The 72,089-nt window shown below is 43.0% G+C and overlaps 2 protein-coding genes across 2 annotated transcripts; one reads left to right on the top strand and one right to left on the bottom strand.

Annotated features, from left to right (window-relative positions):
* Positions 1–21,839: 21,839 nt before the first annotated feature.
* atpv0e2 (ATPase H+ transporting V0 subunit e2) lies at positions 21,840–32,494 on the bottom strand. The gene is made up of 4 exons (XM_056280872.1): positions 32,348–32,494; positions 27,389–27,436; positions 25,960–26,058; positions 21,840–22,203 (listed from the first exon to the last, which is right to left on the bottom strand). The coding sequence occupies exons 1-3, from the start codon at positions 32,449–32,451 to the stop codon at positions 25,965–25,967; spliced, it is 246 nt and encodes an 81-aa protein (XP_056136847.1). The 5' UTR covers positions 32,452–32,494; the 3' UTR covers positions 21,840–22,203; positions 25,960–25,964.
* A 10,398-nt stretch (positions 32,495–42,892) lies between these two features.
* On the top strand, positions 42,893–62,490 carry LOC130112895 (B-cell receptor CD22-like). Its single transcript, XM_056280418.1, has 8 exons — positions 42,893–42,930; positions 43,972–43,996; positions 44,342–44,360; positions 48,113–48,409; positions 54,990–55,247; positions 55,585–55,854; positions 56,089–56,235; positions 62,204–62,490. Exons 1-8 carry the CDS (start codon positions 42,893–42,895, stop codon positions 62,488–62,490), a joined length of 1,341 nt encoding a protein of 446 aa, XP_056136393.1.
* The last annotated feature ends 9,599 nt before the right edge of the window (positions 62,491–72,089 follow it).

Below are 72,089 nucleotides of genomic sequence, written 5' to 3'. Positions count from 1 at the left end.
GCTAAAGGGAAGGTTTGTGCCGCTAGCTTGTTTCATCAGATACATCATTGTGTTTTTAAGTGTAAATTAATTCTTATGGATAAAGTGATGTTTCACATGAACAAAAAAAAAATGTAAAAAAAAATTCTCTGGGCATTCCCAAACCAATTCCAGCGACTCTCTGAGCGAGCAGGGGTAATTTCTTAAATAGCAAACTGCTTCATACTCACAAATAAGCTCTCTCACTCTGGAATAAGGAGTCTGTACATTGGGAACAAAAATACCTCCATTCATATATACAGCCATACAGTCACACAGGTACGTACTGCTACTATAGAAACTACTGCTAATGTGATAGGCTCATTCAAAGTAAGCAGAGCCCATGAAATAACCTTGGTTAAGTTCAAAGTTGAGATTTGGGTCAAACTCTTCTCAGGTGCTTTGTTTGAAAGTTCAGCGTTCAACCCCTTGCTGCAGCCCCACAACTCTCTGGTTAATCTTTCTAAGTGTGACACGAAAGGAAGTTACAGACTGGTGCTAACAATATATGTCCCTGCAGTAGTTCATTTGAAACATCACTTAAGGATTTCCAGGAAACACACACACACAAAAAAAAAACACAGGGAGAACATGCAAAAGAGAAGAGCTGGGAATTAACCTCAAACAACTTGCATTGCAAATTACAAGGTCACCGTGATTTTCCAGTTGCATATTTAATGTTTTCAATCAATTGTTCCTTGCTGTTTAATGTTTGCATTTAATATTTAAACAACTTGGTAACTCTGGTGTAGGGTAATTGATAAATTACAATAATGCTATGCTCAAGTGGCATTAGTGAATGTACGATGTCAGTACTTACATAAAGGTTACAAAGGAGAAGAAATGATGAGAACCACGTGCAAAAAAAGTGGAAAATTCAAAGTCTATTTGGAACATATTTTAACGTGATTAGACTGATTACTGCTGATGAACAGCTTTGTAAATATGAAACAGCAATGCCATGTGGAGTCTTCGGTTGTGTGTTCAAATGAGTAGCACAGCCACAATTAAATGACAGAGCTGGAGAAACGTCTTTCTTTTCTCTCCTCCATGCATCCTCCATCCCTCCACTTGCCCTTTCCTCCATTTCATATCTCATAACCAGTGCGGTGATGGTTTGTGTCCAAACGTAATCTGTTACAGATTTGACCGATGCTTTGTTTGATGTATAGCAAGGTGCTCTCAGATGACAGGGATGGTTAATTGGTAAAACTCAAACAAGTAATCCATAAGAGATTACTTTCAAATTATAACCAATAAGGGAGTAAACCAGTGGTTCTTGGGGTGTCCAGGTGGCATGGTGGTCTGTTCCATTGCCTACCAACATGGGGATCGCTGGTTCGAATCTCTGTGTTACCTCCGGCTTGGTCGGGCGTCCCTGCAGACACAAGTGGCCGTGTCTGCGGGTGGGAAGCCGGATGTGGGTATGTGTCCTGGTCACTGTACTAGTGCCTCCTCTGGTCAATCAGGGAATAGCGTGGTCCTCCCACGTGCTATGTCCCCCTGGCGAAACTCCTCACTGTCAGGTGAAAAGAAGCAGCTGGCGACTCCACATGTATCGGAGCAGGCATATGGTAGTCTGCAGCCCTCCCCGGATCGGCAGAGGTGGGTGGTGCAGCGACCGGGATGGCTCGGAAGAGTGGGGTAACTGGCCGGATACAACCGGGAAGAGAAAAAAAAAGTGGGGGACCACTGGTTCTCAATCAGGTCCTCAGGTACCACCAGTGCTGCTCGTTTTCTGTGCTACCAGGTAGTTCATTACAGTCCCCTGTTGTTTCAGGTGTGAAACCTTCCTGCTTGGAGGCTGAAGGGAACAACAGGGGAATGTTATGAACTACCTGGTAGAACAGATAACCAGCAAGTGGTACCTGAGGACCTAATTGAGAACAACAGTGGTAGCATAATTGGTGGTAGAATTTATTTATTTGCAATCTACTGCATAGCTAATATTAGTCGTTGTTATTCTTATATTCATCGTTGTAATTATCTATTCATTGCTAATTTATTTTTCTATGTAATGCTTAACCTTCACATTTTTTCGCTTCTTTCCACACCTCAGTGAAGTGTGTTGAGGCCCTCGCTGGTGATCATGTACCTTAAATAAATAAACCTTTCAACCTTTAATAATTAATACCAGTTACAGAAATGTGTATTACTTTGGGGCACTTTGCTTCCAATTCCAAAATGTATAAATATCCGGTTAAGTACTTCACTCAAGTTTTCACATAGCAATAAAATAGTACTATTATCATCCTCAGTCTATCAAACACAATTTTCAGTGTACAGTTTCTATACGTAGTTTCATCTCACTCTTGACAGCATCTATTATCCAGTTATTGTGTGTCTGTGTAGACACTTTGTTGTGTGTCTGTGTAGACACACACACAAGAAGCTCATGATATATGATGTAGAACTCGAAAAGTGTCGGAAATCAAATTTCTCGGAGTAATAATAGACAATAAATTATGTTGGAAACCACATATAAAGTATATTAAAGCAAAAATATCAAAGTCAATTGCAGTACTATATAAAGCCAAAGATCTCCTGCATCAGTCAGCACTATACACCTTGTACTGCTCCTTCATACTTCCATACATCACCTACTGTGTGGAAGTGTGAGGGAACACATACAAAACAAACACAGACCCAATTTTCATCCTTCAAAAAAGAGCCATAAGAATTGTAAACAAAATCACTTACAGAGGGCCTACAAACTCACTCTTTATCAAACTGAAAGCACTAAAATTTAAGGATTTGGTTGACTTCAAAACAATTCAAATCATGTACAGAGTAAAAAACCAGCAGTCACCAAACAGTGTCCAAAAGTTGTTCCAAAGGAGGGAAAGTAAACACGATCTCAGAAGAATACGTATATTCAAAAAACAACCAGTGAGGACAAATGCAAAACTTCATTGTATATCCATCAAAGGAGTCAATCTATGGAACAGCTGTACAAAAGAAATGAAGATGTGTACATCAATAAGTAAGTTTAAACAACTCTTTAAAAACAACATATTGAATAGATATAGGATGGATGAACAAAGAGGTGGACTGGAATAACGTGACATGATACGTGACGTGTAAGGTGCCTCGTTTGACTTGTGCTATTATGTCCATTTGTTCTTGTATTCCTGCCTGTGTATTGTATTTTGTTATTTTAGCATGTTCGAAATAAACGAAACCACAAACACTTGCAGTTTCAGATCACCGTATCTTTTAGCAACCAGATTAACGCAATCCCATGTCTCTCCTTGTGCAACATCACCTCTTCTTCCTTTTATTTTATGTCCTTTTCATCCTCTCTAACCTCTCAAAGCCGCCCCCCTCCCCCTCCTCCGTCTGTCAAAGCAGAAGCAGCTGACAGCTTTAAAGCCAGTCAGGCGGCGCTCAGGGGGAAACGCCAACATGTCTTCCTTCCTGCGGCATTACGACACATTAACCTTTTCACCCCACTCTTCTCTGCAGAAGTACAGCTGTTTGCCCTGTGTGTGGTCTGTTTATAATCTGATACACATGTAAAGATATGCAATGTGGCTGTGCTAGGCCTGGGCATTGATTCAATATTACCAGTTATCATCCTTTCAAAGGATCAGGATGACATTTGGATTTTGTCATACCATGATACACAATTTCGCTGTCTAAATTAGTGATAACGAGAATCTGTTACCTAAAATCCATTCATTATGTGACCTGCTCCTGCTCTCAGGGTCGCGGTTATGCTGGAGCCTATCCCAGCAGTCATTGGGCGGCAGGCGGGGAGACACCCTGGACAGGCTGCCAGGCCATCACACAGGGCCGACATTATATATATATATACACACACACACACACACACACACACACACACACACACACACACACATATATATATATATATATATATATATATAAACACACACACACGTACATATACGTATATACATACACACATATATACATATATACATATATATATACATATATATAGCGTTTTCCCCCCCGAAACTGTCAACGGTGTTATAAGTGCTGAACTAATGAGGAGCAGAATATCAACACAGATACAGGAAAAAAAAGTTTTAAGGCATTGCAGTACAGGCCTGTTTCGTGCGTTGTGTGTCCCCCTCCTTCAGGAAACGCTTTCGATGGCCTCACGGTCCTTCAAGATCTCACCATCCCACTTCTGACACCAGTGTAACGAATTCGGGGGCCAGCTCGGGAATCACCGCATCCAGGACGCGAACCCGGATTTCCCGCACCACGGGCGACAACGTTCAGACCGTTTAGCAGCTGATGAGTGCATGACGCACGAAACAGGCCTGTACTGCAATGAATTAAAACTTTTTTTCCCTGTATCTGTGTTGATATATATATACATATATATATACACACACACACACACATTCATACCTAGGGACAATTTAGTATGGCTGATTCACCTGACCTCCATGTCTTTGGACTGTGGGAGGAAACCGGAGCCCCCATAGGAAACCCACACAGACACGAGGAGAACGTGCAAACTCCACAAAGAGGATGACCCGGGGCGACCCCAAAGGTTGGAATACCCCGGGGCTCAAACCCAGGACCTTCTTGCTGTGAGGCAACCGCACTAACCACTGCGCGACTGTGCCGCTCTGTTACCTAACATTTCTCACAAAATGAGGTCCTAGATATTTCAGGGAGTAATTGAAAACTAGTTGTTTGTTTTGTTTTTTGGGTTTTTTTTTTGTAAATTTATATAACCAAACAGTTTTATATGATTGTTAGAAGTGATAGGGTTATATTTGCCTTTTTCCCTTCTTCCTTTTCTTACATACTTGGACAGGTTTTCATTGAGAAATGATTGGAGGCGTGGTTAAGCAGTGTTTATAAGAGGACATCACTGTGAGATACCGGCACACCCCCTGGAATTAATTAATGCCAGCAGTTTGCATACATACACCTCAGGATATGCCATGCGGGGCCTCATGTATCTATCGTTACTATGGGCAAATTTGTGCGTACACACCTATGGAATTTTTTTGCCCTCACGTTTGTCTGACAGTCATCAGCAAAGCAAGATGGTTATTAGTAATTCCTTCCTCCTAACATCTATTGTCTACCTCTTGCAACGAGCAATCACCCAGGCCTGCAAAGGCATCAGCGCTAGCCAATTGGTGTCTAAATTCAGGGGTTACCCAGGTTCTACACTAGTCCCTGAGACAAACTTCTGGGCTAAAAATTCCCATGGGTGTGTACGCAGAAATTTGCCCATATTAACGACTGATACACGAGGCCCTCCACAAGTTCACACCTTTCCAGCTCAACACCGTCAGCCTGAACTAACCTACCAAGACGGAGTCCGCTGCTTATGGGAGCTGAGACCCATATGGCTGAGGCCTTGTTAGAGGGACCTGCTAACTGCTAGCCTGCTACCTTGGTAAGCTAACCCACCTCCCAGCTATTTCTCTAGTCTTGGAAATCAGTCCTCCTTTTGTTTCTCCCCTCATTTTTCATCTTTTCTACACACTCCAGGTTAGGACTAGTATTGCATGCTTAACACTTAACCCCTAGACCCGATTAGTCCATAACAATGATGAACCTCATTTGGATTCTTAAACATAGTATACAAGCAGATATGATATATGTTGATATTGTGTACATTTCCATGTGATTATCAATATTTTATGAGGTAATTGTGGGCACTGATGTGAAAAAAGTGAGGTTCACCAGGTTTCTCTCAAACATTTTTGATGTGTGGTCCTTTACAAAACCAGGTAGTGTCTCAGTCTATGCCGGGGATAGATACTATGGTTAAAATAAAAGCATTCATTGTAATAAAAGATGTTGTGGGTAAAATCATGTTCTGAATGGTAGAGTGAATTTGTGAATTTGCATAATTCCTGGTTTCCACACACAAGGAGAAAAAAATATTTTAAGATCAGTTCTTATGAATTTAATTCAGTCAGACAAGTTGATTGTGGAATATTAACGTTAGGAGTGCCATTTTTTTCTAGCCTAGGAGCCAGAGGAATTCACAAACTGTATTTTTACAGCGGAGTTTTAACTTTGGAGACTATGGCACTTCTGCGTGGCGGCGAGGTGAATAAGGCAAATTACAACGACTACTACTACTACTACTACTACTACTGCTACTGCTACTACTATTGCTACTACTACTACTGCTGCTATTACCGCTACTACTACCACTACTACTACTGCCACTACTACTACTATTACTACTACTGCTGCTGCTACTGCTACTACTACTGCTACTACTACTACTACCGCTGCTGCTACTACTACTACTGCTACTACTACTGCTACTACTACTACTACTGCTACTGTTACTACTACTACTACTACTACTACTACTTTTGGCTGCTCCCGTTAGGGTCACTTCAGCGGATCATTCATTTCCATCTCTTCCTGTCCTCTGCATCTTCCTCTGTCAAACCAGTCAACTGTATGTCCTCCCTCACCACATCCATAAACCTCCTCTTTGGCTATCTATGTGAAGAAGGAACGACCATCCCTGAACCGGGGGGGGGGGGGGCTGTGTGTACTAAGAGTACATCTGTCACCATCTTACAATGCTGTGATTGCAAACATTCCCAAATGCTCTGAATAGTATATATGGCCATTGTAAGTCTAGTTACTGGTCATGCCTATTTGAATATGAAACTGATCGTTGGTTTCGATTGTTATGCAACTGTATTGTTTATAATGGTGGCGATAACTGCAGTCAGTTTGGACTGAAGAGGTCACTTAGATGAGTGACGAAACGTTCCTCTCAATCAACGTTGTGTCCAGATGAACCGATTCAACTTTGTTTGATTCCTATTTGGCCTTTTCCTCGTTTCCTCTTGTTTGACTTGTGCTGTTTTGTGTATTTTGATCTCTATGCATTGGTATTTCTTTTCTTTCCCCCTCCCCCACTTTTGTTTTGTCTCGACAGTTTTGTTTTGGTTTGATTTGATTGATAATGTATAAGAAAGGGGTAGGACCAGAAAGTTCTTTACCTCATCCTACGCCCTTTTCGAACATGGACCAGTTATTGTGTTATTACAGAGTTTGCAAAATATGTTCACTATTATTTCCATTTGTTATGTATTCCTGCCTGTATATTTTATTTTGTTATTTTAACGTGTTCGAAATAAAAATCAATATCAATATCTTCCCTGGCAGCTCCATATTCAGCATCCTTCTCCCAATATGCCCAGCATCTCTCCTCCACACATGTCCAAACCATCTAAATCTTAACCATGTCATGTGATATGCTACTCCAATACATTTTAGCAACAAATATTACTGGGACCACTTCAGGAAATTGCAGTTGAACATTTAATATCCAGGAATTCACATTATATATCCTACCACTGACTATCCCTTAAACAAACTGCCCACAATTTCGAAAATTGAGCATACATGGTCCAGTCATATCCAAGGTTTTGACCTAGTCTAGTTTAATTTGTGCATTGCACGTTATTGTTTGTTTTATGTAATCTATCTTTTATATAGCGTACGTTCGCGTGACGTCACACATGTTTTCAGTACGACGCCGCGGCCATGTTGGAGGACTTCCGTAATTGAAAACGGCGAGTGGCGATGTGAAAAGTCGCTACCAAGCTAAGATTATATATATATATATATATATATATATATATATATATATATATATATATATATATATATATATGTAATGATCTGTGCCCTCTGGCTATGTTAACTTATAACATTAATAAAGCAAGGACGACTTCTCTCGTGCTGGGTGTTTATTCACCGACCGGATTCCCACTGACGTTGTTACGTACATCACGTGACTTTGTTGTGGCGCTACGGAAAGCCGTAAGGGACATTAGCATATCAAATATTACTAGCAAATATTACATCTCCCTTTTTCTGAAAAGTGCTGCTTTCTCTGCAGAGATACAGACCACGTTGAGCACGTTTATAAGCGAATACAATCTTAATAAGAAAGAATATGAAAGTGGAACTCTTATATAACTGGACTGCAACAAAGTAGTGTAAAACATTTCCTTCACTGTCTAAATGTGACACCGTAATAACATTTCATCTTTTTTTTTCATTTCATTACTGGTAACTGCAAACAGCAGGTAGGTACACAAGGTAAGTGAACGCTGTAAATATTTCTTTTCAAAACATAGCAGGTATAGTACAGGTTGGTGTAAAATTCTCTCTTTTTATAACATTCATAAGTCAAGGATTTGTCTTTGTTTGATCGTGCGACCTGACCTCGTGGTGTAACCAGGCTGTGTGTCTGGTTGTCGCTGATTGTTCGTGTCTGGAGGTTCAGCATGCTCTTGCTGATGGGCTTGTGTGTTGTTGTTAGCGCTGGTAACAGCGCTGGTAACAGTCTGCTGTGAAGTGTGTGTGTGTGTAGTGTGAGTGTTCACTCTGCTTTGTCGCAGGTGTTGACGGTTGCGTTGGTAGATCTGACCTTCTTTGGTTTGGATGTGGTAGCTCCTGTCTGTGTTCGCTGGTCTTTCCACAGTTGCAGGTCTCCAGGATCCATCCTCCTGCCGGAAGCGGATTGGTGTGCCTGCGGGCAGGTGGGGCAGAGGTTTGGCTGTTCGGTTGTAGTATGCCTGCTGGCGCTGTTGACATACCTCTCTCCTTTTGTGAACATCCTCCTGACTGGCGATCTGTGGCTGCAGGTGTTTTGCTGTTGATGGGAGAATGGACCGCAGCCTCCAACTCATCAGTAGCTGTGCCGGTGATTTCAGGTTGTCCACTGGTGTGTTGCGATACTCCAGTAAGCTCATGTAGGGGTCTTTGTTCTCAGCTTTGGCTTTGTCCAGGATGCGTTTGGCCGTCTGGACAGTCTTCTCGGAGAGGCCGTTGCTCTGTGGGTAGTGGGGGCTTGTGGTGGTGTGTGAGAAACCCCATGTCTGTGAGAAGTTGCGGAACTCACCAGAGCTGTAGCACGGACCGTTGTCGCTGATGATAGTCTCGGGGATTCCGTGTCGAGCCATTGCTGCTTTCAGCTTCAGGATGACGGCAGATGAGGTGCAGCTGTAAAGTCTCTCTAGCTCGAAGAATCTGGAGTAGTAGTCCACAGTGACTATGAAGTCCTGTGAGTTCCATGTGAATAGGTCTGTGCCTATCACTTGCCACGGCCGCTCGGGTATGGCGTGTGACATCATTGGTTCCTTTGCATTTGCGCTGCGCCGTTCTTGGCATATGCTGCAGTCTGCTACCGCATCCTCGATCTGTTTCCCCATGCCAGGCCAGAACAGTAAGTCTCTTGCTCGGCATTTGCTTTTTTCCACGCCAAGGTGGCTGGCATGGATGCGCTGTATCATGTCCTTGTGAAGCTTTTGGGGGACAATGATTCTCTCACCTTTGAACAGGATACCGTCCATTTCTGAGATTTCTGCTCTGTGGTTCCAGTATTCCTGGATGCTGGGCGGGCAATTTTTCTTTGTGTCTGGCCAGCCAGTGAGTGTGGCTCATCTGAGTGTGGTGAGCTGTGGATCTTGCGCTGTTTCCTGCTTGATTTCTGTGAGTCTTGTGTCGCTCACAGGGATGTTGCTGAGGACTGTGTGCACTTGGGCCTCCATCCCTTCCTGTAGGTCACTGTCGTGGTGTTCTATTGACTTGCGTGACAGTGTGTCGGCCACCGGTATGTCCTTACCGGGGCGGTGGATGATTTGGATGTCGTATTTTTGGAGCGCCAGGATCATCCGTTGCAGCCGGGGTGGTGCTGCTGCCAGTGGCTTTTTTAGTATTGCCTCCAGAGGCTTGTGGTCTGACTCCACAATCACTTTTCGTCCGTACATGTACTCGTGGAACCTCTTGCAGCCGAAGACCACAGCGTAGAGCTCCTTCTCTATCTGTGCGTAGTTTTCTTCAGTGCTGTTGAGTGACTTGGACGCATAGGCAATTGGTTTGCCATCTTGGAGCATGACAGCCCCAAGGCCACTTTTGGATGCATCCACTTGGAGTCGCAGCTCTTTCTGTGGGTCGAAATATGAGAGTACTGGACCTGGGTGCTGTGTAATGAGATTCTTCATCTCTTGGAACACCTTGTCGTGGACTGCATCCCACACAAACTCACTGTCCTTTTTCAGAAGCTGTCTGAGGGGTGAGTTTATCTGTGAGAGGTGTGGAGCGAATCTGGCGAGGTAGTTGATCATGCCGAGGACCGTGTCCAGCTCTGCTTTGTTCTGTGGGGGTTGCATGTCTTTGACCGCCTTCACCTTGTGTGGGTCTGGTTTGATGCCTTCGTGTGAGAGCGTGTGGCCGAAGTAGCTTACCTCGGACACGCATATGTGACACTTGTCGGGGTTGAGCCTCACCCCTCGCTCCCTTGTGCGCTTCAGCATCGCTCTGAGACGCTGGTCATGTTCCTCTTTAGTCTTGCCGAACACTAGTATGTCGTCCACTATGGCCGTCACACCGTCCAATCCTTCATGTTTCATCCACGCGTCTCTGGAACTCGTCTTGAGCAAACACGATTCCGAATGGCAGTCTGAGGAAACGATACCTGCCAAACACTGTGTTAAATGTCATCAACATTGAGGATTCAGTGCTCAGTTTGATGGCCCAATAGCCTGACCGCGCGTCTAAAAAGCTAAAGTACTCAGCTCCAGCGAGCTTTGTGGTGGCGTCCTCCAGCGTGGGGAGGGGGTAGTGAGGTCGTTGTATCACTTTGTTAAGAGCTCTGGGGTCTAAACACACTCTAAGTTTGCCTGTCTTTGGCTTCTCAACAATGACGAGTGCGTTCACCCATTCTGTGGGGTCTGTTACCTTACAGATTATGCCACCTTTCTCCATGCTGTCAAGCTCGTCCCTCAGTTTTCTGCGTAGGGCGATGGGGATTCTGCGTGGCGGGCAGACAACCGGCGTTGCATCTGGTGTGACGCGGAAGGTGCACTCGCCTGGGAACTCTCCTATTCCCTGGAAAACATCTGCATACTCATCCATTATGCTCTGTGATGTGACATTGTTTTCCTCACTCACAGCCATCACTATTTTTACCAAGTTTAGGTCACGGCATGTTTTCATTGCCATGACTGGTGGGGTGTTTGTGTCAATGACGTAAAAGTCCAGCATCATTGCATTGTCTCTGTACTTACATTTGAGTTTGCATGTGCCTTTCACGCTCAGCGCGCCTCCTCCATATTCAGTGAGTCTGTGTATTGCTGGTTTCAGTGTCACATTTTTGAACAGCGCCTGGAACAGGTTGGTGGGAATAGTATTGGCCTGTGCCCCAGTGTCTAGTTTAAACTTTACCTTCTGTGGAGGTGTGCCAATTCCAACCTCTACGTAAGCCTGCTCGTTGCTTTTTCCATTGTTCTCTATTGAGATGCAGTCTATGTACAGCTCTGTCTGTTCTCCCACAGTGGTGCTCTCCACTGTAATGTTGTCGAAGTACAGTTCTTCCTGCTCTCTGTCAGTGGTGTACTCTTCTGGGTTCTCTCCGACGGCATGTACTGTGCCGCGGTAGTACTTTGTCTGTCCCTGGGAGCTAGACTTGCATACTTTAGCAAAATGATTGAGCTTCTTGCATTTAATGCATTGTTTACCCTTAGCTGGGCAAGTGGCTTTAGCGCCGTGTAGCTGAAGGAGCAGCTGAGTGTGCTGCTGTGCTAAATACACAGCAAGTGGCCACCTCCAGTCAAGCTGCCAACGACTCCTCTCTCTACTCACGGCTGCCCCTCAGGACGCAACCCAGCTAGAGCGAGGCGGGCGCCGACTCCACTGGGGACATCTTGCAACTGCAATGACGGCGTTCTCGGCCCCGCCCTCAACAGTCCTGCGGTAACTGTGGGTCTCGGTCTCATGTTTCAAGGGCTCAGAACTGCCCTGCCCGTGGCCAGACATGCCTTAGCAGCGGTAAGCAAAATCACTTTGCCAACGTCTGTCGATCTTCCCCGGCTGGGTCAGAGGGCCAAACCCCCCAGTCTTCAACCGCCGTCATTCACAAGGTGAGCTCTGGGCCAGTGTCATTCAAATCATGCACAGTCAACATTAATGATGTGTGCATCCCCCTGCTGTTGGACACCGGTGCAGGTGTGTCTCTCCTGAATGTTGATACCTACAGTCAATTTTTCGGTTCACTGCCACTGTCCGCACCCTCAGCTGTCCTCTGTGGGTATGGTGACTCCAAAATCGATCTGGTTGGCTCTCTCCAAGTGACTGTCTGCTATGGAACCAAGCTGGTGCCCAATGCAGTTTTTCATGTGGCACGCCGTGGGGCAAACCTGATGGGCCTGGACCTGTTCTCCGCTCTGGGGTTCTCCCTCTTAGACACAAGGGGGGCAGCAATCCTGACTGTTGCCACACCTTGGCAGCAGAAGTGGCCATCGCTGTTTATGGGGCTGGGCTGCCTCTCCGCCTTCGCCCATCAACCTCTCCTCAACCCTGCTGTGAAATCTGTCATCCAACCACTGCGCCGCATCCCGTTGGCTCTCCGTGATGGGGTCTCCGCCGAGCTGCAACAACTGCTGAAAGCTGGCATCATTGAACCGGTGGACGCGTCACCTTGGGTCTCAAACCTCGTGGTGGCTAAGAAGAAGTTGGGGGGCCTGCGTGTCTGCGTCGATCTACGTGCAGTAAATAAGGCAGTGGTCCCTGATAAGTATCCACTGCCCACCTCAGAAGAACTCACTGCTCAGTTCTATGGCTCTGAGGTGTTCTCCAAGCTCGACCTCAGACAGGGGTACTTACAGGTGCCCCTCCACCCCAGCAGCCGAAACCTCACAGCCTTTGTGACACATGCAGGAGTGTTTCGCTACACCAGGATGCCTTTCGGTCTCAGCTCCGCCCCTAGCTGCTTCCGGAAAATCATGGTCTCCGTGCTGGCTGGCATACTGGGCGTGGCCATTTATCTGGACGATATAGTGGTACACGGGCCCACCAGTGAAATCCACGACAAGCGCCTCAACATGGTCTTCGCAGCCCTGTCCAAGCACAAGCTAACACTCAATGCTGAGAAATGTGTCCTCTCAGCGAGCGGTGTAACTCCACTATAATCCAACGTGGACGCCATTCAGGCCATCCCTGAGCCCAGCTCGGCCGCCCAGGTCGCCTCCTTCCTGGGTATGACAAGTTACTACCTGAAGTTTCTTCCCCAGTACTCTGCGACCACAGCCCCCCTGCGCCAGCTGCTGCATAAGGATGAGCCATGGGTGTGGTCAAAGGCATGCAGTGATGCTGTGCGTGATCTCAAGACTCAACTGACTTCACCACCAGTGTTGGCTCACTTCGACATCTCCAGCTCCACCTTTGTGACCTGTGACGCATCAGCCACAGCGATAGGGGCTGTGCTGTCTCAAACCCAGAACGGTGTGGAGAAGCCCATCGCCTTCGCCTCCCGTGCCCTCAACCTGACCGAGCAGCGGTACTCCATGGGTGAGCGTGAGGCGTTAGCCTGTATCTGGGCTTGTGAAAGGTGGCACCTCTACCTCTATGGCCGCTCCTTCACCCTCAGGACAGATCACCAGGCCCTGACAGCGCTGCTGTCCACATCTGGGACAGGCCACAAACCCCTGAGGTTGCACCGCTGGTCTGACCGCCTCCGCCAGTACAACTTCAGCCTGCAGTTCACCCCAGGCAGAGACAATGTTGTCGCCGACCTGCTCTCTCGCTCTGTCTCCACCCCAGCTCCACAGACAGACACTGACTGTGTGGAAAAGGACATTGTCCAAATGCTACACACACCCCTTCAGGCCACTGTCTCTCTGCAGAAGCTGAGGGCAGCCTCCGAACAGGACCCTGTCCTCTCCCAGCTCCGCACCTACATCCAGAACGGCTGGCCTCACAAGGTCCCAGAGAAGCTGGCTGCGTTCGCCCGAGTCAGACAGGAGCTTTCCTGCTGGAACGACACCTGCGTGGCACGTGGGTTTTGCACAGTGGTCCCAGCTGCTCTCTGTGCACGTGTTTTGAATATGGCGCATGAAGGCCACCTGGGCATTGTGAAACTGAAACAGCGCTGCCGAGACCTGGTGTGGTGGCCGGGGATAGACAGAGATATTGAGGCTCTGGTGAAGGACTGTTCTGCCTGCCTTGTGAGTGGCAAGACTGGCCACCAGGCTCCCCCACCCCTGCAACCTCTTGCCTGGCCCTCTCAGCCCTGGGAACACCTGCAGTTGGACATTTGTGGTGAGATCCATGGAGTTCCCCACCACCAACGCTTCATGGTGGTCGCCTACGATCTACACTCAAAATGGCCTGAACTCACCACTTCCGGCACTGTGACCTCACAGATCATCATCGGCTTCCTGGACTCTCTTTTCTCTCGCTGGGGCCCCCCCAAAGACCATCACCACTGACAACGGCCCTCAGCTGGTCTCTGCTGAGTTCACTGCTTATCTCGAAAGCAAGGGCATCCGTCATATACGCACTGCGTACTACCACCCCCAGGCCAATGGCGGCGTTGAACGTTTTCATCAGTCACTGAAGAACGGCCTCAGAGCACACATGGCCCAAGGGTGCTCTTTCACGCAGGCCATCCGTCACACTCGGCTGCACTATCGGGCCACACAGCACTCGACCACAGGCGTCTCCCCAGCCTCTCTCATGCTAGGCCGGGAACTGTGCATGCCCCTTGACAGGCTCCGCCCCTCCACACCCCAGGCACCTCCCTCTGGGGTCAGAGCCTCAGTCACTCGTCAGCTGACGCGGATGAAGCAACGGTTTGACCAGTCAAAACGAACCAGGGTGCCAGACATCAATGTGTCAGACTGGGTCAGGGTCCGCAGGCCCCACAGGGACAATAAAATGGCTTCATACTGGTCCTCTCCTCTCCAAGTCACCCGTCAGCTGGGCCCAGCCACTTACCTCCTCAGCGATGGCACTCGGTGGCACTCCAGTCATCTACGGAAGGTGTCAGCTCCGCCACACACAGCTGGTGACACAACCATAGCCATTCCCTCAGCATGGCGAGACGCCCCGGGGCTTCATGCAGCTCCTACATGGGCCCCAGACATTTCTGGGCCTCAGCTTCCCCTGCCTTCTCCCTCCCCACCTCGGCCTGCCCAGCCTCAGGCCGCTCCGCGACCTGTTCGCACACGTTTACGCCCTGGCCACCTAGAGGACTTTGTGTCAACCTTTCATGTTTGAAATCCTGCCGGGGGGGGGGGGGTGTTATGTCCGCACACATCGACAGTGCTGCATTTGATTTGGTGCTGTTCTATTGTGCTGGGATCGATTGGTGATGCCTGCGGGCTCTGGGTTGTTTGATCGGGTCTTCCTGTGATGCTGTGTCAGTATAAATAAAGAATGCAACGTAGCGGTTGTGTCGAGCGACAGCGCTGTGTCCTGACGTGATTTCTAAATACAATAGATAGGGCTACCGTTAGCGGGCCACTAGTACTGAGCGCTGGCCCCGGCTTTCCCGCCAAGCTTTGCCTTGGGTCCAAACTTTGCGTGGTAAAAACACCGGCCGTGGTCCTGCCGCCGTTGAGGTGAGGCTGCGGCGGCGGCAGTTGTGTCTCCAGGCAGTGATGAAAATGTTTGGGCAGGGGAAAAAACCGCGACCGCGCAGTGGTGTTGACCAGCCAGGAAAATTTCATCAGCCTCGTCGGACAGAGCACGACAGTGATGGCGGTGTTGGCTAAAGCTGACGGTACATGAGAAGGTAACTCGCAGAAACAGTTGGCTGAAGAGGAAGTCGGGCTTGTGCTCTCCCAGGAGATCCAGCATCCTGTCCATAAATTCAGACGGCTTACTGTCACCGAGGTCTTGTAGAGAGAAAAGCCCGCTGGCCCGCTCAGCGTCAGAAAGTTCCAAAGCTTTCAACAGGCCGGTGAGCCTTGAGTGTCTCGTATTTATCCTGCTGCCGAGGATTTTTGAGGAGGCTCACCACCCTGGTTGCTGTTGAACTGCCGAGAGCCGACACCACATCATAGTATTTTGTGATTTCCCGCAATTCGAACTGCGTTTCTGTCTGGGCGAACCAAACCGAGGCTGACGACTCCCAGAACTCCGGCAGCTTCAGAGAAACCGCAGTAGTCGTCATGTTCACGAAGAGTTGTCTCAGGAAACGTCCAGCAGACAGACGTCGGGGTCACCAATGTAGGAATTGCAGGAAAGTAGAGACGGACAATTCCTCTCATTGACTACACGAACACGAGTATTTTATATTTTCTTTGTACAAAACCAACAGCCCGAGCAACATGGCGCTGCCCCATCCAATCTAGTCCTTGCTCCGCCCTCTCAAAGGGCCCGTGACTACCAGTTATGGTGAATTATGCCCATATAGTCCACTACAATATCTTAATTTATTTTTCCCCTTTTCTTTCATTGTGAAGCACTTTGTGACTGTGTGAAAGGTGCTGTATAAATAGACTTATCATTTATTTGTTATTGTATTAGTGCCTCCTCTCTGAACACAGACAATTTTCAGCAGGTTGAGTTCACCCATCCATCCATCCATTATCTTAACCGCTTATCCTGCTCTCAGGGTCGCTGGAGCCTACTCCAGCAGTCATTGGGCGGCAGGCGGGAAGACACCCTGGACAGGCCGCCAGGCCATCACAGGGCCATTGGTAACGTGTCCCACACAAACACACTCTATCCCACATTTGAGCTGCGTGGGGTTGAGTTCACAAGTCTCTTTATTCATAGCTAGCTTGCTCGCTAACTAGCATGATGTTGCCAGGCAACTATTCAAAAACAGACCAGCTGACAGTCTGATGAGGCAATTCATTGACTGTCCAATTAAATCAGAGTATTCGATGATATCATTGATTACCAGAACTTTTTCACGAACATGGCCAACATACTTCTGCTTCATTGGCTAAAGATCATTCTCCCCATTGCCCTTAATGTTATAAAGCCAACTGTCTGTCACCTTCAATTATGTCTGTGATCACTTATTTTGTGTATCAACACAACGTATAACACAAAAGTGTTGTCAGTGACATATCTTTATGTTTCAGTTGTCAGACGACTGTTTATAAAAATGTGATTTGATTAAGGGTCACAAAATGCTAACTGGCTAATCAAGGCTAATGGTTATTTCACAGCCGTTAGCATTTTGTGACCCTCGATGAAATCACCGATTTCTAGTTTTGTAGTCATTTCATAAAAGAAACAAAGATATGTAAATGACAACACCTGTATTGTGTTATACGCTCCACTGACAGACAAAATAAGCAATCACAGACAGAGTGGAAAGCAACAGAAAGCTAGCTTTTTAACATTGCGGGCAATGGGGAGAACCCGATCCTTACCCTGTTACGATCAAGTGGAATTATCTCGGCCATGTTTGTGGAAAAAGGTGTATTATGTTGACAACCAGGAGGAGACTGGACTGGATCTTTATGCGGCAAAGAGACCTCAGACTGTCCCTCGTGCAGATGGGTGTTTTGTTCTTGCAGTAAAGGTATTCAGGCCAAATATTTGTTACTTGCTGAAGCCCTCACCTGTGTGAATCAGGCCGTTTTGAGTCTTGTATGAGATCCAGCGTTAACCTCACCTGACATGGTAGCTTGAGGAAATTATTTCAGCCCTTCACCTGGAGCTCTGCCCAGTCAGTGTAGTGATCAGACTGGGTTGCAACACAAACGGCTAGATACTCTCCATGGTACTCGCTTGTATCAACACATACAACTTGTACTTCTATTTTTGTGAGGACACCTCATTGACAACATTTAATCCCTAGTCCTTAACTTAATCCTAAATCTAACCCTTACCCCAAATCCTAACCCTAAAATAGACCCTTAAACAAGTGAGGACTGGCCAAACATGTCCCCACTCTGATGGTTAAGAACTCAAACTGGTCCTCACAAAGACAGAAGTACGAGAAAAAGAAAGAAGAAGAAAGCCACTTTATTTTGTCGTTGTATTCTTTCAACGAATTGTATTGTTACAATGCATTTGTTCTCTGCATTTAACCCATCCTATTGTATAGGAGCAGTGGGCAGCCACAGCACCCAGGGACCAAATCCGGTTCTTCTTTCCATAGCCTTGCTCAGGGGCACAGACAGGAGTATTAACCTTAACATGCGTGTCTTTTTGATGGTGGGAGGAAACCCACGCAGACACGGAGAGAACATGCACACTCCACACAGAAAGGACCTGGGATGGCCTGGGGTTCGAACCCAGGACCTTCTTGTTGTGAGGCAACAGTGCTAACCCACTGGGCCACCGTACCACCCACCCACCCACACACACACACCCACCCACCCACCCACCCACTCACCCACACACACACACACACACACACACACACACACACGCATGCTTGTTCCACTCTTTCAGTATTTACATTTTACTTTAAAACAGAAACATGTCATTGTGTGCTGTGTGTTCATACGTCATGCTTTAAACATAACAGAGGCATATACACCAGCCCACTCAGGAGGAATGACAGCTATGTTGATTTACCACATATTTAGTTTTATTGGGGCTTTTCCACATGAGACAATAACACATCAAAACATCGATTTCGTTCCCAGTTTGAGTCCCAGTGTTGCATCCGGGTTGACCCGAGTGTCGCAGGGAGTGCAACTGGCAGCGCTCCTGGGTGGGTAGCTGGGGGCAGGGGCAGTAAGTCCTGCTATGCAACTAGTGACTCCTACAGAGGTGTGTGTGTGCATGTGTGCGTCTGTGTCTGTGTCTGCGCGTGTGTTGGTGGTGGTGGTGGTGGTGGGGGGGTTTTACAGCTGCAGGGGGATCTGGGTAAAATTATATAGCCATCTGCACGCAGTATGAAACCCAGAGAAACCTTTTTCTTTTCACCAGCTGGCAGGTGAAAAGAAAAAGTAGCGGGCACCTACATTGCCGAATGGTTAGAGTGCATAGCACATGGCCACATGGTTGCAACTGTCGCCGAGTCGATTCCAGCCGGCGATCTTTGTCACATGTCATACCCCTCTCTCTCCCATTTCCTGGCTACCTCTTCACTGTAACTCTCTAATAAAGGTAAAATAATGCAAAAATTAAAAAACAGAAAAAAAGAAGCAGTCAGTAACTCCACATGTATTAAAGGTTGCACATGGCTAATCCATTCCCTCTCCAACCGCTGTAGGGGTCCAGCATTGGCGGGACCATGGGGAAAAACAAAAAACAAAACAAAACAAGGAAATTCTACGTGTCAAATTGGGATGAAAAAATTAGGGGGGAAAAAAATACATATTTCGCGCTATCACAAGGTCGAGTCTGATCTCTCTCAATCCATTGCTTCACACTCTCACATCTGTGGTGAGTTTTGTTGCCATGGCAACAGTGGCAGAATATAAAAATTACTATCTGCAGTGCGAGTAATATTTCCGCGACAAACCGCACTCAGTAACCTTATTGTCTTTGAATGAAATGGAAAGCTGGGGGGGGGGGGGATCCACCAAACTGTTGTGAAAGTAAGAGTGTATGTTGTAATTGTCGTAAATTCTGAGCAAACGTCCTGAGGGCGGATTGTGAAACTGCTCTTTCTATTCTGGGTCTGCCGCGGTTGATACCAACTTGGTGAAAAGCACACCACCACCACAACTATGGCGAAGGCTTTAGGAAAGATACAACATAATTTGGTCTTTCTAAGAAGTAGCTGTATATTGAATTAGATTCTTTTTGGCTGAAGCAAAGAAGTTTTAGAGAGGATGGGGGGGTGGGGGTGTGGGGGGGGGCAAGAGGGATCCTCAGGGGGGGGCTATTCTAGTTGTGGCGGTGGCTAGTACCAGACCCAGGGTTTAGCTAAAAACTCCACGTCCTGCCCACATCCGAGCGTGGTTGGTGTTAAAACTGTGTTATAATGAAGGTGACATTTTTTGAGGCTGCTGAGTTTAGCGAAATTGCCTTTGACTTGTTATAACCGTTTACAAATGGACAAAAACAATAAAAAAAAATACTAAAATAAAGTAACATTACATAGATAACCCTAAGTGGTGTCAGTGACACGTTCTAGCGGTAGAACCAAACAATACTCTGCCTCGAAAAGGATCAGTAAACCACAATGACAAGTAACCGTCAAACAGCTAGTTGATAGCTAGCATGTGTTTTAGTTGTGCGTAAAACACAAAGTTTACCCTGGTTACAGAAAACTGTTGACGGACTCCTAAATTCGGCTTATGGTTTCAACGCAGTCATATTTGACAACCTTTTGTAACCATAAACAAACAGTTTCACATATGACGTACTCCACATATATATATATATATAGGTAGATATAGGTAGATATAGATATAGATATATAGATATTCCGCTCCTCATTTGTTGAGCACGTTTGTCAACACCACTGATGGTTTCTGAAAAAAGCTATGTATATATATATATATATATATATATATATATAGCTCAAAGTTGTTAAAATGGCAGAACAAGCTTGTTTCATGCTCAATGCACTCATCAGCTGCCTACATGGTTACAGTAAACGTCCTTATTTACCTTAATTGTTTAACTCTTTTTTTCTACATCAAAGGTTTCATTGCAACATCCTGGGTATACATACATATACAAAACTTCATTAAATGAGACCCTCAATGTTAGGGAAAGTGCTCAACAAAAAAGGAGCAAAATAATCCAGCAATTCAAGTAATTTTTTAAATAGACAGCACAAGCCTGTTTCATGCTATGACAGCTGATGATTACACATAGCACGAAACAGGCTTGTACCGTCTAATTAAAAAAATTACTTGAATCACTGAATTATATATATATATATAGGGATGCACAATTATGGCTTTTGCTGATTATTGTAATCATAACTACCAACATTAATCTAATATATCCTGACAATCTTGTGTCATCACCTCAGATGTTTTCAACCACAATTGGCGTTCTGGCCAAAATATTAAGTTTCATTATCTTCCATATGTCAATACTGTGATTGTTCATTGTTCATTTACAAATACAAGATAAAATTGCATTATTACACACCAATCATGGTGCAGCTCTACATATACCCCTTGTACAAACAGCCAACATGCCACAAGATTTGAATCACGATCCCCATGAGCAATGAATTTGGGGATAGCGTAAGAGGGAGGTTTTTACTGAGAATGGATATGATATTAATCAAGTCTAAAGGTGTGAGGACTGTACTTTCATTTACACTCATTCTTATAGTGGGCCTCCAAACAACTTGGTAATGAAGTCTGAACGCACATACGTAAAAGCACTCTCCAACCACCTACATGCAGGATTACCTCACAGATAACAACAGTTAGGTAACAGACCATATGGACACAAAAAGTGCCAGTGCCTGCTCGTCACAATAAATACTAACAACTAAAAACTCATGTTCCCTGATGACAGCAAAATATAAGGAATATGTCAACAATAAAACGTAAACTAAAACAGCAAAAATTGCACATTTCGGTTGTAGTCAGTGCCATATGACAGCCACCTCCAATGCCCGTAAAATGTAATGTTTTGTAAGGGCTATTTCTTTAAGTAACTAAGAAAGGAAATCAAATGTGATTTCATTACATAACGCGCTAAGACCTACTATTTGCATTCAGACACCTGCAACAAAATAATTTACGACTTTCTTAACATTTTATCCAATGGATATAACCTTGAGCAGTCCATTAGGTAACAGAATGAACATATCAATCAATCCTTTTGGGGTTCAAAACCCTTTCCTAAGATGTACATACCATAATACAAACCAAAATGTTTTTGCTATATCCTGCAAATCCCAGGTTATATACACCTTGAATATTCACAAAAGGTATACTCTAACAAAACCAGTGATGAAAATAATAGAAACAATACCTATATGTATGCAGCACTTTTCACATGGTGCTGTAATGTACGGGAGGTTTTCTTTAGGAGCTATGTGTAATATTTCAGGTTGCCCGAAGCATAATACGACTGCTAAATACCAGAGGGTGTTGCTTAATGGTATTGATTTGAACAATTTGCCGACCAATTACATAGATTTCCTCATAAAAACACAGGAATGTGGCCGGCTGAGTGTTTTGAACCTTGCTCTCTGTCCTCAGCAAACTATGGACGAATGATATCTACATAAGCTTTGGAAAATGGCCGATATCACAGTACATACTGGGTACCTGCTAACTCTTCATTTGAATTTGCTTGTCTTGTCTGTTTTCTTTTATATTTGTTATTCACACTGCTGAACGACAGAGGTGAGCGCTCAGGTGGACATTACACATAGCCCCTTTAATGAGGGTTGTGGTGCTGGGCTGGAAGCTGGAGTTGGACGGTAACAAGACTTTAGGAGTTATTTGAACCTTAGTCCAGCGAACTGGGAGTGGAATGACAACAGGCTTGATCCAGATGTAATATCACACAGCCCTGGAAAGAGAGAAAGAGATGAACATTAGTACGGTCACATACATGGTGGTGCACCACTTAAAATCTAAAACAATTTGATTGGCACAAGTGACAGAAACATGTCTCAGTCATGGACTGGCTGAACAAACAGTCTCCTATGTCTGCTGGGATTTTGTTTCGATTTTGTATTATTTTTTGCTGTTGGTTTAGATAGATTCATTTTTCTATTGGTATTGGAGTTTTGAGGCAACTGTTTGTGATATAGTCACAAAAAAACCAAAGAAAGACACCATTCCCCTCCTCATCTCCATCCCCTAGCAAGTGAATATAGTATAAGGTACTGACAGTCATGTTTACAATAACATGGGTAATACGATACACCCAGTAGTATGGACATATATGGAATATGATATGATGAACATCTCTAGTGCTTTCTTCTACCCCCCCCTTTTCTCTCCAATTGTATACGGCCGATTACCCCACTCTTCCGAGCCGTCCTGGTCACTGCTCCACCCCCTCTGCCAAGCCGGGAAGGGCTGCAGATTACCACATGCTTCCTCCGATACATGTGGAGTCGCCAGCCACTTCTTTTTACCTGACAGTGAGGAGTTTCGCCAGAGGGATGTAGCGCGTTGGAGGATCACGCTGTTCCCCCCAGTTCCCCCTCCCCCCTGAACAGGCGCCCCAACCGACCAGAGGAGGTGTTAGTGCAGCGACCAGGACACATACCCACATCTGGCTTCCCACCCACAGACATGACCAATTCACCCTTCGCTAAGCCACGCCCCCGAAACGCAGACTGGCCAGTCACGGCGCAGCATAGGCCAGGCTCCGACAGAGGTCCAACACTTTCATGGCAGCGCTCCGTTGACTCCGATGCAAAAGTTTCAGATTTTCTTCATTTTGTGTACCTTTAGCTAGTTATGGTTAAACGTTGTGCCTGGGGAACTTGTAACAGTGACACTTGTTACCAGGAGAGGTTGGAAGGAGATGTATGTTTTTTATCCCCTTTCCAAAACCAAAATCAAACCCTGACAAGTGTAAGCTGTGGATAAAGCTATGTGTACGACCTCAAATCCAGTTGAACCCCTCAAAGATCAACAAGCACAGCTTTGTCTGCTCCAAGGTAAGTAATTACTTTTATTAACCGTAAAATAATGTTATAGCTTGACGGACTTAGCAAAAGTAACTACGGGGGGCGGACCTTAGCAAAGGGTGAATTGTGTATGTTGGGACGTCCGACCAAGCCGGGGGTAACACAGGTATTCGAACCGGCGATCCCCCTGTTGGTAGGCAATGGAAAAGACTGCTACGCTACCCGGACGCTTACTGTCTTCTATCTTGAGCACTTGGATATTACTGTTGGTAATGATGAAATGTATTGTAATATACATGTCTGGTGTTTTTATTTTATAACCAGAGTACTAATGATTTTTTTAGGTTTTCTTTTTGGCATCATCTTAGGGAGTCACAAAATGTTATTTTGTTGTGCAAGCACAATCACAATAAAGGCACTGCATTAATGAATGAAGACCGATATATTTGTGGCTTACACAATTAGTGGATGAAACATTCATGTTTTATACTGAAGCTCATACATATCAACACAGTTCAATGGGGCAATTGTTCAAACCTTTAAAAACCAAGTAATACCTCAAGAGATGTGAGACAGGTGTACTTCCTTCCTATGTTTGTTATTCAGCTGGGTGCTCTGCTGTAGTCTAAAAACAGAACAGTGAAACGTGGCCCCCCATCCTCATTATGTTCCGCTGGGTTGGAACAAATTATAGCCCCTGGGGGGGGGGGGGGCTTGCTTAAACACTTAACCCAAAGGGGAAAGTTTTGGATTAACAAATGATGCAGCCACAAGCACTAAATGATGAGTTCTGATTCAAGTCCTTGTACACATTAGGGCTTAACCTAAGGACCAACAGTGGGATGTACAACTTGGGGGGCGGGGGGGGGGCTATTAGCCTAGTTGTTTTTTTTCTTAATTGTCTCTCTCCAAGAGGGTTTATGTGGTATCTGAATCTATGTTTTGGGAAATATTCTGTGTTGTACCATGGAGGTGTCTTGTTTGCACATCAGTGTTAAGTTGATTGTATCAGAAATAGTAGTTTACCTTAAGTAAGTACCTGCCCTACTCACATGGAGATGATTTCTGCAATTATATAAAGGAAGTTGGTACCATTGGTACCATTTGTTATGGTGCCCTGATGAAGGTATAAACCTGAATGAATAAATCATGGTAAACTACGGCCCCGTCTTAATTCCTATTCATTATACGTTTGGAGTGCTGCTATCATTACTGTAATACTATGATATACGTAGTAGCTCCTTTCGAAAATGAGAAGCTCGAAGTAAAATCACATATATCTTCATTCATTTCATCCGTTCCATTTATTATCTACATCTGCTTAATCCAAGTCAAGGTTGCAGGCGGCTAACTCCTATTACAGCAAGTCCAGTGAGACCAGTATGGGTGCAACTAATGGTTATTTTCAGAATCAACTAATCTATCGATTTTTTGATTAATTTAGTTCGTTCAAAGTCAAAAATAATGATTAATGTCCATCTTAAATTTAAGTTAAGGAATCATTTTGAATTTTCCAGAGTGGGGCGGCATGGCTCAGGAGGTAGAGCGGGTTGTCCAGTAATCGGAAGGTTCCTGGTTCAATCCCCGGCTCCTTCCGAGAGTATGTCGAAGTGTCCTTCAGCAAGACACTGAACCCCCAACTGCTCCCGACGAGCAGCTTTGCACCTTAAAATGGCAGGCTCTGCCATCAGTGTATGAATGTGAGACATACACTGTAAAGCGCTTTGAGTGGTCGGTAGACTAGAAAAGCACTGTATAAAGGCAGTCTATTAATTTATCTAAGTTTCCAGAGTCCAAAATGACGTCTGGAAAGTTAAAATCTTAGCATTCATGAAACTGCAACCAACAATGTTTTGGTATTTTTACTTGATATATGACTCAAATGATTAATCTACTACCAAAATTGCAACTGGTTAATTTTCTGTCAGTCAACTTATCAATTAATTGACTAATCATCTGAGCACTGGATACCAGTTGTCGTTAGCACCCCTTGATAAAACACCAGTATGATGAAATCCTCAATCTCACTAAACTTTTTTTTTGAGATACTTTATTGATCCTCAAAGGGAAATTCTTCTCTGCATTTACCTAACCTGTCCTTGCTGTGTGGCTAGGAGCAGTGGGCAGCACCTGGGGACCAACTCCAGTTCGTTTTGCCATGTCTTGGTCAGGGGCACAGACAGGAGTATTAACCCTAACATGCATGTCTTTTTGATGGTAGGGGAAACTGGAGCACCCAGAGCAAACCCACCGCAGACACGGGGAGAACATGTCAACTCCACACAGAGGACAACCTGGGATGACCCCCAAGATTGGGCAACCCTGAGGTTCGAACCCAGGACCTTCTTGCTGTGAGGTGACAGCACTAACCACTGGGCCACAGTGCCACCCAAGTTGTTGTTGTAGATCATCGGAAATCAGTTATCTATCAATTGTCACAGTCTAATTGAGGCACTAAGGTATTTTTGTTGTTGTGTTTGAAAGGACAACTTCAAGCCTCATGTTGGTTTGCGCAGTAAGACTGTAAAGCTCTGTCTAAGCTGTAGTCCAAAATCTCAAAAATAAGGCTGATGAGCAAAATGATATCATAACTGATATGCATGACGGGAAGAACTAGGAAAATAAGTCACAGGCCGTAAAAAACAAAACAAAACAGAATTTTCAGAATTTTCTAAACTTACTGTGTTTATTCCCAGAAGTACTGAAGGTACCATATGGTTTCATTCTTCAGCTGAGGACCAAACAGTGGGTTGGCCTGAGCCAGTATTGCTATCAACCAACTTGAAGAGGGGGGGGGGGGCAAGAGAGAGAGCGAGCGATGAAGAGTAGAGACAGACACAGACATGTAGAGAGACAGAGAGCCACAACAAGAAAGACAAATAAAGACAGGGGGACAAACAGTGCGATAGAGAGAGTGATGAAGATGGTAAAAAGGTAGAGTGGTGGGAAAAACAATATGGAGATGAGCAGGAGGGAGAAAAGGGAAGAAGAGAGTCAGAGAGAAAGTTTATTTATGACTAAAACTTGTAATTCTTGTTGGACTGAATTGAACATGTCCTGCTGCAAGTATTTTTTAATGATTAAGGATGCAACCCTCATATGGCTGCACAGTGCTGACCAAATACCACATTTATCTATTGATGCTGCTGCTGGGTAAAACTACTCTTGAACCAGAGATGTGATGTTTGATTAAGAGGTGTGTAAACTATGGCCTCAACGGAGCACTCATCATAAAACAATTAATCCACCATGATTAATTAAAACAACATCATGTTCGGTACAGTTTGAATCCATGTTCTTTTCCTTAAAACAGTGTATCCTTATTCAATCTGATAGTAGCGCTGCAACTAATGATAATTTTCATAATCATAATCAAATTTATAATTTTTTTTCCCATGGTGCCGTGCAACTTCCATTGTGGGCTTTGCATCGCAAATTGTGGTCATGGACGACCTGAGAGGGACACTTAGTAGGGACGTTTAGTCCTGCTAAACGTCTCAACGCGTAACGTTTGGCACATATAAATAGGGCAGCAGCGCCCCCTTGAGGCCAGTCGCTCCTCGACCTGCAGAGGAGACGGCTCTCAACTGACTCGTGCAGCCACAGACCCGTGCGCCGTGGGTCTGGACGGTTTCGTGCTTGTTTTTGGATTAATCAGTGACACAGCAAATAATTTAGTCTGTTAAAAGTAAAAAACACTGATGAATTTCCCAACTTAGGTTTCCAGAGTCCAAAGTGACGTCTTGAAGCTGTTTACTTAGACTGGCCAACAGCCAAAACAACCCCTCGAGTTTCCGTTTAACACTGATATGAATCAGAGGAAGACAAGCAAATCTCAGCATTTATGAAACTACAACAAACTATTTTTTTTTGGTATTTCTACTTGATGATCGACTCAAACAATGAATCAGCTACCAAAATTGTAATCGATTGATTTTCTGTTGATCAAATAATCGATGAAATGACTAACCCTCTCAGCACTATTTAATAGCGCTCATTAATATGTACACTATGCAGGTTTTCTTTTTTTTTTCTTTTTGGAAAATGGTCAGAAGCCTCAGTTAGGTTGGGTTCACTCCGGGAGAAACAGACTTGAGTGTTCACACTCACAATAAGTAGCAGCAAATGGCTGTCAGGATCAGACTAGTTATGATGACCCTGTAGAGAGAAGAAGAGAAATACCCGTCATCACAACGTGTCGCAAACATACTCTGTCTCTCTCTCTCGCTCTGTCACACACGCGCGCGCGCGCGCACACAGCCTACATACATGCATACTGTCAATTACAAAGAATGAGTGGCAGCGTCTATGTGAGCGTGTGCATTACAAATTTTAACGTACACACTCACATCGATACTCACATATACACAAATCAGTGCTGAGCACACACAGATGACACGGAAAATACAGTATGTGTATAATACGTGCATAATCATCACGATCAAGATATTAGAAAATGGATATTGGATAATGGATATATACAGACATATATATATATATATATATACACACACATACACACATATAATATACATACACACACACACACACACACACACACACATATATATATACTGCTCAAAAAAATAAAGGGAACACCTAAAAACACAATATAGACCTCGATGAATGAAATATTTCAGCTGAAAATCTTTATTTATTAGACAGAGGAATGTGTTTAGAGCAAAATAACCTAAGAATGATCAATGGAAATCAAAATCATTAGCCCATTAAGGTCTGGATTCAGAATCATACTCAAAATCAAAGTGGAAAATGAGAACATAGGCTGATCCAACTTCTGTGGAAATTCTTCAAGACGATTCAAAATGAGGCGCAGTAGTGTGTGTGGCCTCCACGTGCCTGTATGCACTCCCTACAACGTCTGGGCATGCTCCTGATGAGACGATGGATGGTCCCCATGAGGGATCTCCTCCCAGACCTGGATCAGGGCATCGGTCAACTCCTGGACAGTCTGTGGTGCGACATCGCGTTGGCGGATGGTACGAGACATGATGTCCCAGAGGTGATCGATTGGATTCAGGTCTGGGGAACGTGCAGGCCAGTCCATAGCATCAATGCCCTCGACATACAGGAACTGCTGACACACTCTGGCCACATGAGGACGAGCATTGTCATGCATGAGCAGGAACCCAGGGCCCACTGCACCAGCATATGGTCTGACAATGGGTCTGAGGATCTCATCTCGGTACCTAATGGCAGTCATGGTACCTCTGGCTAGCACGTAGAGGTCTGTGCGGCCCTCCAAGGATATGCCTCCCCACACCATCACTGACCCACCGCCAAACCTCTCATGCTGGAGGATGTTGCAGGCAGCAGAACGTTCTCCACCGTGTCTCCAGACTCTCTCACGTCTGTCACATGTGTTCAGTGTGAATCTGCTCTCATCTGTGAAGAGCACAGGGCGCCAATGGCGAATATGCCAACCAAGATGTTCTCTGGCAAAGGTCAATCGGGCTGCACGGTGTTGGGCTGTGAGCACAGGCCCCAATTGTGGACGTCGGGCCCTCATACCATCCTCATGCATTCTGTTTCTCACTGTTTGAGCAGAAACCTGCACATTAGTGGCCTGTTGAAGGTCATTTTGTAGGGCTCCGGCAGTGCTCCTCCTGTTCCTCCTTGCACAAAGGACCAGATAGCGGTGCTGCCGCGGGGTTGTTGTCCTCCTGCGGCCCCCTCCACGTCTCCTGGTGTACTGGCCTGTCTCCTGGTACCTCCTCCATGCTCTGGACACTGTGCTGGGAGACACATCAAATCTTCTTGCCACAGCACGCATTGATGTGCCATCCTGGATGAGCTGCACTACCTGAGCAACTTCTGTAGGTTGCAGATACCGCCTCATGCCACCTCTAGTGGTGAGGGCACTAGCAAAATGAAAAACTAACCAAAGATCGGCAAGAAAAGATGAGGACAGGTAAATGGTCTGTGGCCACCACCTGCAAATCCATTCCTTTTATAGGGGTTGTCTTGCAAATTGTCTAATTTCCACCAGGTGGAAATTAGACAATTTACCAACAGGTGAAATTGAGTCACAAATCAGTGTTGCTTCCTAACTGGACAGGTTGATATCTCGAAAGTGTGATTGACTTGGAGCTACATTGCATTGCTTATGTGTTCCCTTTATTTTTTTGAGCAGTGTATATACACTCACCGGCCACTTTATTAGGCACAGCTGTCCAACTGCTCGTTAACGCAAATTTCTAATCAGCCAATCACATGGCAGCAACTCAATGCATTTAGGCATGTAGACATGGTCAAGACGATCTGCTGCAGTTCAAACCGAGCATCAGAATGGGAAGAAAGGTGATTTAAGTGACTTTGAACGTGGCATGGTTGTTGGTGCCAGACGGGCTGGTCTGAGTATTTCAGAAACTGCTGAGCTACTGGGATTGTCACGCACAACCATCTCTAGGGTTTACAGAGAATGGTCCGAAAAAGAGAAAATATCCAGTGAGCGGCAGTTCTGTGGGCGAAAATGCCTTGTTGATGCCAGAGGTCAGAGGAGAATGGCCCGACTGGTTCGAGCTGATAGAAAGGCAACAGTAACTCAAATAACCACTCATTACAACCGAGGTGTGCAGAAGAGCATCTCTGAACGCACAACACGTCGAACCTTTAGGCAGATGGGCTACAGCAGCAGAAGACCACACCGGGTGCCACTCCTGTCAGCTAAGAACAGGAAGCTGAGGCTACAATTCGCCCAGGCTCACCAAAATTGGACAATAGAAGATTGGAAAAACGTTGCCTGGTCTGATGAGTCTCGATTTCTGCTGCGACATTCGGATGGTAGGGTCAGAATTTGCCGTCAACAACATGAAAGCATGGATCCATCCTGCCTTGTATCAACGGTTCAGGCTGGTGGTGGTGGTGTAATGGTGTGGGGGATATTTTCTTGGCACACTTTGGGCCCCTTAGTACCAATTGAGCATCGTGTCAACGCCACAGCCTACCTGAGTATTGTTGCTGACCATGTCCATCCCTTTATGACCACAGTGTTCCCATCTTCTGATGGCTACTTCCAGCAGGATAACGCGCCATGTCATAAAGCTCGAATCATCTCAGACTGGTTTCTTGAACATGACAATGAGTTCACTGTACTCAAATGGCCTCCACAGTCACCAGATCTCAATCCAATAGAGCACCTTTGGGATGTGGTGGACCGGGAGATTCGCATCATGGATGTGCAGCCGACAAATCTGCAGCAACTGCGTGATGCTATCATGTCAATATGGACCAAACTCTCTGAGGAATGTTTCCAGTACCTTGTTGAATCTATGCCACTAAGGATTAAGGCAGTTCTGAAGGCAAAAGGGGGTCCAACCCGGTACTAGCAAGGTGTACCTAATAAAGTGGCCAGTGAGTGTATGTCTCCATTATCCAAGCCGTTTATCCCAGTTGGGGTCGCGGGATGCGGGATGCTATCCCGGCAGGCGGGGAGGCACCCTGGACTGTAAATTATAGCACCAAGAGTGAAGCACACATTATGGACTATAACGTTGCCACTATATTCTCAATGTTTGATGTTTATTTGGTGCTTGGATGCTTGAATGTTTTATCTATTATTATGTGACATGTTTTCCTTATGTTTCGGTGTGCATTATGTATTCTGTTGAGCTGTGCAGTTATAATTCATCTGTGGCTGCCTGCCCACCAAAACTTCTTTAACCCTTGATATTTGCCTACGTAGTATATGAAATAGACTACACTTAGGAATCCAACCTGACAATGCTCATCACATTGAACTATTTGATAATGTAAGCATAACTCCATACTAAAACTAGCTTTCTAATAACCCGCCCTCACATATTTCAGACTTCATTCTGAGAGAAAATGTAAGTCACAGCTTCTCATTATCATTAATATAGATAACAAAATTGTGCATCACGATATGACAATATCTGAATTTCGTCTCGTTACAACAGAATTGAAAGACCACAACAAAAAAACCCCAATATTGAATTATTGCCCAGCCCTAAAATGAACAATTCCATTTCACTTGTATTTAAATAATTAATTGTACACGAACGACGAGGCAAGTCCCACAACAACCACTGCAGCCTCAGAATGACGCTTCGCTCGTGTTTTACCTACACCACACACACACACACACACACACACACACCTGTGTACTGGCCTACCATCTCACTGGGAAGTACACTAACACTGGAATCGCTCTCAGTGATCCATCTTTCTATTCGCCCCCTACGCTCCATATAAATAAATCCATCAATCAAATAACGTAACAATAATAATACGTATTATTTACAGAGCGCTTTTCAGTGTACACACAGACGCTTTACATATGCTGAAATAAACATAAATGCAACACACCAAAAGTATATAGAACAGATCAATAATAATAACCATTACATTTATACAGCATCACACATTAAAACTATTCTGAAGAGGTGAGTTTTGATTAATGATTTGAACGTGGACAGATCGGTGCAGTCTGTGATGTGTTGGGGGGGGGGGTGCAGAGGGAGGGGGCAGGTATGGAGAAGGCTCTGTGCCCCAGGTCCGGCGCTTGGTGCTGTGCGGTGTTGGCAGGAGGTTGGCATGGAGGAAGGAGTATGGTAGTGGAGCAGGTCGATGAGGTAGGAGAGGGCCTGGTTATGGAGGGCTTTGTGAAGGGAGGAGGAGGACTTAGAACTGGATCCGTTGCGGGACAGGGAGACTGTGGAGGTTTCGCACATTAAAACGCCATGCGATGCGCTTTCGGTTAGATGGAAGTGTCCCGTTAAAAGAGGGTGAATATGAAAGGAGAAACGAAGCAAGCGAGATAGTGTGTTAGGAGACACGGGATATAGGATGCTTTATCTGCCGTGGCTGGCTGGGGGCGATGCAAGGTGGCGCACCGGGCCTGCTCATTACAATATGCAGTAATAAGCGCACGTCTAAAAGTATGATGCAGTTTAGACGCCACGAAAATTGAATTTAATGAAACCGTTAACCATTGATATGGCCAACAGTGATGATAAGCAAGAGCATAGTAAACTGCTGCGATCAGCATCACTGATAGCTATTTAAAAGAAAAAGAAGAACGGTACCCACCCTCGGTTTGGTCCTTTAGGCACTAAAAACGGAGCGACAACTCCCACCAGCCCCCATAGCGTGGTGAAGCAAATCATCGGCAGGGCGAGCGAGTGTGACACCATTGTTTTCGGTGGAAAGATATTTAATGTCTACAGGTAAATTGAATTTAACACTGTCAACACTAGAAATAAGCGCATCAATGGCTTCCGAGCCAGACCGTGCCTCCCTCGCAGCTCCCGCCCATAGAAGCAGATGCCAAATTTTAATTGGCTAGAGGCACTGCAATGCGTCTTAGTGGTTGGACTATATAGCTGTCGATCAGGACTGCCGGACCAAGAATTGGACAAGATCGGTCTCAATCACAGCAATAGCCCAATAAAGTTGAAGGGAGGGCCATTTGAAAAATACTGCGCAACTAGTGACATTACCACAGCAATTTATAAGACGGAATAGTGACTAGTGTTTAAGAATAATTCTAGTGTCTAATTTTTGGTGACGATATATATGAAATTAAACGATATTCACACATAGTTGTCTTCCACCTAGGGGTATAGTTTAATCAAGCATAAACTGCATAAACTCCTTAATGTGCAGAAGAAAAAGGAGCTGATTGTGGACTTTAGGAGGTCTAGAAGCTGCAGCCACTCCCCCATACACATCAATGGGGTGGAAGTGGAGCGTGTTTCCAGCTTTAAATTCCTTGGAGTCCACATCAGCGAGGACCTTTTGTGGACATTAAACACCCAGGCCCTTGTGAAAAAGGCCCAACAACGCCTGCATTTCCTGAGGAGGCAGAGGAGCGCCCGTCTACCCCCCAAAATTCTCACCAACTTCTATCACTGCACCATTGAGAGCATCCTGACCATCTGCATCTCAGTGTGGTACGGCAACTGCACCTCAGTAGACCAGAAAGCTCTGCAGCGGATCGTCAAGGCGGCCCAGCATATCACCGGTACCCAGTTCCCAGCCATAAAAGACATTTATCACAAACGCTGCCTTCGAAGGGGTCTCAGCATCAGCAGAGATCCCACCCACCCCAACCATGGACTGTTCTCCCCCCTGCGCTCTGGGAGGCGCTACAGGAGCCTCAGAGCCCGCACTACCAGGCTCAAAAACAGCTTCTTTCCACAAGCTGTTGCCCACCTGAACCTGGCTACCCACTGAATGTCTGTAGATATTTTTAAATATTTTGTACTCCAGCTCTTTTTTTAACTTATTTTTAGCTTTTGGTCTTCATGTTTGTATATCTTATACTGTGTTTGCTGTATTTGTCTGTGTCTGTCTTGCACTGTTTGGTGAAGCCACAGCCCTCATTTCATTTTTAACATGTGCCTGCACATTGTTTTTAATGACAATAAAATTGAATTGAATTGAATTGAACTGCAGTGGGTATGAAGCAGTGGCGGCTCCTGACAAATTTCTCGGGGGGGGGGGCAATTGTTGCGACGATGACTAAGGTGACCCGTTCAGTGGGTAAATTAATAGGTATCTAGACAATTGTCACAATTTGTTTTGTTTTGTTTTTTTCCGGGTCAACTCACATAGCAATACCACCTGTAACCACTAGATGGCAACACACAACACAAAGATTTTCCCTTTAGCTAGATAAGCTACATATTATATGCTAGGCCTGTTTGTGGAAAGTTACATCCAGGAGTAATCATAAATAAAAAATCTTGGCTCTACAGTGAATATGATCAATCCACTATGGTCATCAACAGATAAATTGTCATCAGTCAGTTTACCTTCAAATACCTTCAAACATGGAGAGAGATATCTGCTTTACCATTAATATAGAGGGGGCCTACATTTAAGTCAAAAACATTAGAAGTATTTATTTACAGTTCTTGAAAGTATTGTTGTTTTTTCATTACAAATTGCTTACAAAAGCACTGGCACAATAACCAAGTTATCAGATAGAAAATATTTAGTATCTAGTGCTAGTAAATTGCATGGAGTGAACATTCATATAACTGTCACCTATGAAAAGTGACAATGGTATGGTATGATTGTAAACACGATAACAAACAACTTAAATAAACTGCAAGTACACAATAGTTTATAAAAATGCAATAATAAAGGGGTAGTATATTCAAATTCCTCAACATTGCACAAACAATAATCTGTATTTAACACAAACAAACAGTAAATACAAAGTCTGGCAATTTGAACAGATTGCCTGAACATTTTAAAGATTTTGTGCAGCTTAATTATCTTGAAGTGCAAATGAAAGTGCACATATTCAACAATGAACTATAAATAGTAATAGAATGGAAATAGCAATAGGATAGAACACAAAATAGAATAGTGAGGTGGAATATAAAATAGAAAGGTGAAGTGGAGCTTCACATCTTACAATTTCTGTTATTTATCAAGGATACCACCAGAGGGCTATTTACTGTAACAAAAGCAGAATAAAGAAATCCCAAAAGAGAGAAAAAGTGAGGCTTGACCTAGTGTTGTCAGTGCATCTTGGCTTTACACATTTCACAAAGACCAAACCAGAATGATGAGGTGCTACTAGGTCAAACCAGGTATAAGCAATTCTGATAGTTACACATTCACGGCTTTTTTCAAAAGCCCTCATGGTTGAAATGGAAAAGACATGCACCACAGCCTAATTCACATCAACAGCTTTTGATGAAGACTATTGAGGAAAGTGAAGCATATAATTTGTAAAAAGGGAAACACAGCAATTTGTATAGATTTGTAAAAATGAACACCCATCCTCTGGCCACTTGTATAGATTTGTAAAAAATGAACATGAACAAACATGAACAAAGGTGAACATATTGCCTGAAAAACAGCAATTGCATGAAAAAAATAACTATTAAGAATCAACATCAACACTTAACCGATTGTGTGTGTGTGTGTGTGTGTGTGTGTGTGTGAGTGAGTGAGCAAGAGAGAGAGAGAGAGAGAGAGAGAGAGAGAGAGAGAGAGAGAGAGAGAGAGAGAGAGAGAGAGAGAGAGACCGAGACAGAGAGACAGAGACAGAGACAGAGACAGAGACAGCCTGTTTTTTCAGGCTGGGCTCAACTGGGCCCTATGGGCCAAGGCCAGGCCACTCGCTGGCGAGCTCCCTTCCCAGGTCTGGCTCCAGAAGGGAGCTCCGGTTTCCCTTTTCCGGGCAAGGTGCCGTAACTCTGCTGGTGTAATTTCATTGGGTTTCTTGGGAGTCGCTCTTAGCCTGGCCCATCCCCTGGGGCCAATTTGCCTTGGGAGACCCTACCAAGGGCTAGCGTCCCTGACAACACAGCTCCCAGGATCACCGGGACACACAAACCCCTCCACCATGTTAAGGTGGTGATTCTTGGAGGGGTATTGCTTCGGCAATACATAGTATACTAAAATTGGAACGATATATATTTATATATATATATATATATATATATATATATATATAAAACATCCCAGATATCCACTCGATGTCATATAAAGGAAAATGAAAGAATGTAATTAGGAATGTATGGAGATAAGTAAAACTTTAACAGTTAACACAACTCTTAATTGTCCCTCTATCTCTTGAAAATCAGACCTTTGTACTTCTTCTTGAACTGCCTAATTTTTTTTACATTGTTTGAGTTCCATGGTCAGACTGTTGCACAATTTTACCTTGCAGATTGAAATGCCCATGCTCTTCAAAGTTGCTCGAACACATAATTTCTTGAAATTTAATTTCCCTCTCAAATTATATTCCCCTTCTCTATCTGAGAATATTTTTTTGTATATTATTCGGGAGTAGATTGTTTCTTGCTTTTAACACTATTTGTGCAGTGTTAAATTCTATTAAATCCCTGAACTTCAAGACACTTGATTTTAAAAATAGCTTGTTGGTGTGTTCACGATATCCTACATTATTAACTATCCTTATGGCTCTGTTTTGTAGTATACATAATGGTTGTAGGTTGGTTTTGTAGGCGTTACCCCATACTACCACACAGTAGTTCAGATATGGTAAAATAAATTAACAATACAGAGTGTAAAATGATTTATGATCCAGAAAGTGTCTTGCATTTCTCATTACTGCAATGCTCCTTGCCAGCTTTGCTTGCACATATGTTACGTGAGGTTTCCAGCAGATTTTGTGGTCTGGTATCACATCTAGAAATTTATTTTCATATACTCGTTCTATCTAGTTGGACATTGTCTATCACTACCTTTATTTTGGTGTTTATTTTACAATTTCCAAACAACATAAACTTTGTTTTGTCCAGATTTAACGATAATTTGTTTTTGTCAGACCACCATTTTAATTTTTCCATTTCTATTGTGATCACCTCCAAAAGCTGCTTTAAATTCTCACCAGAGCAAATTATATTCATGTCATCACCAAATAAAACAAATTTCAACATTTTTGATATGTTGCATATATCATTTAAGTACAGAATTACCATTTTTGGACCTAAAACGGACCCCTGGGGTACACTGCAGGTAATATCCATGCATGACGATTTATGTTCACCTATCATAACAAACTTCTGCCTGTTACTTAAATAAAATATTAATGCAAAAATTAAATAGTTTCTTTTGTGTATGTACATGATATGAAATGACAAATAAATTGTTCCCGATTCCTGAAATAGCTTCTTAGCCAATTCTGTACAACCCCTCTGATACCATATCTTTCCAATTTATCTATTAATCTATTGTGGTCAATAGTGTGAAAGGCTTTTTTAGGTCTATAAATATTCCCACAGCAAACTTTTTTTGGTCTATGCAATTAGTTATTTCTTCAATTAATTCAATGAGAACCAGAGATGTCGATCTGTTTGGTTGAAACCTGTACTGGCTATTGATCAGCATATTGTGCTTCTCAGTGAGTTTGTCTAGTCTAACAGCAAATAGTTTTTCTAGTATTTTGGAGAATTGTGACAATAATGAAATTGGTCTGTAGTTTGTAAATTGGTGCCTATCTCCTGATTTTATATAGGGATATAACTTTTGCTATTTTCATTTTGCCTGGAACTTTACCAGATTGAAAGGACATGTTATAGATGTGGGTTAGTGATTTAGCAATACATTTGATTACTTTCTTAACTATTGTCATATCAATATCATTCCAGTCAGTAGATTTTTTTTGTTCTTGCATTTGTTTATAATGTCCACAATTTCCTTCTCTTCTACCGCTCTAAGAAAAATGGAACTTGGATTTCTGTCCCCATATTCACTATCATTCCCCTCTGTGATTATTTGTGTGTCATTGATTTTTCCTGCCAGTTTTTGGCCCACATTTACAAAGAATCTTTTGAAGCTGTTGACCACGTCTTCCATGTTATTTATAGTGTTATCATTATCTGTAAAATATTGAGGGCGGCTTGGGCTTCTAGATCCATTTCTAGTAATACTATTCGACAAATGCTATACACCTTTGGTGTTGCTGTTATTGGTCTCTAATTCTTTGTTGTAATATTCTTTCTTGCATATCCTCATAATGTTAGTTAGCTTTTTTATATACTATATATAAAATGTTGTTTTTTTTTTGCATTTTATTCTACTTCAATGTTTCTGCATTTTATGAATTCTTTACAGAGCTTTTTTTATGACAAGCGTTACATAGTCCCTTTGTGATTCATGGACTCATGGACTATCTTTATATTTCTGTTCACTGATGAATTGTTTTATTGGGCAATTTTTATGATATAAGAACTGAAATATGTTTAGGAATGAATCGTAAGCTTTATCAGTGTCTTTTTCTTCGTATACTATATTCCAGTTATATGTTAGTAATTCATCTTTAAAAGCATTCATGGATTCCTCTGTTCTTACTGTTGTATATTTAATGTTGTTGTGAACTTTGTTCTTCCTAAAATTGCAGTCATAGACAGTAAAAACTGGTAGAATGTCACTGATGTCATTTATCAAAGCCTGCTCTCTGTGTTGCCTTCTATAATGTTTGCGAATATATTGTCCATTAAGGTGGCACAGTGTGGTGTAATTCTGCCAGGTCTAGTGATTTCAGGATATAAACCCAAACTATACATTGTATTAATCAACTCTTCAGTCTTTTTGTGGTTATTTGGATTTAACAGGTCTATATCGAAATCCCCACATATCCTTTTGTGTTGCTTTTGAATGGGTATCTTCTATCCTCCTACTACTACTACTACTACTTTCGGCTGCTCCCGTTAGGGGTCGCCACAGCGGATCATCCATTTCCATTTCTTCCTGTCTTCTGCGTCTTCCTCTGTCACACCAACCACCTGCATATCTTCCCTAACCACATCCATAAACCTCCTCTTTGGCCTTCCTCTTTTCCTCTTTCCTGGCAGCTCCATATTCAGTATCCTTCTCCCAATATACCCAGCATCTCTCCTCCTCACATGCCCAAGCCATCTCAATCTTGTCTCTCTTGCTTTGTCTCCAGACCGTCCAACCTGAGTGGTCCCTCTAATATAATCATTCCTAATCCTGCCCTTCTTCGTCACTCCCAGTGAAAATCTTAGCATCTTCAACTCTGCCAACTCCAGCTCCGCCTCCTGTCTTGCCGTCAGTGCCACTGTCTCCAAACCATATAACATAGCTGGTCTCACAACCATCTTGTAAACCTTCCCTTTAACTCTTGCTGGCACCCTTCTGTCACAAATCACTCCCGACACTCTTCTCCACCCACTCCACCCTGCCTGCACTCTCTTCTTCACCTCTCTCCTGCACTCCCCGTTACTTTGGACAGTTGACCCCAAGTATTTAAATTCATATGCCTTCGTCACCTCCACTCCTTGCATCCTGACCATTCTACTGTCCTCCCTCTCATTCATGCATGGGTATTCCGTCTTGCTCCTACTGACTTTCATTCTTCTTCTCTCCAGTGCATACCTCCACCTCTCCAGGCTCTCCTCAACCTGCACCCTACTCTTGCTACAGAACACAAAGTCATCCGCGAACATCATCGTCCATGGAGACTCCTGCCTGATCTTGTCCGTCAACCTGTCCATCACCATTGCAAACAAGAAAGGGCTCAGAGCCGATCCTTGATGTAATCCCACCTCCACCTTGAACCCATCTGTCATTCCAACCACACACCTCATCACTGTCACACTTCCCTCATACGTATCCTGCACCACTCCTACATACTTCTCTGCAACTCCTGACTTCCTCATACAATAATACCACACCTCCTTCTCAGCACCCTGTTGTATGCTTTCTCTAAATCTACAAAGACACAATGCAACTATTTCTGGCCTTCTCTATACTTCTCAATCAACATTCTCAAAGCAAACATCGCATCTGTGGTGCTCTTTCGTGGCATGAAACCATATTGCTGCTCGCTAATCGTCACCTCTCCTCTTAACTTAGCTTCTATTACTCTTTCCCAAATCTTCATGCTGTGGCTGATCAACTTTATACCTCTGTAGTTGCTACAGTTCTGCACATCACCCTTGTTCTTGAAAATCGTTACCAATATGCTTCTTCTCCACTCCTCAGGCATCCTCTCACTTTCCAAGATTGTGTTAAACAATCTATTTAAAAACTCCACTGCCACCTCTCCTAAACATCTCCATGCCTCCACAGGTACTATGTCATCAGGACCAACTGCCTTTCCACTCTTCATCCTCTTCATAGCTGCCCTCACTTCCTCCTTGCTAATCTGCTGAACTTCCTGATTCACTATCCCCACATCATCCAACCTCCTCTCTCTCTCTTTTTCTTCATTTATCAGCCCCTCAAAGTACTCCTTCCACCTACTCAGCACACTCTCCTCACTTGTCAGCACATTTCCATCTCTATCCTTGATCGCCCTAACTTGCTGCACATCCTTTGCAGCTTGGTCCCTCTGTCTAGCCAATCGGTACAAGTCCTTTTCTCCTTCCTTGGTGTCTAACCTTTCATACAACTCACCATACGCCTTTTCCTTTGCCTTTACCACCTCTCTCTTCGCTTTACGCTGCATCTCCTTGTACTCCTGTCTACTTTCTTCTTCTCTCTGACTATCCCACTTCTTCTTTGCCAACCTCTTCCTCTGTATACTTTGTTGTACTTCCTCATTCCACCACCAAGGAGATTTGGTGGTGGAAAATATGCAGATATCTTCTATCCAATCCTTAAATATTTCAATGTTTAAGGATTGGATACAGCTCACAATTACATTTTTATTTTTTTCCATGCAGATTTCTACTGTCATGCACTCTAGCACGTCATCAACTGCTGTTGTCCTGGTTTCCACCACCTTATAATTGAAGCTTTTATCCACGTATAAAGCCACACCCCCTCCATTCTTGTTTTTCCTGTTCATATACATCAATTCCTATCACGCGCTTCTCAGGGCTGAGCCAAGTCTCTGATATAGCTATTATATTGAATGGTTTCTTGAATTGACTTAAATATTCTTTGATGTTTTGGAAATTGGCTTATAGGCTTCTGCTGTTAAAGTGGATAATTGGTATTTTATGATTCCTATATTTTATGATTCCTACCTTTACACGATTCTGGCTGGCAGAATGCAATTGGCGTTTCTGATGAGGTCACTCCATAGGCGTCTCCCAGTGTGAGACACTCACTATTACTACTCAGAGAACTGGGGTTATGTATAAGTAACCTAAAGTTAGCTTTCAAAGCACTAACATTATTTGGCATGTCAGCATGCATGATAATATCAACTAACCATTTACTTGAAGAGAGTTAGCTCTTCTGTTTCACATTACATCAGCATCTGTCCTAATCTCAGCCAACAACTGCTTGTTTTAAGAAGATCGCCTCCTTCTTGAGCTCCATTATACTCTTAGTGAGGGCTGCAATATCGGTCGATAACTGAGGTCTCCTCTTCTTGCCCTACTCTTATCATTGGCCAGCCTGGCAGTGCTTGCACAGGGCTGGGGGACTTCTCTCAAAGTGATAGGGTGGTGGCGTATCAAGCACCAGTGGGTGGACTCTGATAAACCTTGTAAAACTATAAGGATTTTATTGATGACATTTTTCACAGTTTACACTGACTTTCCTGAACACAGAGAACAGGCCAAACAAAATGAGGTTGTTTTCTTTAATTCTTTTGTGGAACAGGAAGTGAGCCCCTGCCATCATAGACACTTCATCAGACTTGTTCCAAATCACCTTATAATAAAGACTACAGGAAGTTGGCACCTATGAAAGCCGCCCCTGCTAACACTCACTTACCCAGCAACACTGAACAGATGCTGCTGTTACAGTACCTTGCATCTGTACTTCCTGTAAGCTAAGACAGTCCAACATTTAAGCTTATTACATTGCCATTAATCTCAACATTAACATTCATGCCACATTTGACCCTGCTGCCTTCAAACCTAAAAGCTCCTCAGCATTTTCCAGAGTGGAGACATGACAACTTTCTTTTCTTGTCTCAGTGTTTTTTGTTTTTGTTTTTTTACCCCCAGACCAAAACAGATGGGTTGGTCTGTTGGGACCAACAGCAGAAACAAGTCATTTCTGCTAGGTTGATTAAAGAGGAAGTAAGCCTCTCTCTTACTCGTGTTAACCAGACCTTAGACAGAGTACTACAACTTCCTCCACTGTAAGTGCTATTACATAAAAGTTAATTATTACAGTATTTTAACTGGTTTATTTTTAGATTCAGTGACAACGTGAAATATCAAATCAAACTAGATGGAACATTATTTTGCACATCCACACTTGTAATTGTGTTGAGTCTTTGGTAGGTGTTAAGGGTATTGATGATGCTAAGATATACTATGTTTGGATAATGCTTTTTCAGCTGAGATACTAATGTGAAATCTTAGATGTAATTTACAGTCCTATCTCCTTTATATGAAGAATAACAGAGAGGACAGGACTGCTTGGGCTTTGGAGATTTTGGAGCAGCAGCAAACATATTTTTATTCGTCATCTCTCTGTGCCATGTATTGTTTTTCAAAATTTACTTAGAAATTTAGCTGGCGATTCTTCTCCACAGCAATCTACAGTGACTGCGATAAGACAATAGACCAAATCAGAAATACAGGCTGGAAGCCTGCAGTCATAGGCAGCCATTAATACTACCAGTCCACTTGCAAGGTTTGGTAGTCTGTCAGTCATTTCTATCGCAGAAAGAAAGTTAAAGTTAAATATTCTAAAAATGAAAAAGATATTCAAAAAAGTTAAATACCTCCGCTAGCCCACTAAGAAAAAAAAGAAAAGGAAAAAAAGGGCAGGGAGTGAAACTTTGTTTTAGGTGTCTTTATTTCTTGCCTTCGCAAATCGAAATAGGATTGCCAGATCTTTGTCAGTACTATAGCTGTAACTGTAACTTCCATTTTGACACACATTCCTACAGGTTTACATGTTTTTACTGTCTGTAAAGAACGACAGAGGAACTGGGATGAGTTTAACCGCTGTAGTAAATGGATTTTTCATCTTCATACTGTCTGCACCAGGTATTGTACATTTGCATTTCTATTTTTAACATTATTTCATACCCTTATCCTGAAAAAAAGTATGATGATAACAAAACAAGAGCTTTTTGCCTTCAGAATGTTCTTGTTTTTTTTTGTTTTTTTTTTCTTTCCCAGAAGTTGTACATTGAGAATTAAGAGCCAAGAAAAAAAAAGTTTCTTTTATAAGCATTTATTTTCATATTGGGACAGGTACTGCTTTATGGGACCATGGCCTGGCATAGTGTGGCTTAAGATAAGGTGATGAGATTCCAAAACATAAAACATCAACGTTTTCTCTACTGTACGTATTACAGATAGTTTATTACTGTTACCACTGAAATGTTCAGTGTTGGATTCACCGAAGCTTGTTTGAATTTTCAAAAGAACAATGCTCTCAAATCAAGACATTCCCAACAGGAGTGCACTTATTTCAAATTTCTTTTAAAAATACCAAAGCTTGTTTTGAAGTTCTGGTCTTTCTGTTGTTAAGTGAATGTAAGTGTGGCGAGCTAAAATGTGAGACCTCTTAATTAATTAAAAAAAAAAAACCTCTTAAAACATTTCTCTGTGTTAAATACTATTATATTCACTCAAAAGATTGTATGACCATTTGTTTCGAAATGTATCCCCATCACTTCCCAGTATGATAGTTTTAGAGTAACGTTTCATATCACTAGACAGTGGAAACATCTCAGTGATTAGCAGTTTCCATTCACGCACCACCGCTCAACACCTATACTCACACACTGTGGCATCGGTTTTAACACATGCCGGCCTCGCTTTCTCAATGTTTCCATGCATGTCTGCCTATTCAGTTAAGCTAGCTTGCACTGTCTCCTCTGCAGCTGCAGCCATGATGCACTGTGCCACCTCGGGAATATGAGTAGCCGTACTCATATTCTCAATACATAGTCAGCGTATTTATAAATATGTACGACTAAAATTAACCGGCATTGACCATTGATCGAAGTGCAATTTCAAAATGAATAAAAAAAGACACAATAAAAACACACAACAGATTAAAAACAGACAAAAAAGAGGTATAAAATCCTGAGCCCAGCAAAAAGGCAGGTAGAGTAGACGCAAAAAGAGGTAGAAGGTAATAGTGAGGTTTAAACCATGGGTTCAGTTCTTGCATAGTTTGGGTTTCTTTACGTTTATTTGTTTCCTCACTCACTTGAAACCAATTTTTTCCCCCTGCGGTCGTGACTGAAGATCAGACAGACAGACAGCCTGAACATCAAAATACAAGTTCATCTCATCAGAAAACAAGTTCACCTTGCTTAGATTTAGTTGCAGCCCAAGTTGGCATCACATCTTCCTTCTTCAATTTCACTGATTTACGCCTTTGTTCTTTGATCGACACAATAAAGTCATCTTGATTTCTGTCGTTATTAGATTCAGTATGGCTTCTCTCTTCTTCACTGTTCTGGGTCTGTTTGCTTGCCAGCTGCGGTTCAGTTGAGGTTGCCCCCCTGTTATCATCAGTTGTAAGGTAGTTTGTGAATGCCCAGGTGTGAGTGAGGCATGGGAAATGAGATTGTTTCGGTTTCCTATCACAGACTCAAATCTCAATGGAGTGGTTTTGATCATTGGCTCCTGCAGCAAGTTTATATCAAATGCCAGAGGTGATGCCGTGACAGGTTTTTCTGTTATAACAAGTGGTTGGTTCATCAGTTCTCCATCTTCATCCTGCTGGTTGATTACAACCACTGTGCCATGGAAGGTTTCTTGCCCAGTGGCTGTGTCTTCCAAAAGATTAATATTGTCAATAGCAAACCAGATGTTCACACCCTTCTTCACAAAGTCGGGGAGACAAAATCCGCCAGTATCCTTCATTCGTTGAAGAACAGACTGCTCCACACTTTTTTCTAAGTCAAGGATTTTCAAGTAGTCACTTCCAATGTAGACATCTGAGAGGTTCTGGACAAGGATTTTGTCACGCACTCTAGAGTGGATAGCAAGGGGCAGTCCGATTGAGAGGGGTGTTTGGACATTTTGCCGAAAGGCATCGTCTTTCTTTGGCTGATGTTTCACCTGACGATCAGTGCGAGTGTTCTGGACTAGAAACTGGCATGCAACATCAACAGTTTTGTCTACTTCTTCATCCCGCATTCCAAACACTTTGACAACATGACTGCCAAAGAGGAGGTGACTTAGGAAGAATTGGAGTAAAGAGGGATTCTTAAAGTTATCAAATATCCCGGCAAATGACCAGCTGTGCTTTTGCATGATCTCTGCCCGCAGTAGGTTAGCAACTTTCTTCAGGTTGCCAATAACCTGACCATCATTCATAGTGGAAATACTGCAATCAATAGCTTTGCTAACTACAGTTGATTTAATAAGCTTGTCTGGCTCATTTCGTTGTAGTGAGCTTACAAACTGGACATCTGGAAATCGCTCACCAATGATCTTTTTCAGATGCTTGCGATAGTTTGTAGTCTCATCGACATCCATGTGATATCTTTTCAGGATCAACAAGTAAGAATCATTGCCCTGAGCCATGTCAAGAGTAACATCGTCTGTGACAGTATTTTGAATGGCGAGGATTAACTGTTCGTCACATAAAGAGCGAATGAGTGATTCATTATCATTATCTTTCTTTATTGTTGTGGTACGTTTTGCATTCCGCAAGCAATCCCTGTGATAGTACTTTTCCAGAGCTGAAGCGTCACCAGCATCCACTAGGTCTGCTACACAGATTCTTATTTGGTCATCTTGGGTCTGCTGCTTTATTTCAAGAAGCGTTTCACCCATTGCATCAGAAAGAACACGGTGCAGTGGCTCTGAATCACCCTTGGAACAAAAGTCACAAGGTGAGAATAAACACACTTGCTCCTTTGGGACAGATTTCGACCGTTTAGGTCTAACAGATCCTGTAGTAATTGAAGGGCACCCAGGTCCTCTTCTAGAACAGACAGGTGACTGAGGTCGGGATTGGTTAGCCCTGAGACGGTCAATTTTATTCTTGTTTATAACAGATTTTTGACACTCACTATGATAATGAACCAATTTCAGTTCCCCTTCATTTAGGCCAGATAAGTAGTCGGAAAGTTCCTCAAAATCACTTTGACCTAGAGAAACTCTGTCCCTGCAAGCCTGCAGTAGGTCATCATTCATGGCTGGATTTTTAACTAGTTGCTTGCCAGGGGTGGCACCTTCTTTGCAGATCACACAAATGTTGCATTCCTCTGCCATATTGACCAGATCTCATCCCACCTTAGCTCACAAGTTGTCCAATTTGTTGGATGCCAGACAGATGAAACCTAATGATGGGAAAACAATGTAAATATATATTTGAATTAGAAGGCTTGGTCTAAATTTTATCAGAAAAATATGACACATTTACCAGATCATTCTCAGCCCACCTTAGCTTACTGTTTAGCTTAGCTTTCTAGTTCGTTGTTGTAGGTTGTCGGATCTGTGCATGCCAGACAGATGAAACCTAATGATGGGAAAACAATGTAAATATAAATATGTGCAAATGTTGGCTTTTAAATCTAGCGGGCATGGTTTAAATTTAGCCCACCTTAGCTTACTGTTAGTAGTCCAAAATTGTTGGATCAGGGCATGTCAGACTGAAAGATTAGACCTAATAATGGGAAAACAATGTAAATATATGTCAAAATATGTGTAAACATTGGCTTATAAATCTTTCAGGCTTGTTTTAAATTTCACCTGAATGATAAAAAATTAAAATAAAAGTATCACTTACCAGGTAGTTGCTTTCAGCAATTCCATGAATGTGATTCTCAAAATGTTGACTCTTCAAATCTATTGTGGTGTTTGTTTGTTTTGTTGTTGTTGTTTTGGCCTATTTTTATTTTATTTTATCTTGAGTATTGTTCTTTTTTGTTTTCAGTCAGCTACAAACACAGCTGTGCTTTAATTATGATCTCACCTGTTTGAAATGAACCAAATTAACAAGGATTATGCTACAATGGCCACATTTCAACCCTTATTTTTTCAGAGTCAGAACAGGAATGTCTTTCAGAATGGTCAACACCTTCAGTAAAGTATTAATTGTCACTGGATGCCCATGAAAAGTAATTGTAAAAGTTATATTGGCCAAGAAAAGAGCAGGAGTGGAAAGAGGAGAGTAATGATGAATGGGATAGGCACAAGGGTCAGTCCGGGGTGTCCCAGGTGAGGAACCAAAAGTCAGACAAATACTCTTCTAGCTGTTTTAATAGTGTTATAAATCAACTCAGAATATTTTAAAACCTACAAAACAACTATAATATTATAAAAATTGGACATTAAAAACCACTTCAGCCCCAGGCAATTTTTTTTAATTTTCGCCCGAAATTACATGCCCAAAATAATTCAGTAATAGCTCCGCAAGTACAGGGCCCAGATGCACAATTCTAGTGTCTATGTATAGGTAACACCTGGAAAAATGTACTTCAAGTGGAAGTTTAGTTGTAACATCCACCATGACAGAAGGACTGCAGATAAAGTACAGCAGAAATTCAACTTTTTAGGTTCGCCTAAACAAAACTTACAATTTGAGTGTGAATACCATCAGTAATACCATTTACCAGCATGCCACAGATATTTGGATCTGTTCTACAACTTCTCAACTGCATCTCCTCCAAATTTGGTGTTATACAACTGAAGCATAAGAATTCTACAGCCATTTTAGTAAGAGTAGTCGCAGGCTGACTTCTATTTTACTGTTCTGGGAGGTCCCAAAATAGATGGCCCCCCTGAATTGGGGGTGGGGGTCAGAAAATTTGGCACCCTTCATTTTCGGTTAGTTTGGTCCCTATAGAAGCCAAAACAGCAAAAAAAAAAAAAAAATCAATTTTGGCACAAAAATCCTACGGGAGCTGTTTTTTTGACATAGCATACCGCACTATTTCTGTTGAGATTATTTTTTTTCTCCAGGCTATTGGTTTGTACCTATGACCGGGTGGTAATAAAGTGAAGGCTCATGTAATATAGTGAATCCTTTGTATGTAATGGCTTTGCTGCTGAGGTCTGAGAGATTTGGGTGGGAAAGTCAATGGTTTTGGAGGCGGTGTATGTGATATGGTTGAGTTTGTTCTCGCTGGTGGCGGTAAACAGATGGAGCAATGCAGGGAGCATGGGTTGACTTATGTTGTTTTGACAATCCTGGCTTTACTGGTGGCCTTTGTGGATGTCACTGGTGTGTTGGTTGAAACTGAGTTTATCGTCCATTGTGAGTTCAAGATATTTGAAGCACTCTACCATCTCAAGTTGTAACATCAGTAACAGTAATACTTTAGAACTGCTAGAAGCCTGATCGAACACCCCCCCCTCCCCCAAAAAAAGAACAAACAAAAGTGTTTTCAGGAAAAACTCCACAACATTTAAGAGGCTGTGCTGTGATGCGATCATGTTTCTTTTTCCTTTATTTTCTATGTTGCAGTGGTGCGGGGTTGGAATGACGGGAGGGTGACTTGCACCTCTCTTGACGTGTGTGCCGTGGAAGGATCAACTGTGGACATTACATGCAGCTATGAGCACTCTGGCTACTTACACGGAAATGAAACATCATTTTGGTTTACCCGAGCAGAGGGCGATGATCCCGTGGATCTGGTGGAGGACTCACAGTACACGGGTCGTGTTGAGTACCACTGTGAATGGTTGAGGCACTGTACCCTGAAAATCAAAGACCTGAGAAAAAGTGACTCGGCCAATTACAAGTTTAGATTCACAACAAATGAAGGGAAATTTACTGGTTCCCCTGGAGTCAACCTGACCGTGACAGGTGAAACTTTGAAACTTGTTACTGGTTCCTGCTAGTATTTAACGTCTATGCATTACAACGGTGACTATGCATGGTGTGCTTGTGAGAGTGCACGTGTATGCATGTCTGTGTCTGCATTAACTTGAACTGTTAGTGATGAAAGACATTTCTGTGCAACCTTTTCAGGTCTTCGGGTTCAGAGGCAGGGGAGAAGTTGGCACCGGGATGGAAAATTCGACTGTCACAGCTCTTGTCCTCTGGTTCCTCGTCCTTCCTATGTTTGGTACAAGAATGGGTGGCTTTACAAAACAGCACATTTCACATTGAATAATTACAAAGACAGCATAGCCTGTGCTGTAGAAAAACACAAGAATCTCCACTCTCCCTCAGAATGTGAGTGTATGATAATGCAAATACCCGATAAGACATTTGTTTTTAAACTGGTTACCACACTGTTTCTATTAAGGGAAAAACTTTTGTTTTTCCATATTTTAGCCCATTTACAATGAATGATGTATACTTTACATAACTGCCAACCATTTTCCAACACATACTGTAGTGTTTAGAAATTTGGATGCATTTTCCCTGCCTTGCGGGCAGCTATTGGTTTCTATTCATTTCAGTACAGTATGACAATCAACTTTGCAGAGACTTGATAATCTGGTGGCATCTGGACATTGCTTGGCATCCTCCTCATCATATTCTTCATATATTTCATGATTCCATTATAATTCTGTTATCCTCTTTTAATGTTGTATTCTGTAAATTGTGTGAACACAACATCCATTGCACGTTGTCCACTTTGAGAGAGATTCCTCCTGTTACTCTCCCTGAGGTTTCTTCCTATTTTTTCTCCCTGTTAAAGGTTTTTTGGGGAGTTGTTCCTTATCTGATGTGAGGATCTAAGAACAGGATGTTTTGTTGCTGTAAAGCCCCTTGAGGCAAATTTGTAATATTGGGCTATACAAATAAAATTGACTTGACTTGCTTAAGATAGGTAATCCATATCAGTGAACATTTAGACAAGGGTATTTATTTATTTATTTTGTCAAAGTTACTCTATTATTCTGTGATAATGAGGTTGAAACCAAAGAATTGACTGATTTGAAAATTCTTCCAGGTGGTGCATTCCAGTGCTGGAGGGATGGTCGGCCATCTGATATTCAAGACTCGGCTGCTGAACAACAACTTCAAAAATGCAAGAAGCTACCAAATTCACAGAATACTTTTCACAACATCTATGCTTGATTAATGTTTATCCTCTGGATTCGATTTTATGACAACACAGCTTGTGAATGCAATACTATTCAGCAGCCGATTCTCAAATCTCAGATGTCTGAGCATCCCAGCAAGACTGGAATACACCACCCGGAAGAATTCTCAAAACAACTGTGCTTTTACTTCAACTGAATTATCTCACAATAACATAAATGTTGACTAATTTGTTCACTGTCAGAGATTACCTGTTTTAAGCAAGTTTCAAATCTCTGCAAGTTGATTTTCATGCTTTACTAAGATGAACAGAAAGAGGGCGTCCGGATAGTGTAGTGGTCTATTCCGTTGACTACCAACACGGGGATCGCCGGTTCGAATCCCCGTGTTACCTCCGGCTTGGTCGAGCGTCCCTCCAGACACAGTTGGGCGTGTCTGCGGGCGGGAAGCCGGATGCAGGTATGTGTCCTGGTTGCTGCGCTAGCGCCTCTGGCCGGTCGGGGCAGCTGTTCAGGGGGGAACAGCGTGACCTTCCCACGCGCTACGTCCCCCTGGTGAAACTCCTCACTGTCAGGTGAAAAGAAGCGGCTGGTAACTCCACATGTATCGGAAGAGGCATGTGGTAGTCTGTAGCCCTCCCTGGATTGGCAGAGGGGGTGGAGCGGCGACCGGGATGGCTCGGAAGAGTGGGGTAATTGGCCGGATATACAATTGGGGAAAAATTCTGCAAGACAGCAAGAAATTAAAATGGATGATCCGCTCTGGCGACTCCTAACGGGAGCAGCCGAAAGTTGTGGTAGTAGACAATTGGGGAGAAATGGGGAACCCCCCCCCCAAAAAAGAATAGAAAGCAAGTTTGCCAATAAGCATTTCACTGCCCTTTGTACTTGTATGTGAAGTATGTGACAAATAGAACTTTGAATCTGAATCTTGAAGAAAAACACATTCAAAAAGAAAAATAAACCTACAGCATGTGTTTGGAAAATGGTTAGGAGAAATGTAAAGTTAAATGCTATAAAGTAAATGGCATTAACAATGACAAGCAAGCACACACACACACACACACACACACACACACACACACACACACACACACACACACACACACACACACACACTTCGTTGTTATAAGTGCAGTAAATTAAAATAATATTATTTCACAATGGTTTTATCTTTCAGGTTTCAATGGTTTGAGGTGCAATCGTGTGAATTACGACAACACAAAGATCTGTGCCTTGAAGGGCTCATCTGTGGACATTTCTTGCATATACACCAGTTATTATGGAAGCAATGTCGAAACTAATTGGTTTAGAGTCCATTTTAGCAATGGTAGGTATGCTTTATTACCTATCCACAGGAAAGACCCAAATTACAGCGAACGAGTTCGCTTTTTTTCCAGAGAGCCAGCAAACCCCGTTCTGAGAATCACCAACCTGACACTGACAGACTCAGCCGAGTATCGCTTCAGATTCACCTACAGACAATTTAGCTGGGGGAAGGACTTACCAGGTACAACTCTGAACATCACAGGTACTGATGAACATCAACTCATGGCTATGTTAATTTGCATTGTTGATCACCTGCAAGGGGGCCACAGCCCTTTTTTGTGGAGCCTACATGTTCTTGTGTAGGTGTGTTCCTTTCCTTTGGGTTTTCTGGTTTTCCAAGGATGTAGATTAAGAGAATTAGAGTTTCTTCCTTTCGTGTGAATGTGACTGTGTGACCTGTGATGGACAAGCAACCCATGCAGGAGACCTTCCTGTTGCAACAGTATCCCATTACCCTAAAATGGAATTAGCAGCTGTAAAAAAAGAAAGAAAGAAAGAAAGAAAGAAAGAAACATGGAAATATTCTTTGAAAATTGTTAGTTTTGTTGAATATTTTAGAATGTAATTCAGAATCTGTGGGGATTAAATTACTTTAAAAAGAATAGTGGTAAATGAAAAAGTGGGGAAAGTATTCATAACCAGTCAGCAATTATCATTAGGTAACCAATTAAGGACAATATTAATTTATGTATTTTCTGTGCATCATTTTGATACTATTTGATGCATTGCTATATATGCTATGAATGTATGTAATGAAGATGTTGCACACATTCTCACATGCATCAAACCCTGAAAAACACATCACTTGCATTTTGTTTAACCTACATTGGCTTTCTGTTAACTCTTGTACTGTCTTTAAAACTTTAACACCCACTTACGAAGATCCCCCGTCACCTTTGTGACCTTGTTAAGCCATATACATCCAAACGCCTGCTTCACGCTGATATTTTTACTGTCCTTCAGCCACCCCATAGCACACTTAAAAACCATGTGGTGAGGGGGTGGGGTGTCCGGGTGGCGTGGCGATGTATTCCGTTGCCTAACACGGATATCGCTGGTTCGAATCCCCGCGTTACCTCCGGCTTAATCGGGCATCCCTACAGACACAATTGGCCATGTCTGCGGGTAGGAGGCCGGATGTGGGTATGTGTCCTGGTCGCTACATTAGCACCTCCTCTGGTCGGTCAGGGCGCCTGTTCGGGGGGGGGGGGATAGCGTGATCCTCCCATGCGCTACGTCCTCCTGGCGAAACTCCTCACTGTCAGGTGAAAAGAAGCAGGTGGTATCGGAGGAGGCATGTGGCAATTCTGCAGCCCTCCTCGGATCGGCAGAGGAGGTGGAGCAGCGACTGTGACGGCTCGGAAGAGTGGAGTAATTGGCCGGATACAAAGGGGAGAAAAGGGGGGGGGGTAAAAAAAACGGGGTGACAGAGCTTATTGTTGTAGCGCCCCCTGGTTGCTCTGCCTGAGAGATAAAGAAAAAAATATACCTCGAAGTTTTAAGAAACTTCCTTAAACATCCAGGCTTTAATTAAGTTAAGACAGGTTTTTATAGTGTAATATCAATGTTAGGAGATTCTTTTTTTTTCATCTTCAGAAGTAGAATTTGATTTGCTATAACTGCTAACTGTTAGCACACTCACTGAACATAGAAAATTCTCAGGACGTTGAGTATTAACAGATTATATATAAATATATATATATATATATATATATATATATATATATATATATATATATATATATATAGTATATACATATATATACATATATATGTGTATGTGTGTGTGTGTGTGTGTGTGTATAGCTTTGTTAAAAGAAACACTCAATGGTAGGGAAAGTGCTCAACAAATAAGAAGCAAAATAATCCAGTGAGTCAAGTAAATTCTTATGCCTGTTTCATGCCATAAGCAATAATCAGCTGTCAAATTGACAACTGTATATATATATATATATATATATATATATATATATATATATATATATATATATATATATATATTCCTCTCACCCTTTTTCGGGTGATGTGTGTCTTCCTCAAGCTCGGGTCCTCTACTAGAGGCCTGGGAGTTTGAGGGTTCTGCGCAGTATATCGCATTCCTTTGAACAGAGACCTCAGATGTGCCTGGAATCTGTTGGGACTACTCTCCCAGTTTAGGGGTCATAGCCCCTAATGCTCCTATTACCACTGGGACTGCTGTGGATTTCGCCTTCCACATCCAATCTAGTTTTTCCTTCAGCCCTTGGTATTTCTCTAGCTTCTCATACTCTTTCTTCCTGATGTTGCTGTCACTCGGGATTGCTATCATCAATCACTACTGCTGTCTTCTGTCCCTTGTTGGCCACCACAATGTCTGGTTGGTTAACCAGGACCTGCTTCTCATTCTGGAACTTGAAGTCCCACATGACCTTAGCTCTGCTATTCTCAGTAGCCTTTGGCAGTGTCTCCCATTTGGACATGGGGACTTCCACTCTGTATTTAGTACAGATACTCCTGTGCACTATCCCAGCCACTTGGTTATGTCTTTCAGTGTATGCTTTCCCAGCTAGCATTTTATACCCTGCTACTAAGTGCTGGACTGTCTCAGGGGCATCTTTGAACAGCCTGCATCTTGGGTCTTGTCTGGTGTGGTATTGTATCCGATCAATGGTTCCTCCTTGATCGGATACAATACCACCGTCTCTACCCACAAGATAACATTCCATGCATATATGGACTCCCTAAGATCCATAAAGATGGAACCCCCCTCAGGCCCATCGTCAGCAGCATAAACTCGGTCCTTACCCCTTACTCTTTGTGATAAGTGCCAGGGGATCTTTAATGGCATCTCCTACATCGCAGTGTCCCCGTCACTGCACTGGGGGATCGGGGTTTGATTTCCCCCCCGCTTTAATTAGGACCAGGGGGAAGTCTTCCCTCTACTGGCCCACAAACACCACTTTCAGCAGCAACTGTTTTCTCGGGAGGTCTCCCATCCAAGTATACTAGCCAAGCCCATACCTGCTTATTTATTTATTTTGGCTAATATATATTAACAAACCTATTGAAAAATATGAGATACGAAAACATAATTTTCATTGGACTGGATCTTTCAATTGTGCACTGTAGGGAATTGATGTGTTTTGCCCATGTTGTGCCGAAAACTGTGTTCTGTCACAAAGTAATTCCCTTTCGCCATTTTTAACATCTCTGGCTAGGGTTTCTCCTATTGATACTGCATTTTACTTTTGTTTTTAACTGGCTTTGTGATGACTGCTTGCAATTTATTTTATTGTATCTTACTGCAAGTTTCCTCACAGTTGTTATGTTTTGCTTTTTTTTCCTCTCTCTTGTGTGCTTTAATTTTCTCTCTGTGTCTTGTTTTATAGCTTGTAGCACTTTAGCTTTTAGAAAAGTACACTGAAAATAAAATTACTAAGATTTATGTCAGCCCTGAAAAAGATGGGTAAACAATAATTTAATGAAAATTTAATGACAAATTTTCTGGCACAGGATTCAAATCCTCTACACCAGACTCGACAAATCAAAACAAACAACCATACAAAAAAGAACCACAATATAGTTATTAAAATCACAATAAGCTCACAAATAATCACAAAATGACATAAATACAATAGTCTCACAAGTACATTAGTCTCACAAATAATCAGTTTGGAAATAAAAATCTGGGTAAGCTGTGTTTAGATGCATTTGTCCTCCACTACACCACTGATTACAAAGGAGACACTACCATCACATGGCATTTCTGAGTTTCTGTGCCAAATTACTCATGCTGCATTTGTTCAGGATTTGTGATGAATGGAGTTTCTTAACATAAAAGTGGGGCGAGTTGTGATTATTATAAACTTGGTCTTGGACGTCACGTCTGTTTCTGATATGGTGTACTTGTCACTGCAGATGCAGTCCGTCTCTAGTCAAGCAGCAGTTGGTTGGAGCACACACACTGCAGCTGTGTGGCATCATCGTCATATTACTACACCTCCCCACAATTTACCCAATTGCCATTTTTATATACCATGTGTGTGCAGTAGCTCGTCAATATTGTTTATTTCCCTACTTAGAGCTACAGGTGGAGATAAGCCCAGACGCCACGGTGACGGCAGGAGGCAGAGTGATGCTAACCTGCATCACCAGCTGTCGTCTGACTGACAACCCAACCCTCATCTGGCACCAGAATCGTCGGGTACTGGCCGAGTCAGAGAGCCAACAGAATCAACTGGTTTTAGATCCAGTCGGCAGTCATCATGCGGGAGCTTACTCCTGTTCTGTGAAAAACCACCCAGATCTTAGCTCTCCTGAAAAGATTCTCACTGTCAGATGTGAGTACTCTCCCTTTCACAAATGAAGTCAGGAACTTCTTTTGAATGTTGACCTTGACCTAATGTTGAACCTATGATGTTGCTTCATTCAATGTATGGAGATGGTGGTGGTAGCAAGTGTGTATGAGTAAGATGAAAGAGGGTTTGATTTGTCAGGTCTAAACTGAACCTTGTCAATAAGATTATGGTTAAAAAAAAAGTTTGATCAATTTTGGTGACTAACTTTAAACTGACATCCATCTGATGTTTTCATCTTATTCAAAATCAATATTCAGTCCTGCTATTTTTTCCCAGCATGACTTTTCTCTTGGAAATAAAGTCATTTATTTATACGCAGATGCCCCAGAAGTCCCTGCTGTATCAGTGAGTCCCTCTGATGAAATAAAGGAGAACAGTTCGGTGACTCTGAACTGCAGCAGTGCTGCTAACCCTCCAATACAAAAATACACCTGGTTCAAGGAGAATAGAAATCCATACATTTTGAAGAGCCAAGGAAAATATTTTGTCTTTGACTCCATCAAGTCCTCCGATTCTGGGATATATTTCTGTACAGTTTCGAATGAGCTGGGTGAAAAGACATCGGACTCCATCTTGATTAATGTAAAATGTAAGTCATCATCGGCGGTCACTGGCAGCCAGTACGAGTGCCCTCTCCGTTGAGTTGTCTACTTGTGGATCTTCAACATCAAACATCAAAACAAACACACACGCATGCACGCACGCACACGCACACACACGCACGCGCGCACACACACACACACACACACATATGTACATTATTTTTGCACGTGCGAAAAAGCCTTCCATTTTACATTCTTGTTTGCCTAATCCCTCTCTGAAGGCATCCTGTTGCAGACTATGGGCTATGATGGTTTTTGCTTGGTTCAAGTCTTCCTTGGGACAGGGGCTTTCATGAATGTGCCAACCTTTGCAACTGCTACCTTGCTTGAAGGAGTGGGCAACATGCAGAAGCTTAACAACTGCACGAGTGAGAGATCGCCAGCTTGAATATCTTTCAAAGCGCTTGGGGTCTAATTTGTCACTGGTGACAGATTATATATATCTACTACTACTACTTTCGGCTGCTCCCGTTAGGGGTTGCCACAGCGGATCATCCGTTTCCATTTCTTCCTGTCTTCTGCGTCTTCCTCTGTCACACCAGCCACCTGCATGTCTTCCCTCACCACATCCATAAACCTCCTCTTTGGCCTTCCTCTTCTCCTCTTCCCTGGCAGCTCCATATTCAGCATCCTTCTCCCAATATACTCAGCATCTCTCCTCCACACATGTCCAAGCCATCTCAATCTTGCCTCTCTTGCTTTGTCTCCAAACCATCCAACCTGAGCGGTCCCTCTAATATAATCGTTCCTAATCCTGTCCTTCTTCGTTACTCCCAGTGAAAATCTTAGCATCTTCAACTCTGCCAACTCCAGCTCCGCCTCCTGTCTTTTCGTCAGTGCCACTGTCGTCAAACCATATAACATAGCTGGTCTCACAACCATCTTGTAAACTTTCCCTTTAACTCTTGCTGGTACCCTTCTGTCGCAAATCACTCCTGACACACTTCTCCACCCACTCCAACCTGCCTGCACTCTCTTTTTCACCTCTCTACTGCACTCCCCATTACTTTGGACAATTGACCCCAAGTATTTAAACTCAAATGCCTTTGTCACCTCCACTCCTTGCATCCTGACCATTCCACTGTCCTCTCTCTCATTCACGCATAGGTATTCCATCTTGCTCCTACTGACTTTCATTCCTCTTCTCTCCAGTGCATACCTCCACCTCTCCTCAACCTGCACCCTACTCTCACTACAGATCACAATGTCATCCGCGAACATCATCGTCCATGGAGACTCCTGCCTGATCTTGTCCGTCAACCTGTCCATCACCATTGCAAACAAGAAAGGGCTCAGAGCCGATCCTTGATGTAATCCCACCTCCACCTTGAACCCATCTGTCATTCCAACCGCACACCTCACCATTGTCACACTTCCCTCATACGTATCCTGCACCGCTCCTACATACTTCTCTGCAACTCCTGATTTCCTCATACAATACCACACCTCCTCTATCGGCACTCTGTCATAAGCTTTCTCCAAATCTACAAAAACACAATGCAACTCTTTCTGGCCTTCTCTATACTTCTCAATCAACATTCTCAAAGCAAACATCGCATCTTGGGTGCTCTTTCGTGGCACCACTAGCTTCTATTACTCTTTCCCAAATCTTCATGCTGTGGCTGATCAACTTTATACCTCTGTAGTTGTTACAGTTTTGCACATCGCCCTTGTTCTTGAAAATCGGTACCAGTATGCTTCTTCTCCACTCCTCAGGCATCCTCTCACTTTCCAGGATTGTGTTAAACAATCTAGTTAAAAACTCCACTGCCACCTCTCCTAAACATCTCCATGCCTCCACAGGTATGTCACCAGGACCAACTGCCTTTCCACTCTTCATCCTCTTCATAGCTGCCCTCACTTCCTCCTTGCTAATCTGCTGAACTTCCTGATTCACTATCCCTACATCATCCCACCTTCTCTCTCTCTCATTTTCTTCATTCATCAGCCCCTCATAGTACTCCTTCCACCTACTCAGCACACTCTCCTCACTTGTCAGCACATTTCCATCTCTATCCTTGATCACCCTAACTTGCTGCACATCCTTTGCAGCTTGGTCCCTCTGTCTAGCCAATCGGTACAAGTCCTTTTCTCCTTCCTTAGTGTCTAATCTGTCATACAACTCACCATACGCCTTTTCCTTTGCCTTTGCCACCTCTCTCTTTGCTTTACGCTGCATCTCCTTGTACTCCGGTCTACTTTCTTCATCTCTCTTACTATCCCACTTCTTCTTTGCCAACCTTTTCCTCTGTATAATTTGCTGTACTTCCTCATTCCACCACCAAGTCTCCTTGCCTTCCTTCCTCTGTCGTGATGACACACCAAGTACCTTCCTAGCTGTCTCCCTCACTATTTCTGCAGTGGTTGTCCAGCCATCTGGCAACTCTTCACTACCACCCAGTGCCTGTCTTAACTCCTGCCTGAACTCCACACAACAGTCTTCCTTCTTCAACTTCCACCATTTGATCTTTGGCTGTGTCTTCACTCGCTTCCTCTTCTTGGTCTCCAAAGTCATCCTACAGACCACCATCCGATGCTGCCTAGCTACGTTCTCCCGTCACCACCTTGCAGTCTCCACTCCCTTTTAGATGGCGCCTTCTACATAAGATATAGTCCACCTGTGTGCACTTTCCTCCACTCTTGTACGTCACCCTGTGTTCCTCCCTCTTCTTGAAATATGTATTCACCACAGCCATTTCCATCCTTTTCGCAAAATCGACCACCATCTGTCCTTGCACATTTCTCTTCTTGACTCCATACCTTCCCATCACCTCCTCATCACCTCTGTTCCCTTCACCAACATGTCCATTGAAGTCCGCTCCAATCACCACTCTCTCCTCCTTGGGTACCCTCTCCACCATGTCGTCCAACTCACTCCAGAATTCTTCTTTTTCATCCATCTCACACCCAACTTGCGGGGCATATGCGCTGATAACATTCAGCAATAAACCTTCAATTTCCTGCTTCATACTCATCACTCTATCTGACACTCTCTTCACCTCCAGCACGCTCTTGACATACTCTTCCTTCAGAATTACCCCTACCCCATTACTCCTCCCATTCACACCATGGTAGAAGAGTTTGAACCCACCTCCGATACTCCTGGCCTTACTCCCCTTCCACCTGGTCTCTTGCACACACAGTATGCCTACCTTTCTTCTTTCAATCATGTCAGCCAGCTCTCTCCCTTTACCAGTCATAGTGCCAACATTCAAAGTTCCAACTCTCACCTCCACATGCCTACCCTTCCTCCTCTCTAGCTGCCTCTGGACATGCTTTCCCCCTCTCCTTCTCCTTCGCCCAACAGTAGCATAGTTTCCACCGACACCCTGCTGGTTAACAGTACCGGTGGCGGTCTTTGGTAACCCGGGCCTCGACCGATCCGGTATGTAAGTCTTATTTATGATCCGCATATTTGATTTGGCAAAGATTTTACGCCAGATGCCCTTCCTGACGCAACCCTCCCCATTTGTCCGGGCTTGGGACCGGCACTAAGGATGCACTGGCTTGTGCATCCTCAGTGGCTGGGTTATATATATATATATATATATATATATATATATATATATATATATATATATATATATATACACTACCGTTCAAAAGTTTGGGATCACCCAAACAATTTTGTGTTTTCCATGAAAAGTCACACTTATTCACCACCACATGTTGTGAAATGAATAGAAAATAGAGTCAAGACATTGACAAGGTTAGAAATAATGATTTGTATTTGAAATAAGATTTTTTTTACATCAAACTTTGCTTTCGTCAAAGAATCCTCCATTTGCAGCAATTACAGCATTGCAGACCTTTGGCATTCTAGCTGTTAATTTGTTGAGGTAATCTGGAGAAATTGCACCCCACGCTTCCAGAAGCAGCTCCCACAAGTTGGATTGGTTGGATGGGCACTTCTTGCGTACCATACGGTCAAGCTGCTCCCACAACAGCTCAATGGGGTTCAGATCTGGTGACTGCGCTGGCCACTCCATTACCGATAGAATACCAGCTGCCTTCTTCTGCTCTAAATAGTTCTTGCACAATTTGGAGGTGTGTTTAGGGTCATTGTCCTGTTGTAGGATGAAATTGGCTCCAATCAAGCGCTGTCCACTGGGTATGGCATGGCGTTGCAAAATGGAGTGATAGCCTTCCTTATTCAGAATCCCTTTTACCCTGTACAAATCTCCCACCTTACCAGCACCAAAGCAACCCCAGACCATCACATTACCTCCACCATGCTTAACAGATGGCGTCGGGCATTCTTCCAGCATCTTTTCATTTGTTCTGCGTCTCACAAACGTTCTTCTTTGTGATCCAAACACCTCAAACTTGGATTCATCCGTCCACAACACTTTTTTCCAGTCTTCCTCTGTCCAATGTCTGTGTTCTTTTGCCCATCTTAATCTTTTTCTTTTATTGGTCAGTCTCAGATATGGCTTTTTCTTTGCCACTCTGCCCTGAAGCCCAGAATCCCGCAGCCGCCTCTTCACTGTAGATGTTGACACTGGTGTTTTGCGGGTACTATTTAATGAAGATGCCAGTTGGGGACCTGTGAGGCGTCTGTTTCTCAAACTAGAGACTCTAATGTACTTATCTTCTTGCTCAGTTGTGCAACGCGGCCTCCCACTTCTTTTTCTACTCTGGTTAGAGCCTGTTTGTGCTGTCCTCTGAAGGGAGTAGTACACACCGGTGTAGGAAATCTTCAATTTCTTAGCAATTTCTCGCATGGAATAGCCTTCATTTCTAAGAACAAGAATAGACTGTCGAGTTTCAGATGAAAGTTCTCTTTTTCTGGCCATTTTGAGCGTTTAATTGACCCCACAAATGTGATGCTCCAGAAACTCAATCTGCTCAAAGGAAGGTCAGTTTTGTAGCTTCTGTAACGAGCTAAACTGTTTTCGGATGTGTGAACATGATTGCACAAGGGTTTTCTAATCATCAATTAGCCTTCTGAGCCAATGAGCAAACACATTGTACCATTAGAACACTGGAGTGATAGTTGCTTGAAATGGGCCTCTATACACCTATGTAGATATTGCACCAAAAACCAGACATTTGCAGCTAGAATAGTCATTTACCACATTAGCAATGTATAGAGTGTATTTCTTTAAAGTTAAGACTAGTTTAAAGTTATCTTCATTGAACAGTACAGTGCTTTTCCTTCAAAAATATGGACATTTCAATGTGATCCCAAACTTTTGAACGGTAGTGTATATACACGAAATCTGTGTTTAGAATCATCACATGGTTTGGGGATAACCGCTGCTGGGGGAGTCAATTTGACCTCAGCATCAGGCTGTGAATCGTCATTGTATGCTGATGGCTGGTTGGTGTTCATGTAGGCATACTGGTCTTGAACTTACTTTTCAGTTCTCTCAGTTGACCGACGAGATGAGCCTCAGCCATTTTTATGAACTCCAGACAGCCCTTCAATGTCTGCCAAATCCACAGCTGCTTCAAAGAGAGTAGCTTGAGCTAAAGCGGCCTGTCTCTTTCTCCTGCTGGATGGCCTCCAATGTAGCATCAAGATGCAGCTCCTCTACCTTTGGCTGAGCGCTCTTTACTTTCACATCAATCTCCTTTTTTTTTTTTTGCATAGGATGCTCTGGTACATGCCACTTCAGATTTGGTGCATACTTCTAATGCAGCCAGGCTAGCTTTGTTTTAAAAGTATAGGGATGGAGCAAAAAGGCGATGCTTCTATGAGTGACTCCAAAATAAGATGGATGGAGATTTTTTGACTACACAGTTCCACAATGTGCTTTCTACAAAGGAGTGCATGGAAGAAAAAAAAAAGGCCTCCTACAGTGTTACTATGGCAAGCGATGAGGCATTATATTTAGTCAAAATGGAATAAGTACCATCTAGTCGCTGCAGAACGAACTGAACGTTTTTTCCCAGGTCAGAACAATGACAGACAGGTAGATGACGACAGACAGGCATATTATTGAAAAAAAGTTAAAAACTGTAATCTAATTTTTAGGATTTTGCATGTCCTTGGGAAAATGCTGGTTAAGAAGAATTGTCAACGCTAGACTAATGAATCAAAAGCATTGATGACTGGTATCAGAGAAAGTGTGTTTCCCTTCTTTTGAAAGGACTTGCTACTGATCCTGGTAGACATCCAGCAACTGAGCTAAGCTAGGCTAAACTCACTGTTCAACATAACTACATGCAGGCATAAAAAAGTATCCGAGAGTTTGTGGGACTCAATGTAAGAAACACACAGTAAAAACCTTGAAAACAAACTATCCCTTCAACTTTCCTGTTTACAATACAAGCTTACTTATGCTAAGAAATAATACTAATGAATTGTGTATCTGCTTATTTGGCCACCAGATGCTCCAAAGCTCCCTTCAGTGTCAGTGATTCCCACCGGTGAAATAGAGGAAGGCAGTTCAGTGACTTTGAGCTGCAGCAGTGATGCTAACCCTCCAGTAGAAAAGTACACCTGGTTCAAGGAGAAAGAGTCCTCACCAGTGGCATCAGGACAGAACTACACCATAAATGACATTAGAACTGACCACAGTGGAAACTATTACTGTGAAGTCCGTAATGAAAGAGGTGGAAACAATTCCACCTCCCAGTTGATTGTTGTGGCAGGTGAGATATGCCTATGTAACTAGTGCTGGGCAACATGGAAAATATTTTCATGATAATCATAAGGAATTCTACATATATACTATATAGATAGATAGATAGATAGATAGATAGATAGATAGATAGATAGATAGATAGATAGATAGATAGATAGATAGATAGATAGATAGATAGATAGATATCAACTCCCATATTTTCGTAATGTGTGTGTGTCTGGTGTTAGTGTGTGTGTGTGTTAGTTAGTTAGTTAGTTAGTGTAGATAGCGGGACCGAAAACTAAAGCACTTATGATCCTAATTCTTTTTGGAGGTGGTAGGTATTGTCTCAGAGAGTAAGGGAAAAATCCCAGAAAATTAAAAGTATGCATAATTATGCATAAATATGCAAAATATGAATTTTCTAAAAAAATGGCTAAAAACCATTTTTCTCGGCATTTCAGATGATTCTGAGCATCTTTGATTTTTTTCACCTATATAACAAAAATTTCTGGGACTTAGAAATGTTTTAGGATCATAAGTGCATTTTTGCAAAAATGCACTTATGATCCTAATTTTTTTTGGAGGTGGTAGATATTGTTCCAGAGAGGACCAGAAAAATAGCGGAACATTAAAATATAATTATAATAATTATGCATAATTATGCAAAAAATGCATTGTCTAAAAATGGCTAAAAACCACTTTTCTCGGCATTTCAGACGATTCTGAGCATTTGGGGGGAGGGAGTTGGAGTGGAGGGGGGTAAACCACTTTTCTCAGCATTTCAGATGATTCTGAGCATTTGGGGGGAGGGAGTTGGAGTGGGGGGGGTTTAGGGGCAGGGGGAAGGCGGTTAGCTGGCAGGATGAAGAGGACGGCGATTTAGACGGGTGGATAACCAAACCGCTACATTGTAGCGGGGTTCTTCTAGTATATATATATATGCAAACAAAGTTTGAAAATATGTTCAAAAATATGTTTAGCATGTTTAAAAATCCAACCAAGGTTCATCACATTGAGTTATTTGGTAATAACAGCCAAGTCAAGTCAAGTCAATTTTATTTGCATAGCCCAACATCAAAAATTACAAATGATACATACTACAAGTGATGAACAGTGATAAACTCTCCAATGTCAGGCGTGGCACCATTAAAAACCAAAGGCTAACAGACCTGGAACTTGAGAACATACAAAAAAAAGATCAGCGAGAGCATCCCCAACACGGACATCGAGGAGCTAAATATCAAGAAACCAGATGAGACAGCAGCAGCTGGTGAAGAGGAAGAAGAACAAGCAGAAACCACCATCATGGACCCCCCCCCCCCCCCCCCCAGAAGTACAATATCAAGCGGAGGCAGCCCAGAAAGAATATAATGGCAAAGAAGCAGAGATGACATTAAGCATCCGGCAAAGATAGGAAACCTTGAAAGAAATCCCTATCAAAGAACGACTAATAATCCCAAAGATGAAGAAAGACCACCACTCCAAAGAAGCCATCAGACTCGCCAACGAAGCCATCCAAAACATTAGGGAACTGTGGAGACAGCTATCACTCCTGAGTGAAGTCGAGAAAAACTCTAACATCAAAGAAAGAAAAAGGAAACAACTGGAACAAAAGCTCAAAATCAAACAGAAGAATGATATACCAATAGTCAAAGAGATGCTGAAACAACAGATTCAAGCAAAGGCACAGAGACTCAGGAGATTCGACGAGAGGAGCAAGTTCTTTTGGCAAAACAAGATCTTCAAAGAAGATACCAAAAATTTCTATCATGAGCTGGGCAAGAAGAAGACAGATGTCAATGAACCACCTACAATCGAAGAAGTCGAAGAGTTCTGGAGTAAGATCTGGGAGAACAACAAAAGACACAATGAGGGAGCTACATGGATCCAGCAACAACAGGCTCAATACAAACACATAGAGAACCAAGAATGGTCAGACATCAACACCACTGAGATCACTGTTGCCATCAACAAGACCAACAACTGGAAGGCACCAGGGATAGACAGAATTGCCAACTTTTGGATCAAGAACCTACCCAGCATCCACGAAGACCTCGCATGGGCCTGCAATGACATCATCAACAATCCAAAGAAATGCCCCAAATGGCTCACATGGGGAACCACGTACCTGCTCCCAGACACAGAACCCATAGAATTACAGACCCATCATCTGCCTACCAACAATGCACAAGATCATCACCTCCATCATCACAGAGAGTACCTATAGCTTCCTCAACAAAAACAACTTGTTACCAGCAGAACATAAGGGATGTAAGAAAGGTAGCTACGGCTGCAAGGACCAGCTACTCATCAATAAAGCCATATTGCAAGAGGTCAAATCGAGGAAAAAGAACTTGTCAACAACATGGATTGACTACAGGAAGGCACTTGACAGCATGCCACAATCCTGGATAGAGAAGAGCCTCAAGATCTACAGTCTGACCAACAACTGTCAAATGCATCACGGAGAGCATGAAGACATGGAAGACCACCCTGAATCTCCATCATGCAGATGGGTCGTTAACATTGAGACCGATCAACATCAGAAGCAGAATCTTCCAAGGGGACTCAGTATCACCACTGCTCTTCTGCCTTTCACTAGTGCCACTCAGCAATCTACTGAACAACAGCAGTTATGGGTACAAATCACAGAATGGCAAACTGACCCACCTGCTCTACATTGACGACCTCAAGACATTTACGAAGGATGACAATCAGCAGAAGGTCTACTCACCATTGTCAAGACCTTCAGCGACGACATCAAGATGGAATTCGGAATAGACAAGTGTGCCAAAGCCACTTTCAAGAAAGGAAGACTTACCAAGACTTCAGACTTAGACCTTGACACTGACACCATAATCAAAGAGCTAGACCAAGATGGCACATACAAGCACCTAGAAGTAAATGAAGGAGACAGCATACAACACTCAAACATGAAGGAGAAGATCCAGAAAGAGTACCACAGGAATATGCGTATGGTACTGAAGAGCGAACTCAATGCAGCTAACAGAATTGAAGCTATCAACTCCCTAGCAACACCTGTAGTGACGTATAGCTTAAACACCATCAATTGGAAACTGAATGATATCAAGAGACTAGACACCAAGACAAGAAAGATGCTGACCATGGAGAAGATGCACCACCCGAAAGCAGATGCCGACAGGCTGTACCTACCAAAAGCTTCAGGAGGATGAGGCCTAGTCCAAGTCGAACTGACCTTCAAGACTGCCACTATCAGGCTGGATGCATACCTGACAAAAACAGATGACCCACTCCTCCGAATAGTAAGATCAGATCTACTCCATCAATAAAGAAGCTGCACAATTCAAGAAAGAGCTTGATGTCCCAGAAACCCCACCAACAGAAAATGAGGCAACTACCATCTACGCCAAACAAGTGATGCAGAAGGCAAAACACCATGGCCAGCAGCAACTGCAAAAAACCTGCGAGGACAAAGCAATGCACAGGAAGTACCCAAAAAGAATGAGAGACGCAGACATGGACCAACAAAAGACACACCAGTGGCTGAGGAGCACAGGCTTGAAAGCAGAGACGGAGGGCCTGATAATCACTACACAAGACCAGAGCCTGGCAACCAGATCCTATCACCATCACATCATCAAAGATGGAACAGACCCAAAATGCAGAATCTGTGCAATGTACGAAGAAACCATCGACCACATTGTCTCAGGCTGCCCAGAACTGGCAAAGACTGAGTACATATACAGGCACAACAAGGCAGCAGCCTACCTGCACTGGGAGATCTGCAGGAATTACAAGATCAAGACGACTGAGAAGTGGTACAAACGTCAGCCAAAAACGGTCACTGAGAAGAATGATATCACCATCCTCTGGGACATGCCCATCCACACTGACAGAGAGATGAAAGCCAACAAGCCCGACATCGTTATCAAGGACAGGAAGGAAAAGAGGTGCATGTTCATCGACATGGCAATACCATCCGAAAAAAAACACCTCAGTGAAAGTCACAGAGAAGCTGACCAAGTACAAAGACCTGGAGATTGAAATCAACAGGATGTGGGGTATGAAGACAGCAACAACACCAGTGGTCATCGGAGCTCAAGGAGTCATGAAGAAGGGAGTGGAAAAGTTCACCAACCATATCCCAAGCAACATCAACATCCATGCAGTCCAGAAGATCGCCCTACTCAGAACAGCCCACATATTACGACGAGTACTGTCAATCAAGTGACATCTGTCCTATAGGGCCTCAGGTCAATAGTTTGGACCCGGCTCTACAGGATGTAAAACAGGGAACACGATATATATATATTGTACTTTTTAGGAGCACAAGGTGCTTTCCGAAGACAGCATAAAAACAATCACAAATACAGAAGAGCAACAACACAGGAATAGCAAAATATAAGCACACAATTAAAAGACCTGAAATAGCTTACGCCAAAACAGCAAAATAACTGAAACTATTAAAATAAATATTTATGGCAAAATAACTGAAACTATTAAAATAAACTTAAAATCAGGTGGGTGCACAAAAGAGCTGTATTATGTAAACAAATATGACTAGTTGTCAGGCAAAAAGGCAACTAAAACTAGAATTCAAATAATACTCCCCCATATACACACCTCAATTTGTGAGAAATACTAGAATATAGATTATCACTATCTTTAACTTGGAAATCAAAATTGTGTATCGTGATATACGTAACAATATCTGAATTTCATCCTGATACAATGCCACTGAAAGATGATGAAAAAGGATGATATTGAATTATTGCCCAGTCCCATGTGTACCTACACCTGCACCTTAAGTGTTTACAGAAGTTATCCATACCCGCTTCAAATATATACTTGATGTCAGCAAGTATTGCTCCTCTATCACTTGGATAAAGTAAATACATAATCTGCTATTATGGTGGCAAGATTGAGATAAATCCCCCTGTCAGCCTCTTAAAAACAAAACAATTCTATACAAGAGCCAAGTTTATGTAACACTTTCATAAAGGTATTTGTGTCTATAGACTACTATAATTTTAATATACCTCAAAGGAACATGAGTCATCACTATGACCTGACATAACTACTTTTCAGGAACCAGACTGGAGGATTAAATCACTAGTAAATGTACTATCCAGTATACAAAATGTTTCTATACAATATATTTGCAGTTCCCAAAATAAGTTGACTGCCAATGTACCGGTGAATAAGGATGTTGTTGAGGACATCCACTGCGATCTACTGCCCCCCCCACCCCTTTTTTTTTCTCCCCAGTTGTATACTTGGCCAATTATCCCACTCTTCCGAGCCATTCCAGTCTCTGTTCCACCCCCTCTGCCGATCTGGGGAGGGCTGCGGTCCTGCGGACTACCACATGCCTCCTCTGATACACGTGGAGTCGCCAGCCACTTCTTTTCACTTGACAGTGAGGAGTAGTGCGGGACGTACTATGCTACCCAGATGCCCCTGAGATCTACTTTTAACACACAACACAGATTATGACACTTATCGACCTTCCAGATCCTTACCCTGACCTTAACCACACCAAACTCACACCTAAACTTAACCATCTCCAATCAAATAGCAATTACATGGATTTGAGTGAATGCCCCAAACAACATCCTCATTCATCATATGTTGAAATGCCCTGTGTGCGGGAAAAATAACTTTTTTTAATACGTAGACGTGTAGTCTGGTGAGGCCAGATGTATTCCAGTATATATGTGTAATCTCAACACAGAGTAACGTAGTCACCTCTAGTCATGTGACACTAGTTGACATTCATCGTATTCATGTGACTATGTTGGAAATCAATGTATTCTGGGAGCAGCTAATGCATCATATACAAATGTTTTGTATGTGAGACTGGGTTGTAAATGTTTTCTTATGTCCAAATATCTTTATCAGTAATGAGCCAAACTTGCTTTAATCCTCCTAAATTTTGTCAAGAGTTTTCATTTCATTTCATTTGACCAACATTTCCCAGGAACATTGATGTCAAAATTAGCTGCAGGAACCTCCATCTTTCTCCTGGCTATCGTTACCCTGTCTGTCCTCTGGATTAGGTGAGCAATTATGATTCACTACAGGATGGCTTATCCTGGATAGCCAGTAGCAACTCACTCTTTTAAAATGTGTCTCATCTTATGACCATATTTTTTTCTTCTGATGATGTGCCTTATCAGAAGAAAGAGGAGGACCTCCAAACAACAATGTGGGAAAACAGAAAATATTGCACAGGTGAAGAAAATTTCAGTCACAGGTCCTTAGCATTTATACCACCATATTGCTCCAGTTTTATTTAGAAAAAGATCAGATTTTTGAATTGATTTTCCAGCATCTCTAAATATGCCGTTTTCTGTGGGCATTTTCCAATTTTCTAACATACTAGAGCAGCCCTGTCTTGTCAGTACTTTGTAGGACAAAATTAGCTCTAATATGGCGGATGGTTCACATGCCAAAATCTCCATTATATTTTTCCACTTGAAAAACGAAATCTGCTCAAAAACCCAAGCTCTGTTTTCACACAGGGTGACTAATTTTGTCCAACGGGTCAAATGCTGTACTTTTGATTGCTTGTTATAGTTATTCGTAGGAAGAAGCTTCCTCTGTACTGTTCCATTCATTTTGAGTAGTTTTAGATGAGAGGAACTGCTAAAGCTTTAAAATACAGTGTAAATGTAATGTGTTTGTCTCGACTCCCCAGCAGTCATCCGGTCCCCTCTATGATAATATGTCAGCTCTGGCTGGAAGCTCTGCTGCAGGAGCAAATTTTAAAGAACCACAGGACCTTCACTACGCCAGCATCCACCACGTTCACCCCAAGAATAAGGACATGCCTCTGAAGTCCAACAGAGCACAGAAACAAAAAGATTCCTTGCACGCTGCAGTCAAATTCACCAAAGCCAATCCTGCTTCCAAGTGAGCATGTCTTTATATTACAACTGAAAGCCAGATTGCAACAGATAGATGGATAGGGTCAGTCAACAGATACATAGTAGAGATAGCTTGATTCTGGGGGAGAAATCGGGTACAGCTATGCCAAGCAGAGGTGGGCCCAAGTCGTTGTTTTCCAAGTCACAAGTAAGTCTCACGTTTAGGCACTCAAGTTCCAAGTCTTTAATTGAGTGTCCAGTATGTGTGCATTTTTCATTAAATTTAATGTCATTTCAAAATTTAACAGAGTAATAGTTAATTTAATAAATGTACTCAAATTACAAATGCTTTTTAAAATGTGCGTTTATTACTGATTTTTAAATATATGTGTTTATTGATATTTGATTCATAAAAACATTAAACATTATGATTGAGTCGTCTTTCAAGTCAAAAGGCTCAAGTCAAAGTCAAGTCATGACTGGTGTTAAAGTAGAGTTGCAAGGCTTTCAGTTTTGTCAAGTCTAAAGTCTTTAACTATATGACTTGAGTTTGATTTGAGTCCCAAGTCATCTGATTCGAGTCCATAGCTCTGATGCCAAGGCACCAAAGATGGAAGTTTCCAAGCCAGATAAAACAGCAGTGCAGTAGAACCTCAGATGTACACTTAAGAGAACATAAACTTTTTTCTCATGTTCTCTTTTGTTTATTTCAGAGCCAGAGGCCAGACTGTGGTGGAGAATGTTGAGGTGTTGTACAGCAACATTATGGTCAAAAGACCATAAAAGACCTTGAGTCTGACTGGACACACACACACACACACACACACACACACACACACACACACACACACACACACACACACACACACACACACACACACAGACACACTTCTTAACTTATGAGGACCCTCAATGACTACATTCATCCCTTAGCCCCTAATCCTAACCTTAACTTTCAGAACTACATACCAAATTGTAATAGCCAATTCTGTGGGGAGGAAAAAACATATATTTTGTTTTTGTCGTTATTCTCCATTACTGATTCTACTTACCTTCAATTCAATTTCCAGTGTAAACCATTCTGGATGTGTCCACAATTACCTCAAATAGTCCTCCCCTCACATTGATTGATTGTCTGGGTTAAGACGCTAAACTGCAACTGCAGGCTGTAGAGGGGTAGCACCTTACCTCAGCAAGGGCCCTTTGGCTAAAGACGATGTCCCTACTGATAGATCTGGTCCTCCTGCATGCCTGTATGGTACTTCCCATGGTTCCCAGTCCAGCCAACACATTGGGATAGGAGAAGGGAACTCTGATTTCAAATCCACCTGCTACCTTGTGGGTTGATACCTCTTTAGGTAAAGTTTAGGAGAAGGAAACACTCTCAAAACCACCTGCTGCCTTGTAGGTTGATGCCTCTTTAGGCAAAGGCTAGGAGAAGGTAACTCTGAATTCAAATCCCTGGGCACAGTCTACCCAGCTGTCAGTACCTGGAAGGAGTAAACCATGGCGGCTCCGCTCAGTCAACTCAGCAGCGGTTCCGGGAACCAGCAGCCCTGTTTGTCAACTCAGCAGCAGTTCTGGCAAAAAGCAACAGGATTCTTCTGCAGCCGTCTCAGGCTCAGCTACGCTGTGCCACAGAACAACAGAAAATCTTGCCAAGGGACACTATAGAGCACCAAATAGTGTCTTCATCTAGGGTGCAGCCTCACATTTGAATATGGAGATGGTGAATCAATACTATCTTTGTATTAACCTGTGTTTTACTCGTTTCGGGTGAAGGCGTGTATATATGTATATCACATTGATAAATACCTGGAACAGGAACCATAACTTTCACTTTTGCTTATTTGCAGAAAAAGCGTTTGAGCCAAGAGAGCACAATAGTCTTTTGACATTTTCATTAATTTTTGTTTTGTACATTTTAAAGTTACCTTGGTTAATACTTTTTTTGGGGGGGGGGGTTCCCCTTTTCCCCCTCGATTGCATTTGGCCAATAGGCTAGTTGCGTAGCGACATTCTACCACTTCCGCTTCCCATTTCCGGAGTGCATTTCCATTTCCGGTCTTGATGCGAGAAGCAGAGAGATGCGATGGCATTTTACACAAGGTGTCTTCAGGATTTACCAAAAATCACAATAATATGTTTTTACAATAAATCTGTTTTTATTGACCATTTCTGAGTGATTCCCCTGTTGAAGTTTGTCAAGCACCAACAGACCAAATACTCTCGATGATGTTATGACCGGTGGAATAGAAAAATGAAATAATAGATAGATAGATATGATGTAGGACAAGTCAATTTTATTTATAAAGTGCTTTTCACAAAGTGCTTTACAGAATAAACGAGCAAGCATAGATGAACAACAATTGGTTGTCAGTAGTTATACAATAAGAACTTAATCTGACAAATAAAATTTTCCCCATCACTTTAGATACCACACTGGTTAGAGCAATCGGTTGATAATTATCTAAACTCCCTAGTTTGCCTGCTTTGTACTTAATAACAGGAACAAGAGTGGCAGACAACATGGAGTATGGCAAGATGCCATGTGACAAAAAGCTTGTGAAGCATATGGCTAGTATGTACTATGGACTATGTATTATGAGCTGCGTACTATGAATAGACAATATTATACAACAGGATAAGGCACTTGAGTATGGGCACTATATACAATGGATGGACAATGAATACAACAAATGCAATACAGGTGAGATATGATATGTTTGAATGGAGAATTGGTTACTGGGACAATATGCTGACATCTGATTAGGTAAATGGAGCAGTAGCTCACAT

Source organism: Lampris incognitus, chromosome 5 (genome assembly GCF_029633865.1).
Source record: "Lampris incognitus isolate fLamInc1 chromosome 5, fLamInc1.hap2, whole genome shotgun sequence".
Taxonomy (NCBI): Eukaryota; Metazoa; Chordata; class Actinopteri; order Lampriformes; family Lampridae; genus Lampris; species Lampris incognitus.
The sequence above is the reverse complement of the archived record's forward strand: the minus strand, read 5'-3'. Positions and strand labels throughout refer to the sequence as shown.

Excerpts from the sequence above, each read along its gene's own strand:
- LOC130112895 (XM_056280418.1), top strand. The coding sequence starts at position 42,893 with ATGGGACCATGGCCTGGCATAGTGTGGCTTAAGATAAG. Across the intron at positions 42,931-43,971 it reads ATAGTGTGGCTTAAGATAAG|CCCAAGTTGGCATCACATCT; the intron begins GTGATGAGATTC and ends ATTTAGTTGCAG. Across the intron at positions 56,236-62,203 it reads GAAGCTTAACAACTGCACGA|ATGCTCCAAAGCTCCCTTCA; the intron begins GTGAGAGATCGC and ends TTTGGCCACCAG.
- atpv0e2 (XM_056280872.1), bottom strand. The coding sequence starts at position 32,451 with ATGGTGTCACACTCGCTCGCCCTGCCGATGATTTGCTTCACCACGCTA. Across the intron at positions 27,437-32,347 it reads CCTAAAGGACCAAACCGAGG|GGTCATCATAACTAGTCTGA; the intron begins GTGGGTACCGTT and ends TTCTCTCTACAG. Across the intron at positions 26,059-27,388 it reads GCCATTTGCTGCTACTTATT|TTGGTTGATAGCAATACTGG; the intron begins GTGAGTGTGAAC and ends CCCCTCTTCAAG.